At 42.1% G+C, this 72,089-nt stretch overlaps 2 protein-coding genes across 4 annotated transcripts; one reads left to right on the top strand and one right to left on the bottom strand.

The window, feature by feature from the left end:
* The first annotated feature begins 5,620 nt into the window (after window positions 1-5,620).
* Window positions 5,621-43,431, top strand: LOC130306681 (zinc finger protein 569-like). 3 transcript variants are annotated; one of them, XM_056552116.1, is made up of 6 exons: window positions 5,621-6,169; window positions 6,555-6,734; window positions 9,207-9,401; window positions 9,841-10,008; window positions 10,566-10,692; window positions 39,580-43,430. In XM_056552116.1, the coding sequence occupies exons 1-6, from the start codon at window positions 6,092-6,094 to the stop codon at window positions 41,742-41,744; spliced, it is 2,913 nt and encodes a 970-aa protein (XP_056408091.1). In that variant the 5' UTR covers window positions 5,621-6,091; the 3' UTR covers window positions 41,745-43,430. The 3 variants fall into 3 exon arrangements, with proteins under 3 accessions (XP_056408091.1, XP_056408092.1, XP_056408093.1); XM_056552117.1 differs by having other exon boundaries at window positions 5,621-6,174; window positions 39,580-43,429; XM_056552118.1 differs by lacking the exons at window positions 6,555-6,734; window positions 9,207-9,401 and having other exon boundaries at window positions 39,580-43,431.
* A 13,602-nt stretch (window positions 43,432-57,033) lies between these two features.
* Window positions 57,034-59,350, bottom strand: LOC130306683 (zinc finger protein 260-like). Its single transcript, XM_056552119.1, has one exon. It carries the CDS (start codon window positions 59,344-59,346, stop codon window positions 57,193-57,195), a length of 2,154 nt encoding a protein of 717 aa, XP_056408094.1. The 5' UTR covers window positions 59,347-59,350; the 3' UTR covers window positions 57,034-57,192.
* Window positions 59,351-72,089: the final 12,739 nt, after the last annotated feature.

Below are 72,089 nucleotides of genomic sequence, written 5' to 3' on the forward strand. Positions count from 1 at the left end.
TATATATAATAATTCTCTATAATAACTGAATGTATATAATGTATAGTGAGGACGGCTCGTACTTTAACACTGTACTATATATATATATATATTCTCTATAATAACTGATGTATATAATGTATAGTGAGGAGTTGTATACACTGTACTATATATATATATATATATTCTCTATAATAACTGATGTATATAATGTATAGTGAGGAGTGTATACACTGTACTATATATATATATAATATTCTCTATAATAACTGATGTATATAATGTATAGTGAGGAGTGTATACACTGTACTATATATATATAATATTCTCTATAATAACTGATGTATATAATGTATAGTGAGGAGTGAATACACTGTATATATATATTATATATATATATATAATATTCTCTATAATAACTGATGTATATAATGTATAGTGAGGAGTGTATACACTGTACTATATATATATATATTTCTCTATAATAACTGATGTATATAATGTATAGTGAGGAGTGTATACACTGTACTATATATATATATATATAGATATATATAATATTCTCTATAATAACTGATGTATATAATGTATAGTGAGGAGTGTATACACTGTACTATATATATATATATAATATTCTCTATAATAACTGATGTATATAATGTATAGTGAGGGAGTGTATACACTGTACTATATATATATATAATATTCTCTATAATAACTGATGTATATAATGTATAGTGAGGAGTGACCGTGTAATACACTGTACTATATATATATATATATATATATAATATTCTCTATAATAACTGATGTATATAATGTATAGTGAGGAGTGTATACACTGTACTATATATATACTATATATATATATAATATTCTCTATAATAACTGATGTATATAATGTATAGTGAGGAGTGTATACACTGTACTATATATATATATATATTCTCTATAATAACTGATGTATATAATGTATAGTGAGGAGTGTATACACTGTTATATATATATATATATAATATTCTCTATAATAACTGATGTATATAATGTATAGTGAGGAGTGTATACACTGTACTATATATATATAATATTCTCTATAATAACTGATGTATATAATGTATAGTGAGGAGTGTATACACTGTACTATATATATATAATATTCTCTATAATAACTGATGTATATAATGTATAGTGAGGAGTGTATACACTGTACAATATATATATATATAATATTCTCTATAATAACTGATGTATATAATGTATAGTGAGGAGTGTATACACTGTACTATATATATATAATATTCTCTATAATAACTGATGTATATAATGTATAGTGAGGAGTGTATACACTGTACTATATATATTATATATAATCTCTATAATAACTGATGTATATAATGTATAGTGAGGAGTGTATACACTGTACTATATATATATATATATTCTCTATAATAACTGATGTATATAATGTATAGTGAGGAGTGTATACACTGTACTATATATATATATATATTCTCTATAATATGATGTATATAATGTATAGTGAGGAGTGTATACACTGTACTATATATATAATATTCTCTATAATAACTGATGTATATAATGTATAGTGAGGAGTGTATACACTGTAATATATATATATATTCTCTATAATAACTGATGTATATAATGTATAGTGAGGAGTGTATACACTGTACTATATATATATATATATAATCTCTATAATAACTGATGTATATAATGTATAGTGAGGAGTGTATACACTGTAATATATATATATATTCTCTATAATAACTGATGTATATAATGTATAGTGAGGAGTGTATACACTGTACTATATATATATATATATATAATCTCTATAATAACTGATGTGATATAATGTATAGTGAGGAGTGTATACACTGTACTATATATATATATATATAATATTCTCTATAATAACTGATGTATATAATGTATAGTGAGGAGTGTATACACTGTACTATATATATATATAATATTCTCTATAATAACTGATGTATATAATGTATAGTGAGGAGTGTATACACTGTACTATATATATATATATAATATTCTCTATAATAACTGATGTATATAATGTATAGTGAGGAGTGTATACACTGTACTATATATATATATATATAATATTCTCTATAATAACTGATGTATATAATGTATAGTGAGGAGTGTATACACTGTACTATATATATATATATATAATTCTCTATAATAACTGATGTATATAATGTATAGTGAGGAGTGTATACACTGTACTATATATATATAATATTCTCTATAATAACTGATGTATATAATGTATAGTGAGGAGTGTATACACTGTACTATATATATATATAATATTCTCTATAATAACTGATGTATATAATGTATAGTGAGGAGTGTATACACTGTACTATATATATATATATATATAATCTCTATAATAACTGATGTATATAATGTATAGTGAGGAGTGTATACACTGTACTATATATATATATATATAATCTCTATAATAACTGATGTATATAATGTATAGTGAGGGGTGTATACACTGTACTTATATATATATATATATATATATATATAATATTCTCTATAATAACTGATGTATATAATGTATAGTGAGGAGTGTATACACTGTACTATATATATATATATATAATATTCTCTATAATAACTGATGTATATAATGTATAGTGAGGAGTGTATACACTGTACTATATATATATATATATAATATTCTCTATAATAACTGATGTATATAATGTATAGTGAGGAGTGTATACACTGTACTATATATATATATATATATATATATATATATATATATATATAATATTCTCTATAATAACTGATGTATTATAATGTATAGTGAGGAGTGTATACACTGTACTATATATATATATAATATTCTCTATAATAACTGATGTATATAATGTATAGTGAGGGAGTGTATACACTGTACTATATATATATATATAATATTCTCTATAATAACTGATGTATATAATGTATAGTGAGGAGTGTATACACTGTACTATATATATATATTCTCTATAATAACTGATGTATATAATGTATAGTGAGGAGTGTATACACTGTACTATATATATATATATATATATATATATATAATATTCTCTATAATAACTGTATATAATGTATAGTGAGGAGTGTATACACTGTACTATATATATACATATAATATTCTCTATAATAACTGTATATAATGTATAGTGAGGAGTGTATACACTGTACTATATATATATATATATAATATTCTCTATAATAACTGATGTATATAATGTATAGTGAGGAGTGTATACACTGTACTATATATATATATATATATATAATATTCTCTATAATAACTGATGTATATAATGTATAGTGAGGGAGTGTATACACTGTTACTATATATATATATAATATTCTCTATAATAACTGATGTATATAATGTATAGTGAGGAGTGTATACACTGTACTATATATATATAATATTCTCTATAATAACTGATGTATATAATGTATAGTGAGGAGTGTATACACTGTACTATATATATATAATATTCTCTATAATAACTGATGTATATAATGTATAGTGAGGAGTGTATACACTGTACTATATATATATAATATTCTCTATAATAACTGATGTATATAATGTATAGTGAGGAGTGTATACACTGTACTATATATATATATAATATTCTCTATAATAACTGATGTATATAATGTATAGTGAGGAGTGTATACACTGTACTATATATATATATAATATTCTCTATAATAACTGTATATAATGTATAGTGAGGAGTGTATACACTGTACTATATATATACATATAATATTCTCTATAATAACTGTATATAATGTATAGTGAGGAGAGTGTATACACTGTACTATATATATACATATAATATTCTCTATAATAACTGTATATAATGTTATAGTGAGGAGTGTATACACTGTACTATATATATTATATATAATATTCTCTATAATAACTGATGTATATAATGTATAGTGAGGAGTGTATACACTGGTACTATATATATATATATATATAATATTCTCTATAATAACTGATGTATATAATGTATAGTGAGGAGTGTATACACTGTACTATATATATATAATATTCTCTATAATAACTGATATATATAATGTATAGTGAGGAGTGTATACACTGTACTATATATATATATATATATATATATATATATATATATATATATATTCTCTATAATAACTGATGTATATAATGTATAGTGAGGAGTGTATACACTGTACTATATATATATAATATTCTCTATAATAACTGATGTATATACTGTATAGTGAGGAGTGTATACACTGTACTATATATATATATAATATTCTCTATAATAACTGATGTATATAATGTATAGTGAGGAGTGTATACACTGTACTATATATATATAATATTCTCTATAATAACTGATGTATATAATGTATAGTGAGGAGTGTATACACTGTACTATATATATATATATATATATATATATATATATATATATATATAATATTCTCTATAATAACTGATGTATATAATGTATAGTGAGGAGTGCATACACTGTACTATATATATATAATATTCTCTATAATAACTGATGTATATAATGTATAGTGAGGAGTGTATACACTGTACTATATATATATATATATATATATATATATATATAATATTCTCTATAATAAATGATGTATATAATGTATAGTGAGGAGTGTATACACTGTACTATATATATATATATAATATTCTCTATAATAACTGATGTATATAATGTATAGTGAGGAGTGTATACACTGTACTATATATATATATTCTCTATAATAACTGATGTATATAATGTATAGTGAGGAGTGTATACACTGTACTATATATATATATATATATATATATATATATATATATATATAATATTCTCTATAATAACTGTATATAATGTATAGTGAGGAGTGTATACACTGTACTATATATATACATATAATATTCTCTATAATAACTGTATATAATGTATAGTGAGGAGTGTATACACTGTACTATATATATATATATATATAATATTCTCTATAATAACTGATGTATATAATGTATAGTGAGGAGTGTATACACTGTACTATATATATATAATATTCTCTATAATAACTGATGTATATACTGTATAGTGAGGAGTGTATACACTGTACTATATATATATATATATAATATTCTCTATAATAACTGATGTATATAATGTATAGTGAGGAGTGTATACACTGTACTATATATATATAATATTCTCTATAATAACTGATGTATATAATGTATAGTGAGGAGTGTATACACTGTACTATATATATATATAATATTCTCTATAATAACTGATGTATATAATGTATAGTGAGGAGTGTATACACTGTACTATATATATATATATATATATATAATCTCTATAATAACTGATGTATATAATGTATAGTGAGGAGTGTATACACTGTACTATATATATATATATATATAATCTCTATAATAACTGATGTATATAATGTATAGTGAGGAGTGTATACACTGTACTTCGGGCTCCTCTTCCCCTCCAGCTGATCCAGTTGTCTTCTCTTCTCCTCCAGCTGATCCCGTTGTCTCCTCTTCTCCTCCAGCTGATCCAGTTGTCTCCTCTTCTCCTCCAGCTGATCCCGTTGTCTCCTCTTCTCCTCCAGCTGATCCAGTTGTCTCCTCTTCTCCTCCAGCTGATCCAGTTGTCTGCTCTTCCCCCCCCCAGCTGATCCAGTTGTCTCCTCTTCCCCCCCCCCCCCCCAGCTGATCCAGTTGTCTCCTCTTCCCCCCCCCCCAGCTGATCCAGTTGTCTCTTCTTCTCCTCCAGCTGATCCAGTTGTCTCTTCTTCTCCTCCAGCTGATCCAGTTGTCTCTTCTTCCCCTCCAGCTGATCCAGTTGTCTTATCTTCCCCTCCAGCTGATCCAGTTGTCTTCTCTTCCCCTCCGGCTGATCCACTTGTCTCCTCTTCCCTTCCGGCTGATCCAGTTGTCTTCTCTTCCCTTCCATCTGATCCAGTTGTCTCCTCTTCTCCTGAATGACCCCCAAGGATGGACAAGGACAGGAATGAGATGACTAAGAGAATATTACACTTCACCCTGGAGATCCTCCACCTGCTGACCGGAGAGGTGAGGTGACCCATCTACATTTCCACCATTGTTGTCCCCCCATCTACATTTCCACCATTGTTGTCCCCCATCTACTTTTCCACCATTGTTGTCCCCCATCTCCATTTCCACCATTGTTGTCCCCCCCATCTACATTTCCACCATTGTTGTCCCCCATCTACATTTCCACCATTGTTGTCCCCACATCTACATTTCCACCATTGTTGGCCCCCATCTTTGGCCCCCGCTCTATGTTCTGGATGTCTCTTTGTAGGTGAGGTCTCCAGAACTGACCCCAGTATTCCAGATGTGCTCACTAGAGCTCTATACAGGGGGCACAATCTCCTCTTTGTAGTGGGGGAGGAATACTGGGGTCAGTCCCCTCATTGTCTCTCTCCATACACAGGATTACACCATAGTGAAGAAAACATGGGGGGAGTGTGTGGCCCCCAGCAGCCATCTCCATGAGTCAAGAGGATGGAGCAGGGCCCGGGGCCCCATCACAGAGCCTCCACCTCACTCACTGATACATGAGGAGAAGATCCTAGAACTCATCCACAGGATCACTGAGCTCCTGACTGGAGAGGTGACCCTGCTGGGACATTATACAGTAATGGAGGGGTCTGGTGATGACTGGAGAGGTGACACTGCTGGGACATTATACAGTAATGGAGGGGTCTGGTGATGACTGGAGAGGCGACACTGCTGGGACATTATACAGTAATGGAGGGGTCTGGTGATGACTGGAGAGGTGACACTGCTGGGACATTATACAGTAATGGAGGGGTCTGGTGATGACTGGAGAGGAGACACTGCTGGGACATTATACAGTAATGGAGGAGTCTGGTGATGATTAGAGAGGTGACACTGCTGGGACATTATACAGTAATGTAGGGGGTCTGGTGATGACTGGAGAGGTGACACTGCTGGGACATTATACAGTAATGGAGGGGTCTGGTGATGATTAGAGAGGTGACACTGCTGGGACATTATATAGTAATGGAGGGGTCTGGTGATGACTGGAGAGGTGACACTGCTGGGACATTATACAGTAATGGAGGGGTCTGGTGATGACTGGAGAGGTGACACTGCTGGGACATTATACAGTAATGGAGGGGTCTGGGGATGACTGGAGAGGTGACACTGCTGGACATTATACAGTAATGGAGGGATCTGGTGATGACTGGAAAGGTGACACTGCTGGGACATTATACAGTAATGGAGGGGTCTGATGACTGGAGAGGTGACACTGCTGGGACATTATACAGTAATGGAGGGGTCTGATTACTTAAGAGGTGACACTGCTGGGACATTATACAGTAATGGAGGGGTCTGGTGATGACTGGAGAGGTGACACTGCTGGGACATTATATAGTAATGGAGGGGTCTGGTGATGACTGGAGAGATGACACTGCTGGGACATTATATAGTAATGGAGGGGTCTGGTAATGACTGGAGAGGTGACACTGCTGGAACATTATACAGTAATGGAGGGGTCTGGTGATGACTGGAGAGGTGACACTGCTGGTACATTATACAGTAATGGAGGGGTCTGGTGATGACTGGAGAGGTGACACTGCTGGTACATTATACAGTAATGGAGGGGTCTGATGACTGGAGAGGTGACACTGCTGGGACATTATACAGTAATGGAGGGGTCTGGTGATGATTAGAGAGGTGACCCTGCTGGGACATTATACAGTATTGGAGGGGTCTGGTGATGATTGGAGAGGTGACCCTGCTGGGACATTATACAGTAATGGAGGGGTCTGGTGATGACTGGAGAGGTGACACTGCTGGTACATTATACAGTAATGGAGGGGTCTGATGACTGGAGAGGTGACACTGCTGGGACATTATACAGTAATGGAGGGGTCTGGTGATGATTAGAGAGGTGACCCTGCTGGGACATTATACAGTATTGGAGGGGTCTGGTGATGATTGGAGAGGTGACCCTGCTGGACATTATACAGTAATGGAGGGGTCTGGTGATGATTAGAGAGGTGACACTGCTGGGACATTATACAGTAATGGAGGGGTCTGGTGATGATTGGAGAGGTGACACTACTGGCACATTATACAGTAATGGAGGGGTTTGGTGATGACTGGAGAGATTACACTGCTGGACATTATATAGTAATGGAGGGGTCTGGTGATGACTGGAGAGGTGACCCTGCAGGGACATTATACAGTAATGGAGGGGTCTAGTGATGACTGGAGAGGTGACACTGCTGGGACATTATACAGTAATGGAGGGGTCTGGTGATGATTAGAGAGGTGACACTGCTGGGACATTATACAGTAATGGAGGAGTCTGGTGATGACTGGAGAGGTGACACTGCTGGGACATTATACAGTAATGGAGGGGTCTGGTGATGATTAGAGAGGTGACACTGCTGGGACATTATACAGTAATGGAGGGGTCTGGTGATGATTAGAGAGGTGACCCTGCTGGGACATTATACAGTAATGGAGGGCTCTGGTGATGACTGGAGAGGTGACACTGCTGGGACATTATACAGTAATGGAGGGGTCTGGTGATGACTGGAGAGGTGACACTGCTGGGACATTATACAGTAATGGAGGGGTCTGGTGATGACTGGAGAGGTGACACTGCTGGGACATTATACAGTAATGGAGGGGTCTGGTGATGATTAGAGAAGTGACACTGCTGGGACATTATACAGTAATGGAGGGGTCTGGTGATGATTAGAGAGGTGACACTGCTGGAACATTATACAGTAATGGAGGGGTCTGGTGATGACTGGAGAGGTGACACTGCTGGGACATTATACAGTAATGGAGGGGTCTGGTGATGATTAGAGAGGTGACCCTGCTGGGACATTATATAGTAATGGAGGGGTCTGGTGATGATTAGAGAGGTGACACTGCTGGGACATTATACAGTAATGGAGGGGTCTGGTGATGATTAGAGAGGTGACACTGCTGGGACATTATACAGTAATGGAGGGGTCTGGTGATGATTAGAGAGGTGACACTGCTGGGACATTATACAGTAATGGAGGGGTCTGGTGATGACGGTATCATTGTGTGTCAGGTTCCTATAAGGTGTCAGGATGTGGCGGTCTATTTCTCCATGGAGGAGTGGGAGTATGTAGAAGGACACAAGGATCTGTACCAGGACATAGTCGTGATGAAGAATGACCCCCCAGGGGTAGATGAGGACATAATCCACATGACTAGGAGGACACTAGACGTGGCCCTAGAGATGATCCACGTGATATCTGGAGAGGTGAGTAGTTTCTGGTGACTTTTCTCTCTAGTAATAATCAGGTGATGACTGGAGAAGTGAAGTCTGGTGAATCCGTCCATACACAGGAGAGAACTGCTGGGGAACAGTCAGTGTCACCTATCTCCTTCAGTGTCGCCTATCTCCTTCATTCTTCCCTGTACACATGTGAGCTCGAAACGGTGGAGACTGAGTGTGTTCTGTATTGGGAAATGTAAGTAAGATGCTGCCAGACACCCCCAGAGGAAATTATCACCCCCGAGAACTAAACAATAGAGCGGTTAATATCCAGAATGTCCAATTCTTTAGAGCCGGGAGCCCTCCATACACATTAGACAGTAGTAGGGCCCACACATTACGGGTTAGTAACCTATACAAATATGTAACATATAGAGTCAGTGATTTACATTATATATAGTGATAATTTTCTCTCCATATACAGGATTACATCATAATAAAGAAGTTGTCTGAAGAGATTGTTACCCCCCACGTGACAGGAGGATGGAGCAGGGCCCGGGGCCCCATCACAGAACCTCCACCTCACTCACTGATACATGAGGAGAAGATCCTAGAACTCACCCACAGGATCACTAAGCTGCTGACTGGAGAGGTGACCCTGCTGGGACATTATACAGTAATGGAGGGGTCTGGTGATGATTAGAGAGGTGACACTGCTGGGACATTATACAGTAATGGAGGGGTCTGGTGATTAGAGAGGTGACACTGCTGGGACATTATACAGTAATGGAGGGTCTGGTGATGACTGGAGAGGTGACCCTGCAGGGACATTATACAGTAATGGTGGGGTCTGGTGATGATTAGAGAGGTGACAATGCTGGGACAATATACAGTAATGGAGGGGTCTGGTGATGACTGGAGAGTTGACACTGCTGGGACATTATACAGTATTGGAGGGGTCTGGTGATGACTGGAGAAGAGACACTGCTGGACATTATACAGTAATGGAGGGGTCTGGTGATGATTAGAGAGGTGACACTGCTGGGACATTATACAGTAATGGAGGGGTCTGGTGATGACTGGGAGAGGTGACACTGCTGGGACATTATACAGTAATGCAGGGGTCTGGTGATGATTAGAGAGGTGACACTGCTGGGACATTATACAGTAATGGAGGGGTCTGGTGATGATGGTATCATTGTGTGTCAGGTTCCTATAAGGTGTCAGGATGTGGCGGTCTATTTCTCCATGGAGGAGTGGGAGTATGTAGAAGGACACAAGGATCTGTACCAGGACATAGTCATGATGGAGGATCACCGGCCCCTCACATCACAAGGTAAGAGGAGACATATATTTATTTATAACATTTGCAATAAGAAATAGGAAATAAATCACAGCTCTGGGCTCATTACCAATCCGTGGAGGGAAATGGATGACAGAGACAGATAAGTGGAGCCGCCATCATCTCGTACCGTTAGATCTAATCTAAGAAAGATACAATCGTTATAGGGCGCAGTCTCTGAGGGCGCAGAAACAGTCAGATAATGAGCCACCCCAGAGAGTAACTCGCCCCAAAACAAAAAGACATACACAGACACACACGATTCACCACCCGGAGTCACCCCCCCCCCCCCCCCCCCAACATCAAGGGGGAAATCCAGGAGGCACAAGACATCTTTGGGCAATCTGCCAGGGATATCAGTCGGGGCCTCCAAAAGCAACAGGGCAGCCATATTTTATCAAACGTGGACACTTCCTACTCCGGTATAAGGGACATATTTATTTACCCTGCTGATCCACCTAGACAGGGGCAGGGGGTTGGGGTCTTTCCAGGCCATAATCACTATATAACGGCTCAGAAAACGAATTACAATATGTCTATAGGAACCCGATTCCACCTCATTAAGGAGACTTAACAGATGAATCTCTGGGGTGAAAAGGTAAGTGGTCAAAAAGTGCATCACTTCTCTCCAAAATGGCACCACACAGGGGCAAGTCCAGAAGGCATGAAGAAATGTCCCGACCTCCACCCCACAGCGAGAACAGACATGAGAAGAGGAGACACCAATCCGTTTCAATCCCCCAGAGGTAGAAAATAAACGTAAGATAAAATGGGATTAAATCAGCCTGTCCCTGGCACCAACCACGGTGGAATTATACGTCCACTCCACCTCCCCCCTATTCTAGGGATATCTTCCACCCACCTCAGCTAAAGCAAAAGGGCTAAGCCCAATAAATTGCAGCAAGGCATAAGCTTGAGTTAGGGGCTTGACAAGATCCGTGGTCCCCAAGACCATCTTCACCTCGGAAGAAGCTGGTGTTATATCCAGGGAGCCAAATTGTGTCTGCACCACATGTCACAACGGAGATACATAAAAATCGGCACTCCGAGGGACATGAAAACGGGACAGCCCTAAGGTGTCCCCCAGGCCAAGGTAAAGTCCCCAGAAACATCTAGGTGCGTGCGGGTTGGAGCTCTGGGACTATTATATAGCAGCCGGACTCAAGAACAGAACCAAGGCCCAAATCCCAACACTCGTAACGATCCATAAATACTGCCACTCAATCAAAGTCCTTTATATACATCTAGACTGACTACGAACCCCGGAGAGACCTCTTTCCCAGCAGCAGCAATAATCAGGTAGAGTCTACCGACATTAATGTCAATGGCTTTATTGGGCATAAACCCGGATTGGTCAGGATGAAGCTGAGGCTATGATCCCGTTCAGTCTATTCACCAAAATTTTAGCCACAAGTTTAATATCAACATTGAGCAACGAAATAGGACAATATGAATCTGGCAAAGTTGGATCCTTCCCTGGCTTGGGGAGAACCACAATCTAGGCTCCCGCATAGAATCAGGGAGGGCACAAGGTCACAAGCTGGCGTAAAGAGTTTCAAAAGGAATGGGACCAGCCTCTCTTCATTCAGCCAATACCAATGCCCCACAATACCATGTAAACCCGGTGTCTTCCCTGGGGGTAAATGGCGTATAGCCTGTGCCACATTCTCAGCCAAAAAGTGTTGAGCAGGAGTTAACAGGTGAGAGACAAACCTTCCAGAAAAGGCAGGAGCTCAGCTGGTACTGGGGACCCTAGAGGAGAGATTACTATAAAAGCTCTTGAACACTGCATTAATGGCCACCGGATCCGTCACCAGGGGACCACTCCCCTCTGCAGTACAAGGAATTGATGCCACCGGCCGGCTCGCCTTTACTAGGTAGGTGAGCAATTTACCATTTTTGTGTCCAAAGTTCAAAAAGGGCCGCCTCCCTATTCACCAGCTTCTTCTGTACCCTTTCTTTCTGTAAAACCAATAGGAGCGTTCCTTATCCAGATCTCGGACCACCTCAGCTTTTAGAGTGCTAATCCCTGACCGCAAGGCTCTCTCCCTATGTAAAAACCCCTTTGTCCCGTCACTCCTGCTATAAATGCCACCCCGGATGCATCTGCCAGATTTTGGAAGAGGAGCGAGGCCCTAAATTAAGGGTAAGTATAATGGCAGAATGGTCTGAGATCCCTCTACTAGGGTACATGATGTCTCTTACCCTCGGTAGAAGATCCGCTGAGGAAAAGGCAAGGTAAGTGCAGGAGAACGATTTATGCACCAAGAAGTAATAGGAGAAAAAAGACTCGGTTGAGAATTTCCATCTCCAAATGTCCGTGAGACCCAACCTGCACCAGGCATTAAGAGAGGAAGAACCTGGGTCCGCAGCATTGGTACGGTCCATCTGAGGGTCAGGGACAGCATTGAAGTCACCTATAAAAAGAACAGGGTCAGATAGGAACGACACCAACTTATTTGTGATCACGTCTAAAAAAGAAACCTGGAGAGGAGGAGGAGGAACATAGAGACCAATAAATAAAAGATATCAGGGAACAATCTTCTAAAGTAGTCACAGACCACCTGGGACACAACCAGAGGAAGTGATTTAGAAACAGCAAAGATACACCTCTAGAAAATGACGAGTAAGAGGCGTGATAGCCACTCGCCACCCACGCCCATCTAAGCACCAACACCTTCTGGACAGTAATATAAGTATCCTGCAAGCAAACAAATGGGAAGAGTGCCCCTTAACAAAGTCCGGACAAAGGACTTCTATTTAGGGTTCAGACCTCTGATATTCCAACTAACTATTTTCAATGTCCCCATTGTGGAAGAATACAGTGGGGGGGAGGTATTTATTCAGCCACCAACTGTGCAATTCTTCCACTTATAAAGATGAGAGGCTGTAATTTTCCTCATAGGTTATAACCTCAACTATGAGACAGAATGAGAAAAAAAATCCATAAAATCACATTGTCTGATTTTTAAAGAATTTATTTGCAAATTTACGGTGGAAAATAAGTATTTGGTCAATAACAAAAGTTCATCTCAATACTTTGTTATATCCCCTTTGTTGGCAATGACAGAGGTCACATGTTTCCTGTCTTCACAAGGTTTTCACACACTTGCTGGTTTTTTGGTCCATTCCTCCATACAGATCTCCTCTAGAGCAGTGATGTTTTGGGGCTGTTGCTGGGCAACACGAACGTTCAACTCCCTCCAAAGGTTTTCTGTGTGGTTGAGATCTGGAGACTGGCTAGGAGACTCCTTTGTTGCCCGGGCGATGTGTTTGGGATTGTTGTCATGCTGAAAGATCCAGACACGTTTCATCTTCCATGCCCTTGCTGATGGAAGGAGGTTTTCACTCAAAATCTCATGATACATGGCCCCATTCATTCGTCCTGGTCCCTTAGTAGAAAAACAGCCCCAAAGCATGATGTTTCCACCCCCCATGCTTCACAGTTGGTTTGGTGTTATTTGGATGCAACTCACCAAAAAGTTCACCTTTTTTGTTTTATCTGACCACATGACATTCTCCCAGTCCTCTTCTGGATAATCCAAATGCTCTCTAGCAAACTTCAGGCAGGCCCGGACATGTACTGGCTTAAGCAGGGGGACACGTCCAGCACTGCATGATTTGAGTCCCTGGCAGTGTAGTGTGTTACTGATGCTAGCCTTTGTTACTTTGGTCCCAGCTCTCTGCAGGTCATTCACTAGGTCCCCCCGTGTGGTTCTGGGATTTTTTTCTCACCGTTCTTGTGATCATTTTGACACCACAGGGTGAGATCTTGCGTGGAGCCCCAGATGAAGGGAGATTATCAGTGGTCTTGTATGTCTTCCATTTTCTAATAACTGATTTCTTCACACCAAGCTGCTTGCCTATTGCAGATTCAGTCTTCCCAGCCTGGTGCAGGTCTATAATTTTGTTTCTGGTGTCCTTCGCCAGCTCTTGGGTCTTGGCCATAGTGGAGTTTGGAGTGTGACTGTTTGAGGTTGTGAACAGGTATCTTTTATACTGATAACAAGTTCACATCAGGAGCCATTAATACAGGTAACAAGTGGAGGACAGAAGAGACTCTTATAGAAGAAGTTACAGGTCTGTGAGAGGCAGAAATCTTACTTGTTTGTATGTGACCAAATACTTATTTTCCACCATAATTTGCAAATAAATTATTTAAAAATCAGATAATGTGATTTAATGTATTAATTTTTCTCATTCTGTCTCTCATAGTTGAGGTTATAACCTATGATGCTAATTACAGCCTCATCTTTATAAGGGGGAGAACTTGTACAATTGGTGGCTGACTAAATACTTTTTCCCCCACAGTAACTCATAGCGAGCAGGGGTAAGTACAGCAAGTGCGCCATCTAGGGTAAGGGGGACCCCGGAGGAGAACCACCACATACACATAGACAAATAGGGCACAAACAACAGAGCAAAAATAGAACAAAACATTCCCCAATAACTCCCTGTCTAACACCAAGTGTAGATGTAGACCCTAAATACTAACCATAGCAGAGCGACTGAAAAACACTAAGTGAATAGCAGATCAGTCCGGCAGGGAAGCAGGAGGGGTTTTATCTGCCCACTACAAGGCCTCTACAGTGAGGTAAAGAATTTCGTGGATTCCCCATCCACCGCCCTCATGCCAGCAGGATACAATATCGATAGCCTTCTGCTCCAAGCCTAGAGCGAACCTCGGTAAACTGAGTTCTTTGCTTTAAGAGCTCCGCAGAAAAGTCAGGATAAAAGGACACCCTGCTGTCACTGTAGAGGACCTCTCCCGTTATCCGCACGGCTCTCAAGATAGCGTCTCTGGGTGCTGCGTACCACCTTGGGGGGGGGGGGGGGGTCTTTCCAGGACTCGATGCGCCTCTCAGTGGTAACGTAAGGAGAAAAGGTGTCAGCATGATCTCCTTCAGCCAAGACTCAAGAAACGCCTCAGGATCAGTCCCTTCTACCTTCTCAGAGATGCCCACCACACTGATATTATTTCTCCGGAGGCAATTCTCAAGGTCATCAATTCTCTCCATCACTCCTCTAACTTGTCACTGCAGGGTAACTACTTGCTGCAGCTCAGGGAGCAGGGTATCTACCACCACGGAAACCCTAGGTTCCACCTCGACCGTGTGCTCACTCAGCTTTTGCGTTTGACGACAAAGAATAACAAAGTCCTCTCTCAGCTCATCCACTTTGGACACCATCATGGACTGACAGATGGTGATAGCTGCCAAGACTTCAGAGAGGTCTATGGTAACGGCATTATACGGAGGACGCTTAGGAGGCTGCGCCAGACACAGGGAGCCCTCAAACAGTGACAAGGATGGATCAGGCAAGTCGTCCCCTGACCCCTCCTGGGAGCTAGAAAACTGTCTCAACACTTTTGCTGCATGCGGCGACATGTGGGGTCTGGGCACAGATGTTATGCTGAGAGGGGCCACAGGACCGGGACCGTTAATCATCAGAGGAATTATCTTCATCAGAAGTTTGCCAAGAGGCTTCAGCATGCAGTTTGGACTTCTTGTTTTTTCCCCGGGAGCCCCCCATAGCTCCACACAAGTGCAATGATATCACAGACAGGCAGTGGAAGAGACCAGGAACAGGGTCCAGCAGCAAGGGACACTGCAGAGCAAGTAGACTGCAGGCAGGTGATTAGAGTACTAGAAGTCCCAGCAACCCACAACCACCTCACAGGAAGATCAGCACCACAGTCATTATGAGTACTCACAGAGAGGCAGAGCAGAGGATCCTAGTTACAGCGGCAGTGAGGTCAGGACAGAGGGCCCCTTTTATAACACAGGAGGCTCAAACACTGCAGAGTAGGCAGGGACTGAGAGCGAACCCCCACGGACAAAACAAGGCCTTCTCCAGGAGAGCAGAGCCCCAAGGATCTCTCCTTTCAGTCCTCCACCATCCGCGGGAGTTATGGAGACCAGGGAGCAGTATATGCCACTTCCTACGAAGGCCGAAGATGGCGCGGGACCAAGAGGTAATTCAGGGGATTGCGACCCCCCCCAAGCAGCCAGGGAAAGGACTCGCAGTCCTCCAGCGGACCACAGAGAGGCTGCCGGGATCCACACCACTACTGGAGCAGCAGGCGTCCACCCCCACTCTCTGTGCCGAATAAGCGGAGCCGACCACCATGGCCACCAACGCGCACCACAGACTGCGCACCGGAGGACAGCAGGATACCTTAGGCATCGGGTAAGTTTGACTCAACAGGATACAAAAGGACAGGATGAATGACCAGGACAGTGGGAGCTCACACTAGGTGTGACCGCTCAGTCCGGCATTCAGGCCACGTCCCCAAGAAGAGACATATATAATATCACTCACTACATAGTAACATAGACATCTATCCAGCAGCACTGGGTCCCTCTTTGTAGTGATGGTGAACATTCGGGCAGCATTATCCTGTTCTGGGGTAAAGAACATAATGAATGGACCTGGAATCATTATAGACTGGGCCATACCAAGTATATGGGGGTCTTTTTCCCATCTATAATTTTTCTACTTTTTTGTTCAGTCGTCCTCCATGACAGCCCCTCAGGACAATGACTTCTGCGCCCTAATAGTCGCTCTGAGGCCTGGTCTCCATATAATGCTCTGGTCCAGGCTACGGAACCGTCTCAGCTATTACACTATATATACCATGGTGCCCATGACTAAGGTGTAATATACATAATGTGTCAGGATAGAGCAGACATTACAAGATTCTTCCTCCTGGATGTTCTCCTCTTTCCTGACCACATCTGGCACACAACACAGTCTAAATCCCTAAAAAGGTCTACAACATACAAGGGGCCAAGAGAACAACCTTTCCCTCTGAGGAAGCCTCAGGACTGAAATCCCACTATGGACCTCAAATCAGAACACTGAATAAATCCTGGGAAACATTTGCAGCCTTAATAGCAGAAATGACATCTACTTACGTGGTCAGATCCATGTTCCACTGACTTGAACATTTAGAGAATCATGTACATGAGGGTGTGTGTCACGTCAGGTAGGGGGCGGTGCAGGCTGCCAGGATCAAAATGGAGACTCATGTCTCTCCACTTTTCTAATCCAATCAGAATGCACAACATATTCAAAACACCCCCCCCCCCTTCATATCCATGAGTCAACAGCAAATTGACTCAACCGAAATGAAGAAAGGTAAAGTGCTCTCCATTATCATATACTGGAGAACATACCTTTTAATTTAAAATTATATGGTCCACAAATTGTGTGTACTTTTATTACACCTACCCAATGTGCAAATATAATTATGCAACTTCACTTTGTGTATTAATGTGGATATTAGTTATAGACCATTAGTGAATGTATAGTGTATAATGATAGCGACAATTATTTAGATGACCACGGTAGGAAAAACCTCTTGATTATTGATTTTTGAAAAACGTGTCTCCGTGAAGGCTCTCAGCTGCTAGTCCGACACTTGGCAACTTAGATTTACTAAGCTTCTACTTTTCAATCAGTTACAATTCTAATTATTATTATTATTATTATTATTATTATTAAGAAGTACATTTGACCTTGATTTGGTACATTCTGCTATATGCTGATAAGACGTTCACAGTGAGCTGAAAAAGAAAATGTTTACATGAAGCTGCATGTGTGTCATGATTCGGCTGGCTGGAGGTGGATCCTCTGTGCCAGAGAGGGATTGGCGTGGACCGTGTTGGTGGACCGGTTCTAAGTTGCTACTGGTATTCACCAGAGCCTGCCGCAAAGCGGGATGGTCTTGCAGCGGCGGTAGCAACCAGGTCGTATCCACCAACAGAAGAATTACCCTGGACCAGGTTCAGCAGGGCAGTCTCAGCAGAAGAGGCTCGGGCAGGTTCCTCAAAGACACTTCGAATCTCCGTGAAGAAGGAGTGTACAGAGGCAGTGACAGGGTCATTGCGGTCCCAGAGCGGTGTGGCCCATGACAGAGCTTTCCCAGACAGAAGGCTGACTACGAAAGCCACCTTAGACCTTTCAGTAGGAAACTGGTCCGACATCATCTCCAAGTGCAGGGAACATTGCGAAAGAAAGCCACGGCAAAACTTAGAGTCCCCATCAAATTTATCCGGCAAGGATAATCGAAGGCTGGAAGCGGCCACTCGCTGCGGAGGAGGTGCAGGAGCTGGCGGAGGAGAAGATTGCTGGAGCTGTGGTAATAGCTGCTGTAGCATCACGGTCAGTTGAGACAGCTGGTGGCCTTGTTGCGCTATCTGTTGCGACTGCTGGGCGACCACCGTGGTGAGGTCGGCGACAACTGGCAGCGGGACCTCAGCGGGATCCATGGCCGGATCTACTGTCACGATTCGGCTGGCTGGAGGTGGATCCTCTGTGCCAGAGAGGGATTGGCGTGGACCGTGTTGGTGGACCGGTTCTAAGTTGCTACTGGTATTCACCAGAGCCTGCCGCAAAGCGGGATGGTCTTGCAGCGGCGGTAGCAACCAGGTCGTATCCACCAGCAACGGCTCAACCTCTCTGACTGCTGAAGATAAGCGCGGTACAAGGGAGTAGACAAGAGAAAGGTCGGACGTAGCAGAAGGTCAGGGCAGGCAGCAAGGATCGTAGTCAGGGGCAACGGCAGGAGGTCAGGAACACAGGCTAGGAACACACAAGGGAACATTTCACTGGCACAATGGCAACAAGATCCGGCGAGGGAGTGCAGGGGAAGTGAGGTATAAGTAGGGAGTGCACAGGTGATAACACTGACTAGGCCTGCTGCGCCAATCAGTGGCGCAGTGGCCCTTTAAATTGCAGAGACCCGACGCGCGGGCGCCCTAAGGAGCGGGGCCGCGCGCACCGGGACAAGACAGACGGGGAACGGGTCAGGTACGGGAGCCGGGATGCGCATCGCGAGCGGGCGCCTCCTGCGTCGCGAATCGCATCCCGGCTGGGAGTGATATTGCAGCGCACCCGGTCAGCAGGTCTGACCGGGGCGCTGCGAATGAGAGAATGAGAGGCGTAACAATGTGACAGGCCAGTTCTCCCTTGCTATGTCTATGCCCCCCTTCCTTTGCTTCCTAGATTATAGAGGGTTCTTTAAGTGTTTAAAGTATACAGTTCTGCCGCTATTGGAGATTTTTTCCTTTATCAGGAATTATTTAGAAAGAGAATATATATTTTAAAATGTTCCTCTATAATCTTGCCTCACACGCTCATATTTATTGCATCCATGGTCATGGAATCAGTACAGTCAGACAAGGCTATACTTATATTGGTCCACCTTAGGCAGTTAGATGAAGTCTACTCATAGTCTCTGAAACAGGTAAGATGATTCTAGTGTGTTGGTCGGGTACCTTTATTGTTTTACCTAGGTCATAACAGATGCAGATAATGAAGTCTGCACAAACCCTCATTCTGCATTGTTGACTCCTGAGGCCACCCAATATATGGACATTACTACACAAATAGCTTCCTTCTGTTTAGCGTATGAGGCAATGTATGTTACCATAGGGTACAAGACTGCTGGCACACACAGTTTCTTGTCAACTCTTCAGATGCCGTCTTTGCCCTGTACCACCTCTTTCTTCTTCCATTGGTCTCTCTCAGCATGCATTGCCGGTTCCTGTAAGAGACTTAACCAGAAAAATCCTCACTCCCCATCCACCTGTACATGCTGTACCAGAACTGTGGGAGAACAGGAGCACTGCAGCATTAGCAGCCTCCTTCACCATTCAGTCCTCTTGGCTTCTGGGGCTGTTTCCTTCATGTATCTCTAATCATTATGATGGCCACCTTCTCTGGCAGCTCTAGGACTTTGAACACTTGAATTACAAACTACAGATTGGTTTGCACGAGGATTCAAGAAAACCTTTACTTCAATAGGCCCATACTCATTGTGTCATACCTTCAGATATCTTACATGTCACGATCACACCCTATCGGTCCAGCCAAGACATTAGAGTGTGATGGTGCGAGGGTTAAGGCCACCAGACCTCTGGGTATACACTACTAGTCCCAGCAAGTCACCAAATTAACCCTTAGATAAACGTGTTTTACCAGAGCCTCCTTCTGAAAGGTGAGCTCATATATTTAGAGATGAAAGACCAGAGCTGATTAATTAAACATTTAATCTGATAAAAGGTATCCCAGTGCTAAATATATAAAAATACAGGAACAAATGACATTCAGGTACAAAAATATATAAAAGAGTTTTGCAAGACAAGTTCAGAAAACAAAAGATGAAGTCCTTACAGCATGATGATATAGCCATCCTTTGTGAGTGAGAGTCCAGCTCTTGTCAGCCTTGGGCACAGCCTTGAACACCCTGAGTCTAGCATTGTTAAGTATTATATATCTGCCTTTTTGGAGGGACTCCATTCCCCCCTCCCCTCTGATCCCACCAGGGGGGGGGTATCTCTGTTCCTGGCCCTCTTATCTGGTTGATTATATGATGGGACCAGAGTGCCCTTACAACCTGCTGCTTCAAAAGGGCCTTTGACTTCAAAGGAGATACAAACAAACAGCCAGACCCCCAATAAAATGCAATACACAAAAATGATACACCGTCTGAATGACCTCTCACCCATGTCTTGGATAATACATCACACACAGTTATAATTATAATACACATATAGGATTTTAATAATCAGGCCTTGGGCCTGACATTACACATCTCAGTGAATACCTTCAACCCTACTTTCTGACCCACCAGCTCAGATCGAGTGGTTTATTGTAGTAGAACTTCATTCTGCATGTGGTCACCATATATCCTGTCTTATGTATTACATCTTTACATTACTTGGAACAAGCTTATATTTTTAACTCAGCATCAATTTTGGATTCTCTGATTTTTATTTTTTATTTATTTTATCTTTTATTTTATTTTTCTTGGCCAAACTTCTCTTGTTACACCCTGTAATATAATAAGACAATTAATCACATTTCCTGATACACATCATTTTTTGGCATCCATCTTGTGCAGCTGTAAAAACCAAAACTTATTAGGAAATTAATGAAATATCATCAAATAGGTTAAATTAATACCACATAGATTTTCTTTTGATCTACACCAATCTAAAAAAAAGAATCCATTACAACACAAACAGCTTCACAGGGAAAATATTCACTGGTTATATTCCTGATTCATTAATACAAATATACAACATACTTTATATCATAAGAACCATCCTATGAACGTCATCATATAACTACATACACACAGCTTTCCCAGAGATCTATCACACCCTCTGCATTCCATAGCACTAAACACTCCTCCTCATCATCTTCACTTTTACCCCTATCATTGGTAAAAAAACACTCCATTCATTCATCTCCATTCATTGATCCAGGGGACCCCTGTGGTCCACCCTGACACCTTCTGTACATTCCTGAACAAAGTATTAACACTTTTTTTACAGTTCCAACAAACTTTTGGACTCTTCTACAATCTTGTACCCTTCCTGATCTACATTCTTGTACCATAGTATCACTTACATAAACACACTCACCTTTTCTAATGCTACCTTCCTCTGCGCATTCTGCAACATAGTTTTCCCCTGCTCTTAAATATGCAGTCACCTTCGCATTTCCCTTTGCCTTTTAGCTTATAACTGTATATGATTACTGTATATAACACTGCTGTATATGAATACTGTATATAGCACTGCTGTATATGAATACATCTATCAACCATCAGTATATTACAAACTTTCAACTGCATTAATATCCACATGCTTTTCCATCAAAACTAGGGATGTCCCGATACCCGATATTTGCATGGTATCGGGGACTCGTCTAATCTCCCCGATACCAAAGCCGATACCTGGTGGAGTGCTCCGCTGCTCCGTTCTGCCATCTGCATCATGTGGTCTTATGGAGGAGCATGTGACACATACGTCACTCCACCTCCTCCCCTGCGCCCAGCGTAACGCTATAGAGGAAGCAGAGTGACGAGTCCTCCATAAGACCACATTATGCAGATGGAGCAGCAGCAGTACAGGAAACGGGACAGCGGAGCGGCGACAGGCAAGTAAGCAACTGCAAGTGGGTTCCTGCTGGCTAAAAGGGAGGTCCTGCTCACTAAAAGGGGGGGTCCTGCGGTCTAAAAGGGGGGTCCTGCTGTCTAAAAGGGGGATCCTGCTGACTACAGGAGGGCTGATACAAATGTCTGCAGAGGGGCTGTGGTCTACAGGGTGGGCTGCTGTCTAATGTCTGCAACTATCTATACTACTTACAAGGGGATACTACCTACTAACAGAGTCACCTGCACTAACTTAAATAGGTAGATAGTGCAGGTGACCTGGTTTCTACCGCTGCTCACCATGTGATCATCAGTCCGCCAATACAAATTCCCTGTTCTGTCCAATGGAGAAGAGAGAAATCTTGGCTCATATTACAGCAGCCACCTCCATTGTACACAAGGACCCACATATACGGTAAACAGTGCCAGAAACCGGGTCACCCTGGTGTAAGATTCCCTTTAAAATATAAGTACTCGTACTTGGTATCGGCGAGTACTAGAATTAATGTATCGGTACTCGTACCTGGTCTTAAAAAAAATGGTATCGGGTCATCCCTAATCAAAACGTTAAGTCTCTATTTTGTTTCTCTCTCTTCTTATCAAGCTACTTACAACAATCCGCTCCGACTTCACCTGCCTCACCACTTGCACACACCATCAACTCCCGGACCAAACCCGCCAACTTCCTCATCACAATGCACACAGCCATTTGTCCACTCAAACTACCATATCCAAAATCACCAAGGAACATTCTTTAGGAGATAATGAGACAATCAATCCTACTCAACAACTTAATTTACGACACAGACACAGTTTTGAAACTTCTATACACTTCCCATCTTGCACACTCATACATCCTTCCCTTTGCACAGCTCAGTCACCCATTTCTTCGGAGATAAAACATTAGGGCTCAATTAACTGACACATTTAAATCCAGTTCTACCTTTTCATCTAAGTCTGGCTTTTGAATAATGATTGCAAACTGTCCACATCTATCAAAGTTTAACAATTTCAAAGTTTAAACATTTTTGGGAATAGTGAGTAGTGTAATTACCCTATTAACAATATCTCCCAGAGGATCGGCAGTACAAAAATTGGTACTCAGCTGGGCAAAACTCCTCCTTTCTGTGCGCATTAAAAAGTTTCTTCCACATTTGATCGCACCAGATCAGTCCGGCTTTGTCCCAGGACGCGAGGGCAGGTCAAACACTTTCAAGCTTTTAGCCTCCATACAACATGCTCACAACAAATAACTGCCTCTGGTCCTTCTCGGCGTAGATGCCGAGAAGGCCTTTGACAGAGTAAGCTGGTCGTTCATGAGAGGTGTTCTTCAGAAGTTTGGCTTTCCGACATCCTTTATTGAGGCTATCTTCTCCTTGTACTCTAGCCCCTATGCCTCCCTACTGATCAATGACACGATATCCCCACCCTTTCACATCACCAACGGCACCAGGCAGGGATGCCCCCTGTCCCCCACCTTATTTATTTTAGTCATGGAATCCCTTCAAAAAATACGACAACACGAGACAGTGAAGGGAGTAATCACACCTTATGGTGAACTTAAAACCTTAAAATTCTTTCTCTTATCTAACCCCGATGAGGGTCTCCCTTGCCTGGTCTCGTTATTTACAGAATTTGGACGCCTATCCAACTACAAAATCAATATAACCAAATCGGAACTCTTAAACATTACCCTCTCAAAATCAAGGGTCAACAGTCTTAAATTGCTTTCCCCGTTCCCATGGGCGCCTTCCTCCCTGAAGTATTTGGGTGTTCATATAACTCCAACGCTAGCTAAATTGTATAATGCGAACTTTAAACAATTATTGGCGGACATACAAATCCTACTGAAGGAGTACGACTTCCCCCTGATATCCTGGATAGGGAGGAGGAATGTCCTTCAGACATATGTAGTTCCTAAAATAGCATATAAACTCCAAATGCTTCCGATTGCCCTTCCCCCAATGTACTTCTCTGCAGTCAGGAGGTTGCTTTCCTCATACTTGTGGAAACACAAAACACCAAAAATAGCACACACTCTTTTGTCAAAACCATCAGTTAGTGGAGGAATAGGGATCCCTGACATTTCGGCCATTTATAGGGCTATACAGCTTAGAAGATGGATACACTCTCTCAACCACACATTCGCGCTTCCCCTGACTCACACCTTACTTCTGAGTGGAAGTGGGCCCGCTGGGTGTGTGGGGGTGATTTCATCAAGTCATTATGGGTCACCATAGTCAACTGACTCTCTCCTCTTTCTCGACATTTTCTCTGTTTGGCACTCTCTAGCTCTCCTATTCTCCCAGCTGGTCTGATACCGTTGATTGGAGGTTGTGAGTACTCGACATACACCTCACTGTGGGAGAAATTAAATTCTTACACAGTCTGGCAGCTCTTTGTGGACGGGAGAGTTCCGACAGTGGATGAGTTTAGATCACTTCTACCCTCTTCTCATCTATCCTTCCTCCATTTAGAACACTTGAAGTATTGCTGCTTGCAATTTTTGCGAAAAGCGGGTAATCTCAGGGAACCCACTGAGTTTGAGAGCTCTCTTACTGCTCCCTCACCACGACTATCCAAATTGTCTCACATTAAGAAAATACTAGCTAATATGTCGGCAGCCTCTAAACAGACTTGCTTGATCTCGTGGGAGTTGAACATTTCTCTCTCTACTGTGGAGTCCGAATACATTCTCACTCACTCACAAGGCTTCTCCAGATGTATCAGGCTAAGGGAGATGCATTACAAGTTGCTGTCTCGTTGGCATAGGACCCCTGAATTCTTACACCTTCATGGCCTCTCCTCCTCCAGTCTCTGCTGGAGATGCGGGATGCATACGGTACCCACACTCACATATGGTGGACATGCGCAACCAAAAATAGGTTCTGGTTGGAGATTGAGCGAGAGGTCAATGCTATTTTGCGCATCTCGCTTAGACTGCAACCGATGATGGTCCTCCTAGGCAAACTATCCGATTCCTACCGCCCTCACAGAGACCACTTATTAACTCACCTTCTAGTGGCTGCTAAATCTTTGATACCTTTGAAGTGGCTCAGTCCCACCCCACCCTCCTTGGACTAGTGGAGGCCGAAGGTCCAACAGATCTGTCAATTTGAGTAGATGTCCCACAGAGTGAGTAGAACACATGAAAAGTTTCTTCAGATCTGGTCTCCGCGGATAGAGAACCAAGTCAGCCACTAGTGTCGCCCCCTCCCAACCCTTCCCTCCCCCTCCTAACCATTTTCCCCTCCCCTTTTCTTACTCCTCCCTACTCTCTTTTCTCTACTATCTCTTCCCCTAGCTTTCACTCATTAAGACTTTTTACAACACCTCCTGATGTTCGGTCATGAATCTCATATAACAGAGAATACTGCCTATTTGTCTGTAATATGATGTGTCATACCCTGTTCGAAAACTTGAACTTCTCTGTTTGTACGCATTTGAAAATTAATAAAAAGTTTATTGAAAAAAAAAATTGGTACTCAGCACAAACAAAAAGGGTGTGTATAGTTACATAGTTAGTATGGTTGAAAAAAGACATACGTCCATCAAGTTCAACCAGTGACAACCAAAACTTGTCTCCTGATACTAATCAAAGTTATCCTCTGATACAGATACTGGACTGGTACATCACCTCAGCAGTACAATTAACACAGATACTGGACTGGCATATCACCTCAGCAGTACAATTAACACAGATACTAGACTGGCATATCACCTCAGCAGTACAATCAACAAAATGTACTTGACGGATATAAAAAAAAAAAGATATCAGAGTTATCTTTAACTCTGAAATAGCACAAAAAGCTTATCAGAAGTACATATTTACACAAAAGTTATCAGGGACACAGATCACTAATTACCAGAGATTAAAAAAAAATTCAAAATCTATGGCACTTATAATTCCCTTGACCGTATCCACTGAGTAGATCTAAAAATGTAAAAAATGTAAAACTAAAATCTAAGCAAAACTTTTTCTGAATAGAAAATGTCTGTTAGATTTCATCTAAGGACTAATAAACGCAACACAAAGAGGGTACTAATAACCCACAAAAAAAAGGCAAACCGCTATACATAATATATAAACCTACAAAGTATTTGCCCTATAATGTTTATCAAATATAATACAAGGTATAATTATCAAAAAAGTACACTTTATTAGAGAAAAATATGTATAATGAACAACATGATTGACAATCCCTCCCTCCCCAGTAAAAAAACACAAAATGGCACACCAGACGATGTTAAAATAATTGATGGGTGGGACATCCTGAACAGCACTGAAAGATGAGGACTGCTCATACACTATCTTTATATGAATAAATCTATGAATGTGTTAAAGCATGACAACTGATATTTGGAAATCATTTCTACATATAGAGCACTATACATCTATATTGCACATAACTCCGTGGTACTATATTACCGTATTGCACATAATCCTATATTGCACGTGACTCTGTTACACTATATTGCAGTATTGCACCTCGCCCCATAGGAGGCGTGCCTATAATATTAATAGGAGACCCTAAATGGTCATATATGTGTGATAGGTATATACTAATCAGTATTGCACTTAGCCCTATAAAGCATATCTGTGTAATAAGTATATACTAATCAATATTGCACATGGTCCTATAAGAAAAACAATAAGTATATACTGAAAGTGCAATATATATATATATATAATAACTAGTGCTCAATTAAACATACATGAAAGATAGGAAAAACACATACAATTTGACTGATAACAACAATTCCAAACATAGGAGCTCATGATACAGTCCAATGCAAAGGATAGAGGTTCCTCCAGGATGTTCCCCCACGTAACACTCCGACGTGTTTCGCTCTGCTTCCTCTAGGAGTAATGAGGTGTGGGGCATACTGGGGTATATATACTACACTTAGGCCAATCACTAACCATATCGGGTGGCGCCAAAAATATGTGGCGCTTGCCATGTCACACTGCTCATGACCCTCCCATCGCCTTCTGCATTCGGCCGCCGAAACCGACGTCACGCGAGGGGTGAGGTCCCAGGAGCGCGAGCCAGGCGCATGCAAGCGCACAGCGTCCCTCGGCCATCTTGGTGACCGGTATAATTGCCAGTATCCTGCAATGAGCAAAAATCTATTAAAAAACATAATTAGAACCAAATATAAGTGTGTGTATGTGTAAAACGAATCCATATGTTACAAATATGTGTAAAGCTGATAAAATATGTGCGAAGTGAGGGAATAAGTGTGCAAAAATGGTGAATGTTGATAAGTGATAAAAAAGGGATTTATGTGTGAAACAAAATGTGTGATAACTAATATCTGCAACACATAATAAAAAACATATGTGCAATGTAAATAATACTGATAGTGACATGTGCAGTGCAAAGATCAAAAAAGAGAAAATATTTTGTGCAATTCAAACCAAAACAAAAGTGCGTCACGCCCAAATAGGGCCCCAATTCTATGATATATGTACACAAAATGTGTAATAATAATAATAAATCATAATTATATAATAATTGATATTTAATATACACACACAAGATAAAACTAAATATAATACACTACATGTGGACAATAAAAATTTAATAAATAAGGACATTTCATGCATAATGGATATAATCAAAACAAGAATAAGATATCATAGTAGAAATAAGAAAAAAAGCCACAAACTCCAGATGTTGATAGTTGATCCATCATGGTCCTGATCCAAATAATGGGACATTTAATAGATACAATGTACCTCCATAACTGAAAATAGACAAAAATAATTAGTAACAATATTCTAATCGCGATTGACCGTTCACCCCACAAGAAGTAGCCCCCCACATAAATACAATAAGAATAAAAATAAATAGAAACTGGAAGTGATGAATCTACAAGAAACATGAGAAACTAGTGTTCTCATTGAGTCCCGGAGGCGATGCAGTTTTTAATTTAACAATCCACTTACATTCTTTCTGTCCTAATGGACACATGATATCTCCTCCTCGAATTCCTAGGTATACACAGTCCATACCTCTAAACATCAGATTTTTCCATTGGCATCCATGTGAGACTCTAAAATGTCTATTCAAGAAAAACTTGGCACTCCAATTTATGATGCAATGAGTTTTATTTACACAGTCCCTAAATTAACGTTTCGGCCCTACCAGGACCTTCATCAGAATATTTCAGGACTGGTGCGGAGAGTAGAGGCAACACTACTATTAATCGCATTACACGGCTCTTGGACAACTTCTCTATTCTCCGCACCAGTCCTGTAATATTCTGATGAAGGTCCTGGTAGGGCCTAAACGTTAATTAATTTAAGGACTGTGGCTTGGCGCTTGCCGGAGATGGCTGCTTGATCAGAGAGCTCCGAGCACTGCCAGCAACTAAAGCGACTTACTGCCCGTTTTAAGAAAGATAATTGCGCCAAACCCACCTATTCCATCGCATGATGGCATCTAGAACTAGAAGGAGAGGAAAAGCGAACCCCAGACTCCGCAAACTCACAGACTTCTACCTCGCGGCTGACCCGGGGGATTTCCAAGATGGCGCGGCCCCGCGCTCTCCTGCTAGTGTGGACTCAACGGGCTCCCGGAGACATAAAGAAGCGCTACCCTCCTCCCAAGATGACAACCGGAGGAGTGCGTCTGCACCCCCGAGCCCATTACCTGATGTTCGGGAAGGTGGAAGCTCACCTCTCAGCTCCGGAGGACGCGGCCGTGGACTACACGGTACGGGGCTGCCGGCCTCTGCGCCTGCTTCACCACTCTCGGGCAGCCCTGCCAAGCAGAGACAGCGACTACATTCAGAGGACGAACAGCAAGGGGTGGAAGTGAGTGGAACTGATACTTTCATTGCTGACTGTCTGGCGAGTCATCCCTCCTCTAATGCCCCAGTTACTGAAGTGACTTTAAAGAACATGCTTATGGCTCTCCACCAGTCTATACATGTGGATGTTGCAACCATGCTGTCTCCAGTAAAAAGGGACCTAGTGGAGGTGCAATCCAGGGTTAATCATATCGAGAACAAAATGGGAGAGTTGGTGTCCTCGCATAATGAGCTGCTGGATGCACACTATGAGGTGGAAGACGAGATACAGCTAATGAGAGCAAAGATGGCGGACCTGGAAGACAGGTCCCGCCAGAACAATATTAAATTCCGGGGTGTACCTGAAAGTATACCACCTTCAGCATTGAAGAAGTTCTTGCAGGACTTCCACATAGCACTGAGATTGATATGGTGATTGACAGAGCTCATAGGGTCCCGAGACCCAAACACCTCGCGGAGGATGTACCAAGAGATGTATTGGCCCGGATTCACTACTTCCATATTAAGGAAGAGCTTATGGCGGCTACAAGGAAGCCTTTGGAGTTATCTGGAGACTTTAGCAAGATTTTATTGTTCACTGATTTGTCTGCAGCAACCCTTCAGCAACGGCGCACCTTAGCGCCCATTACTGCAGTGCTCCGGGATCATAAAATTTTGTATCGCTGGGGGTTCCCGGTTCGCCTCCTGATACAGAGAGATAACAGCATGCACGTGGTGCGCAACGTGGAGGAAGGTGCCAACCCTCTACAGCAGTGGAATTTACCGCAGCCGAGAGATCCTCTCACCACCAAGAAACCTCCTTCTAGAATTGCTGAGGAATGGAAAAGAGTTGGGGCTGCAACCTGAGGGCCTTTTGTTTAGTCGCAGTGCTGGCCTTTGGTCATAGGGCTGTTCTGGCTCAAGTGAACTATGCTCCCTGTCCAAGACGGTCTTATCTGTTTTTCTCAACAGGTGTTCCCGGTTTTTCCTTTTTTTTCTTTTGATGGCACATACTTGCCGTGGTTTTTTGTTATTTTTTGTTCTGTTCTAGGTGGACTGCTTCACTCCAGCATGGACCCTGAGATGTGTCTTTCTGTATGGTATTCCTTATGCTCTTCGTATCTAGCGTTAATGGGTATTTACTATGGTGATTTGTTTTTCATCCATTAATGTTAATGGGCTTAATAGCCCACAAAAGAGAAATTATTTGTGGAATGAAGCCAAGCAGTTAAAGAGTGATGTATTGTGTGCGCAGGAGACGCATTTAATTAAGAAAGATGCGCATAGACTGTGTAATAGGTTTTACCCTCACATATTTCAGGCACATGCTAACAGTAAAACTAGAGGGGTGATGATTGCTATTAAACATACTATTGCATTTCAGCTTAAAGAGGTAGTAACGGACTCGCAAGGTAGATATGTTATAGTAATAGGTTATTTCAATAATGTTCTCTACACATTGGCCTCAGTGTATGCCCCTAACAGGGGTCAGGAGAGGTTTCTACGCAAAGTACTATCTAGAATTGACAGACTTCGCCAAGGAAGAGTTATTCTCTGCGGAGACATTAATGCAGTGGTGGACAGGGAATGGGACTGCACTGGGGGGTCACATCTTAGGCCCTCTAATATAAAAGACGTATTATTGTCCTCAGACCTGCATGATGTGTGGAGGGCGCACCATTCCTCTGAAAAAGATTTTACTTTTCACTCAGCGGCCCATAATAGCTATGCTAGACTCGACATGTTTCTGGTGGACAGGAGTGTGTTGCTTGACGCTATGTCATCGTCCATAGACTTAATTAAGTGGTCTGATCATGCTGCTATTGCTCTGACCCTGAAAGAGAGTGATAGGCTCCCGCTAACATATTTGTGGAGGGCTAATCAATATATAATAAACCATCCGGCTTTCTCTAAAATAGTAGGCAGGGACCTGGAGGAGTACTTCCGGGTTCATGATAACTCGCAGACTAACATGTTCTCTGTGTGGAATGCCCACAAGGCATTTATACGAGGGACTTTCATCAAGCTAGGTGCCCAACTTAAGAAGACCCGAAGGGTAGAAATTAATAATTTGTTGGATGACATACATAGATGTGAGGTCCTTAATAAAACGTCCCCGTCTGAATTGCTGGCAAGTAGCCTTAAGGATCTGAGGCGCACTCTTAGAGAGCGATTATTTGTAGACTATGAAAGGAAAGCCAGGAAAATGAAAGTGACCTTTTATGCTTGCTCTGACAGGGCTGGGAAACTATTAGCGTCACGCATTAAAGCTAAACAGCTTAAATCCACTATTCCATTTCTATGGGATAGGGATAAAAAAGGGAAATTGGTAGACCCTAAAGCAATAGCAAATAGGTTTCAAAAATTCTATGCGTCTTTGTACAACTTGGCCTCGGATGGATCCACACCTCAGCCTTCTGACGATACTATTAATGCGTTTTTAACATCTGTTAACTTGCCAAAGCTTACGTCCACCCAAATTAATAGTCTAAATGAGCCCATCAGGTTGATGGAACTTGATAATGTGATACGTTCCCTCCCATCTGGTAAATCACCTGGACCAGATGGGCTTACCAACGAATACTTTAAGAAATTTGCCCCTATTCTGCGTGCTCCTATGTTATCTTTTTTTAGATTAGCGATAATGTCCGGGTCCTTTCCAGAAGAAAACCAGAGGGCTCTTATTGTGACTCTTCCCAAAGCTGGGAAGGAGCCGGACATCCCCCAAAACTTTAGGCCCATATCTTTGCTAAACTCTGATGCCAAGATATATGCCAAATTAATAGCAAAACATTTGGCTGTTATATTGCCTAGTCTAATCAACAAAGACCAAACAGGGTTTGTTGTAGGACGCCAGTCGTCTGATAACTCCCGGAGGGTACTTAATCTAATACAATATGCTAATCACTATAACTTGCCGGCTGTCATGGTAGCATTAGACGCCGAAAAGGCGTTCGATCGCCTTCACTGGGAATATGCGTTCGCAGTCCTGGGTAAACTAGGGTTTCAGGGCGATATAGTTAAGGCCATTAGAGCACTTTATTCACACCCTTCTGCCCAAGTCTTCACTAATGGGACCCTGTCTGACCCTTTTCGCCTGTCCAACGGGACCCGACAGGGGTGCCCTTTGTCCCCCTTACTTTTTATAATCTCTTTAGAACCGTTGGCACAGGCGATGAGGGAGGCAGATACCATAACTGGCATCAAGGTGGGACATGTAGACCATATAGTCTCATTATATGCGGACGATATCATCTTGTCCCTGTCCAATCCTGCGGTGTCCCTTCCGGCGCGCTGTCACTATTACATAAATTTGGTCTTACCTCTTATTATAAGCTGAATGAACTAAAATCCCAAGTCCTCCCTCTAAATTTACCCCCTCAGTTATTAAATGATTTAAAGCTCCATTATCCTCTGGACTGGCAACAACATCATATCAAATATTTAGGAATCTCCCTAACCTCCCATCCACGCTCCCTATACTTAACTAACTATGTCCCGTATTTCAAAGTCCTGGAGAGTGACTTACAATCCATTGGCAAAGCAGAAATCTCATGGCTAGGTAGAATAGCTGCATTTAAAATGTCGGTTCTCCCTAAGTTGCTATATCTATTCCGCACTCTACCCATCAAGCCTCCTCTATCCTTTTTCACCACGTTGCGCACTCTAATATCGTCTTTCATATGGGCCAATAAGAAGCCACGAACTCCGTATTGCGTGGCGACTAAACACAGGAAGATGGGAGGTTTAGGGATCCCTGACATACGCAGATACCATACAGCTACGATAATCTCCCTATTGAGACCAAGTTGGGAAAGGAGAACTGATGTTCACTGGGTACAAATTGAGTGCTTCTTGGCGTCTATACATGACCCCCGATGTATAATATTTTTACACGCCTGGCGAGTTCCCACCTCGCCCAGGACATCTTTGTTTACATCTGCAGCTCAACAATGTTACGCCTACGCACAACAGAATAGGACCGACACGTCATTTACTAGGAATAAAATGGCCCCATTCTCTATACTTTCCTTGGTGGTGGAAGATCTTGATGTGAGGAAATGGGTGGACAGGGGTATTCTTCGAGTGTCAGACCTATATGAGAATGACCAGTTGTTGCAATATTCAGATCTACAAGCTAAATTTGGCCTCCCTACTCAACTAATATTCCCATATCTACGTATTAAAAGCTTTTTAGTTGAAGCATGCCGCATTGTTCCGCCAATGAGCCTTAGTTTGGTGGAATATTTCTCTAAACAACTTAAAGGGCTCAAACCCTTGTATGAGGACTTGTCCTCTAATGGCCCACTGGAGAAGACACCGTATATGAGGGCGTGGGATTTGGAGTTGAACCTGGAACTGCCTGTTGAGAAGTGGAATGGGGCATTTAAACTGGTCCAAAAGTCCTTAAAAGCTGTCTCCCATCTAGAAGCAGTAGTCAAAACGCACCTTAGGTGGTACTACACCCCTGCTAGACTCCATGTTATGTACCCCTTGAGCTCAGATAGGTGTTGGAGAGATTGTTCTCAGAGAGGCACTCTATTGCATGTGTTATGGGCGTGCCCGAAACTTGCCCAATACTGGAAAGAGGTAGGGAGTTTGTTGAGTGATGTACTAGGGGAACCTGTCCAACTTACCCCTCAGACAGTTTTATTACTAATTGACATGCACGACTTCCCTCCCTTTGTGAGAGTCCTTTTCTGTAAAATTCTGGTTTTGGCAAAGATCTTAATTACTCGTAACTGGAGAAACACAGCCCCCCCCAGGGTGGAAGATCTTGTGACTATGATTAAGCATGTCTGCACATTGGAGGAGGTCTGGGCGACAGGACAGGATAATTTTCCTGTTCATAGGGTGACATGGGAAGCGTGGACTGTCTTTACATCTAGGGGTGGGCCAGCGTAAACCATCACGGCTCTACCAGTAGGATTGTTGGTCTCTTCATCTCTGCCCCCCCTCCCTCCTCCCCTTATCGGGGTAGGGGAAGATACTGACTGGCAGATAGAGGGGTGTTGACTGTCCGGGGGATTTCAACAGAGGGAGTAGGGGATTAAATGGGGACACTCAATGCTTCACTGCTATATAGTGCTTAGAGTTTGGGAAGACCAGAATGGTATTCGACTGTAGCCACAGAATCAAGCCACATCTATAATGTAACGGGTTTACAGACAAGCTTTTCCACTACTTGTCTGATATATTTGAACACCACCTTTATTGTTACTAGTTCTGTTGTGTTTCTTTTATTGGCTTACTTGATCAGGTGTTTCGAGGAGCAGCCACTCCCTCCGTGGTTGGGCAGACGTGTCAAACCGAGTGTCTGCTGACATCGAAGCGGGAGGTAGTGGTGGAATGCAGCCTTCCTGACTTTTTGGTCACTGGCTTTTCTTTAATCTGTATTAAGCTGTGTATTTTATATTTAATGTATTGCATTATGTCATACAATGCTCCTTATTGTTATGTACAAAATCCAATAAAAACCTTTGAAACGTAATTTAAGGACTGTGTAAATAAAACTCATTGCATCATAAATTGGAGTGCCAAGTTTTTCTTAAGTATAAATGGATTGGGATTCCTACTTGAGCACCAGTCGTGAGGGAGTGACATATTTACTTCGCACTCTACAATGTCTAGGCATGGGTTTCAATTTCGATATTCCTTCTGTATCAGTAAGTTGAACTCTTTGTGCTGCTTTGATGTCCCGAATATGTTCCTGGGCTCGAACTCTCAATTCTCTCGAGGTCATCCCGATGTAAATTAGCCCACATAAGCAAGTGGCATAGTACACAATTCCCGTAGTTTTGCAATTAATGTGATGAACAGTTTTATATTCATTTTTGCCGGTGGAGTCAGTGAAGACATCTGTCTGAAGCATTTGGGGACACATTGAGCAGTTACCACAAGGTGCAGAGCCCCATTTGGGGCCTTTTGAGGAGAAGATAACATTTTAGCGAGGTGAAAGGTAATGGCTTTAGACAAATATGTCTCTGAGGGATTTGTTAGGCCTTGCTGTAACTAAAGGCTGAATTGGCAAAAATCTCCTTAATTCATGATCTTGTTTCAAAATGGGCCAACATTTTTTCATAGAGTCCATCATATCATACCAGCCCGTGTGATAGTCCGTGATCATTCTGACCTTTGATGTTTCTTTCTTGTATTTCTTTTTCGGTATTAACAACTGTGACCGTTGTTGTTGTCTTGCTCTCACATATCCTGTGGGCACCACTTTTGTAGTATATCCTTGTTGTAATAATCTCTTCTTGCCTCTCAAATTCTTCCTCCTCATTACATATCCTTTGAGCTCTGAGAAACTGTCCATATGGGATGGCTCTGATAGTATGGGGTGGATGACATGATTTCGCATGTAGGACCGAATTCACACCTAGTATCTTTTCTATGTATTGTAGTATGCAAACTCCCATCTTGATTAGAGGTACAAAGGAAAGAAAAAGATAGGAGGACAGTGCCTCGTGTAATTCCGACTGGTTTCTTAGTCCTTAGGTGGACAAGTAGTCTGCTCACCTGGGGTGAACCTTGGGTTCATGCACGTAACCCCTCCATGTTGGGATACTAAAATGGACTGTCCGGAGCTGCAGCTTGCAGGTTGTGGCCGATGTCCTCTCTGGGGTCGGCAGGAATCTGGAACAGGATACGTGAAGAAAAAAGGAACCCTTTTTCGCCAGCGCTGCTCGGACTGATGATTGAAGAGTAGGACCAAATGTATGCTATAACAATCTTTTATTGAAACACATACATCTGGGGGTTTCTAGGACAAGACTCGTTTCGGGAGCGAGCCCTCACTTTCTCAATTGTGGACGTATGCAGTCCCTAAGATCAAGAAAATCAATATGATCCCACTGATAATGTGTGTTAATTTTATATTTAGTTTATTGGAATTTAATTTTTGCAAGAAGGTAAGTAAAGATTGGTCTGTACCTTGCCATATAAACAGGATATCGTCGATGAAACGCATCCAAGTGATCAGTTGTCCATCTTCGGAGGTGTCATAGGGGAGTATGTTTTCTTGTTCCCAATGACCAAGGAAAAGATTTGCATAAGAAGGAGCGCATTTCGCACCCATTGCCACACCTCTTTTTTGAAGAAAGAACCGGTCCTTGAAAGTAAAAGTTTTTTTTAGAATGTACAAACTCCAGTAAGTCCAGCAACAGCTCCAAGAGCTGGGGGTCCAAACCCCTCATCTGCACAAAATAACGGCTAGAAATCAAACCATGTGTGTGATCTATACATGTATAAAGAGACTCCACATCACACGTCTCTAAATACATATTATTTTCCAACACAATACCTTCCAATCTCTGCAATATCTCAGTGGAGTCCCTAATGTAAGACGGCAAATCACAAACACATTGTAATCCAAGAATTGACACACTGGTTCACACAGGCCACCCTTTCCCGAGACTATGGGTCTCCCTGGGGGGTCTCGAAGATTTTTATTAACCTTTTGGTAAAAGGTATAATGTGGGAACTACCGGGAACTGGGCCTTCAGACCATCCCAAATTTTTTTGTTTTATAATATTTTTTTCAAAAGCCTGATCAAGAATATCAAACAATTGTGCGTGAAATGATGGGAGGGGGTTGCCACTCAGATAACAATTAGAATCATTTGGTTGACGAAAAGCTTCAGCTTCATACTTTTCTATTGGCCATAATACGAAATTCCCCCCTTTGTCTGCAGGTTTGAAGACTATCCCCTTCATCTTTTCTTCATCTATCCCCTAATGCTTTTCTTTGACCTTTAGTCAAGTTGTCATGTCGTTTTTGTTGAGATATTAGCTCAAATTCTTTGATGTTAGTAGGAAACTTACCCTCACTAGGTTCTTCCTGTTCCAAGAGCAAGGCTTCTAACGTACGGAGTGCTTCCAATTCCTCTTCGGCTGTGAATATTTGGGAGAAAGGAGTTTTAGAAAAATGTTTTTTAAGCAGAATTATTCTTCAAATAGAATTAAGTCTTTAACCATCGTTAAATAGTCTGGCCCCATAGCTGGGCAAAATGTAAAGCCCATTGAGAGGACTTTTTCTTGATCAGGTGTTAATACCTGTATAGATAAATGAATTACCTTTGTCTTGCGTCTGGTGCATTTCCAAATTCTGCTTCCTCTTAGTGGCGCCTCTCATCTCACATCTATTCCAATAACCACTGATGTTGCTAGTTGATTGATGTGAGTTTCGTGATGTTTCACTACTTATGGGAGATATTGAAGATATAGGTGGAATATATATATAGATATAGATGTATAGTGCTCTATATGTAGAAATGATTTCCAATTATCAGTTGTCATGCTTTAACACATACATAGATTTATTCATATAAGGATAGTGTATGAGCAGTCCTCATCTTTCAGTGCTGCTCAGGATGTTCCCCCGTCTATTATTTTAACATTGTCTGGTGTGCCATTTTGTGTTTTTTTTTTTACTGGGGAGGGAGGGATTGCCAATCATGTTATTCATTATGCATATTCTTCTCTAATAAAGTGTAATTTTTTGATAATTATACCTTGTATTGTATTATATTTATTTGATACAGGTTATAGGGCAAATACTTTGTAGGTTTATATAGAAATCTTAGTAAGAAGTGCATTTTCAATGTTAAGGTTGGAAAAAAGAACATTTTGCTGGTTCTCTCATAACTTCTCCCGATTTGTTAAACTGTGGACTTAGGTTTAAGCAGCAGCAGTCAGTCACCTGCGACTAAAACTCCTCTGTGAAATTGAGACCACACAGGGGGGAGATTCCCTGTCGCTAAGGGCTAGTCCTACAGCGTCGACAGAAACCATATCCCAGGCTCCCACAAAACTGCCCAAAGGACACAGATTAGCTACAGTTTCATAAAGAAATCAGCAGAGTTACCATGTTCTTGTGGAGATTAAGCTCCTAATTTGGACAGTTCTGGGTTGCCCTGGACAGCCGGGTGTCGGTCCATCAGACTTGGCTCTTCCCTCGAGTGTGGTCCAGGGATCAGATTCCACTTATGACACCAAATGTCAAGGATGGCTGCTGGTTTAGGCCTTAAAATGTGAGTGACTGCCGCTGTATACTGCTGAGTGTCGACACAAGAAATAAACACCAGACAAAATGTTGGTATATATCGCCGCAGCATACTGGCTAGGGAGCTGTCCCAAGGAGTTCTGTTTATTACACAGAAGTACATTGGTTTTTACATTTGACAAAAAGGGGAGGTTAATTATCACGTCAAAATCATCATGTTATATTTTGATTGGTTATTTGAATATTGCATCTGCATATATTAGCATATTAAGCATTGGTTTCTTTCTTGGCCGTAGTTCACTGATGTTGCCATCCCCCTATTAAACCAGAAAATTCCGGATATATATCTGTCCTCCTGCACAGTCTATATCTCTTAAATTATTTTGTCTTCCAATTGCCATCCTCTTCTTATCTCACTTCTTCTGGCCTCATCCCAAGGTCTTCATCTTAGTTACAACCAAATATCAAGCTGATATATAGGTTAAGGGTAGGTAACAAATATCTTTTTCCAGCATTAGCAATGACATATAGGTATTAATATATTGATCAGTCAGAATCATTATAATCAATTTCAGCAGAAGATGGGGTGTGTGGGGCCCCCATAGTTATATAGAGAGAAGCTGCAGGAAGCAGAAGATGGGGTGTGCGGGGCCCCCATAGTTATATATAGAGGAGCTGCAGGAAGCAGAAGATGGTGTGTGCGGGGCCCCCATAGTTATATATAGAGGAGCTGCAGGAAGCAGAAGATGGTGTGTGCGGGGCCCCCATAGTTATATATAGAGGAGCTGCAGGAAGCAGAAGATGGGGTGTGCGGGGCCCCCATAGTTATATATAGAGGAGCTGCAGGAAGCAGAAGAGGGTGTGTGCGGGGCCCCCATAGTTATATATAGAGAAGCTGCAGGAAGCAGAAGATGGGGTGTGCGGGGCCCCTATTCACTACACATGCTGCGGAGGGCCACAGTTACATATATATATATTGATAATTGCTCTGTATATGTGAACGCCAATTATGAAAACATTAGACGACTCTTTTCTATATAATTTATTGTCCATTAGATGTTTTAGCCGATTACTTTACATTAATGTCTATGTGTAATTGTATCTTCTATAAATCTCCATGATTATCCTACAGGAAATCCCAGTAATGAGGGAAACGTCATGTTATCTGTGAGTGATAAAGAAGATGATGGAGAGATCATGGAGCGCTCCTCAGGAGAAGATGGAGAGATCATGAAGCGCTCCTCAGGAGAAGATGGAGAGATCATGGAGCGCTCCTCAGGAGAAGATGGAGAGATCATGGAGCGCTCCCCAGGAGAAGATGGAGAGATCATGGAGCGCTTCTCAGGAGAAGATGGAGCGATCATGGAGCGCTCCTCTGGACAAGATGGAGAGATCATGGAGCGCTCCTCAGGAGAAGATGGAGAGATCCTGGAGCGCTCCTCAGCAGAAGATGGAGAGATCATGGAGCGCTTCTCAGGAGAAGATGGAGAGATCATGGAGCGCTCCTCAGGAGAAGATGGAGGGATCATGGAGCGTTCCTCAGGAGAAGATGGAGAGATCATGGAGCGCTCCTCAGGAGAAAACCTCCTTACCCCTAATGTCCATCCAGATCTATCTTATAATAATCCCCCTGATCATGGGGAACCTTCTCCTGACCGACCACACATTGTCACCACAAGGACAGAGAAGAGAGGGAGGAAAAGGAAGCCGTGTGTTTGTTCAGAATGTGGGCAATTCTGTTTCTCGCAATCACAGCTTGTTATACATGAGAGAATTCACACAGGAGAGAAGCCATATTCATGTTCAGAATGTGGAAAATGTTTTAAAAGTAAACCAGAGCTTCTTAAACATGAGAGAATTCACACAGAAGAGAAGCCATATTCATGTTCAGAATGTGGCAAATGTTCCACAAGTAAAGCAGATCTTGTTAAACATATGAGAACTCACACAGGAGAGAAGCCGTACCCATGTTTAGAATGTGGGAAATGCTTTATAGGTAAATCAGAGCTTGCCAAACATAAGAGAGTTCACACAGGTGAAAAGCCATATTCATGTTCAGAATGTGGGAAATGTTTTTCTCAAAAATCACGTGTTGCTGTACATGAGAGAATTCACACAGGAGAGAGGCCGTATCCATGCGCAGAATGTGGGAAATGTTTTCCAGCCAAATCATACCTTGTTATACATCAGAAAATTCACACAGGAGAGAATGCATATCCATGTTCAGAATGTGGGAAATGTTTTTCACAAAAATCATATCTTGTTATACATAAGAGAATTCACACAGGAGAGAAGTTATATTCATGTTCAGATTGTGGGAAACGTTTTACAAATAAATCAGATCTTGTTATACATGAGAGAATTCACACAGGACAGAAGCCATATCCATGTTCAGAATGTGAGAAATGCTTTAGAAGTAAATTCCAGCTTGTTACACATCAGAGAATTCACACAGGAGAAAAGCCATATTCATGTTCAGAATGTGGGAAATGTTTTACGCTCAAACAACAGCTTATTACACATCAGAGAATTCACACAGGACATAAGCCATATTCATGTTCAGAATGTGGAAAATGTTTTACATGTAAATCAGCTCTTGTAAGACATGAGAGAGTTCACACAGGAGAGAAGCCATATTCATGTTCAGAATGTGGGAAATGCTTTGCACAAAAAGCACTGCTTGTTACACATGTGAGAAGTCACACAGGTGAGAAGTCATATGCATGCTCAGAATGTGGGAAATGTTTTAGATATAAATCAGGACTTGTTACACATGTGAGAAATCATACAGGAGAGAAGCCATTTTCATGTTCAGAATGTGGGAAATGCTTTACACAAAAAGCACTGCTTGTTAAACATTTAAGAAATCACACAGGAGAGAAACCATATTCATGTTTAGAATGTGGGAAATGCTTTACACAAAAAGCACAGCTTGTGTCACATGTGAGAAGTCACACAGGAGAGATGCCATATTCATGCTCAGAATGTAGGAAATCATTTACATATAAATCAGCTCTTGTTACACATGAGAAAAGTCACACAGGAGTGAAGCCACATTCATGTTCAGAATGTGGGAAATGTTTTATAACTAACTCAGATCTTGCTCGACACAAGAGAATTCACACAGGAGAGAAGTCATATGCATGCTCAGAATGTGGGAAATGTTTTACAAATAAATCAGATCTTATTAGACACCAGAGAATTCACACACGAGAGAAGTCATATTCATGTTCAGAATGTGGGAAATGTTTTATAAATAAATCACATCTCGTTAAACATGGGAGAAGTCACACATGAGAGAAGTGATATTCATGTTCAGAGTGTGATAAATGTTTTATATATCAATCAGCTCTTTCTAGACATAAGAGAATTCACACAAGGGAGAAGTCTCATCAGTCAAACCTCCCAGTGAGTTGTTGAAGGTGAAAGGATTTATAGGGAGATGGTCCTTAATAGAAATGACATGTGACCTAAGTCCTGTAGAACAGTATCCATGGCTTTGTTACTGGATATCTATACACACACCTTTTATTGGTGAATGTAGGAAATCTCTCAGAGCTCACACACATTATTAAAAAGGGAATCTTGTATTAACCCTTCTGACCCCTCCTTATCTTCTCACGTCAGATCATTGGATACACCCAGACTTTTATTTCCTCCTTCAAAAGTTATTGGAGTAAAATCAGGTCAGATTCGCCACTTCTTAAAGATAAAAACATTCAGTTTTTCTTTTAATTTCTTTTAATTTTCCAGATATACATACAAACATCATTATTAACATGTACATATGTAATTACACTAATCCTTATACATATCTATACCCTCACCTCACTGAGAGAGAACACCCAGCAGAACCTTTATACCCATTTCTCCTATAATACCTCCGCTTTTTTCCCCCATCATGGACAGTCCGGACATCAATGAAGAAGATTAAACCCCTCTCATTCCCCATTCTTCCCTTTGTTGGTCTTAGTCTTGCAATAAAGCTTTGGGCCTGTGAGTTCCCCTCCCCATCCCCTGTTTTCCCAACCCCCTTCCCCTATCACAATCCACTATGCCTTGTTGTTTGACATTGTTATTTTTTTTATAACATTTTTATACTGTATACAGGAATGTTAGTGTAGCATGTGGTATGATGTATAATGTAGAGAACCTGTGCTGTATATTGTACTATCATGTATATAATGTGTGCAGGAATGTTAGTGTAGCATGTGGTATGATGTATAATGTAGAGAACATGTGCTTTATATTGTGCTGTCATGTATATAATGTGTGCAGGAATGTTAGTGTAGCATGTGGTATGATGTATAGTGTAGGGAACCTGTGCTGTATATTGTACTATCATGTATATAATGTATGCAGGAATGTTAGTGTAGCATGTGGTATGATGTATAGTGTAGGGAACCTGTGCTGTATAATGTACTGTCATGTATATAATGTATGCAGGAATGTTAGTGTAGCATGTGGTATGATGTATAGTGTAGGGAACCTGTGCTGTATAATGTACTGTCATGTATATAATGTATGCAGGAATGTTAGTGTAGTATGTGGTATGATGTATAGTGTAGGGAACCTGTGCTGTATAATGTACTGTCATGTATATAATGTATGCAGGAATGTTAGTGTAGCATGTGGTATGATGTATAGTGTAGGGAACCTGTGCTGTATATTGTATTGTCATGTATATGATTTATGCAGGAATGTTAGTGTAGTATGTGGTATGATGTATAGTGTAGAGAACCTGTGCTGTTTATTATACTGTCATGTATATAATGTATACAGGAATGTTAGTGTAGCATGTGGTATGATATATAGTGTAGAGAACCTGTGCTGTTTATTATACTGTTATGTATATAATGTATGCTGGAGTGTTAGTGTAGAATGTGGTATGATATATAGTGTAGAGAACCTGTGCTGTTTATTATACTGTTATGTATATAATGTATGCAGGAATGTTAGTGTAGCATGTGGTATGGTGTATAATATAGAAAACCTGTGCTGTATATTGCTAATAAAGTTATTTTTAATAAAAAATACCTCAGCTTTTATTTCGCGTTCATATTAATTTTCTCACAAAGTATTCGTACTGTGTTATCTTACCCACTAAACACTAAATCCATTCATCTATCCTGGGTACAGACCCTCCCCCAGCCATGAGCAGTCTCCCAAAAAATATGAATTTTATTACAAGATTGAGGCTCATATTATGCAATAGTTTTCTTTTACTTAACTCCCAGCAGCTAAATAGTTAATATAATAGTAATAAAAAAAACTTTGCTGATTGGTTATCCAGTTTATGTATAAGCATGCTAGGTTTCATCTCGTAAAGAGTCCGTAAGATATAATATGCTGTCTCTTGAGACTCCACCTCCTGCTCCTGGATCATTCATTACTGATCATTCATTGGTTCTTCTTAATTTTTATTTATTATTTGCTATTTATTTCTTTAATATTTATTCTTAATATTTACTATTAATCTCTTTAATATTTATTGTCATTGTTTTTTGTCTATTTTTTGTTTTTTCCATTTTCCTCTGTGTATATATATATATATTCCTATTTCTTCTTTTCTCTGCAGATACAAATCATAAAATGTTGCAGAATCTTGTAATAACCTTTATTATTGGACTAACAGCATTTTGTAGAGAAGTTTCAGGATTCCTCCCTTTATCAAGTCCAAAGCAAATCTAATCTCACAAGGAGAAGATACAGGTTACATCTCACAGATATTCAGGGGTTAAGACAACAAATCTGCACCAAGATGGAAGCCGCCACAACAACAAGACATATAACATTAGGGGACTATAGTCCTGCACATCCCCCAATGTGGTCACATGATACAATGCACCAAGATGGAAGCCGCCACAACAACAAGACATATAACATTAGCGGACTATAGTCCTGCACATCCCCCAATGTGGTCACATGATACAATGCACCAAGATGGAAGCCGCCACAACAACAAGACATATAACATTAGCGGACTATAGTCCTGCACATCCCCCAATGTGGTCACATGATACAATGCACCAAGATGGAAGCCGCCACAACAACAAGACATATAACATTAGGAGACTATAGTCCTGCACATCCCCCAATGTGGTCACATGATACAATGCACCAAGATGGAAGCCGCCCACAACAACAAGACATATAACATTAGGAGACTATAGTCCTGCACATCCCCAAATATGGTCACATGATACAATGCACCAAGATGGAAGCCGCCACAACAAGACATATAACATTAGGAGACTATAGTCCTGCACATCCCCAAATATGGTCACATGATACAATGCACCAAGATGGAAGCCTCCACAACAACAAGACATATAACATTAGGGGACTATAGTCCTGCACATCCCCAAATGTGGTCACATGATACAATGCACCAAGATGGAAGCCGCCCACAACAACAAGACATGTAACATTAGGGGACTATAGTCCTGCACATCCCCCAATGTGGTCACATGATACAATGCACCAAGATGGAAGCCGCCCACAACAACAAGACATATAACATTAGGAGACTATAGTCCTGCACATCCCCCACTGTGGTCACATGATACAATGCACCAAGATGGAAGCCGCCACAACTACAAGACATATAACATTAGGAGACTATAGTCCTGCACATCCCCCAATGTGGTCACATGATACGATGCACCAAGATGGAAGCCACCACAACAACAAGACATATAACATTAGGAGACTATAGTCCTGCACATCCCCAAATGTGGTCACATGATACAATGCACCAAGATGGAAGCCGCCACAACAACAAGACATATAACATTAGGGGACTATACTCCTGCACATCCCCAAATGTGGTCACATGATACAATGCGCCAAGTGTGACATGGGAGGCTACATTGGGGAAACCGGCCGGAAACTCAACGAAAAGATAAACCTCCACAGACATTCCATCACCCACCATAAAGAAAAGGACTACTGCACCCAAGGGGACACCATTTTACCCAAACAGGCCCCTCCATACAGAACCTTACAATCAGGATACTGAGAGGGAACTTCAAAAACACTCGAGGGGGGGGGGGGGGGCGTGGCCGGACACTGATCTCTTCTACTGATCATTATTATCCTATAGGAGACTATAACACTGCACACACTGATCTCTTATACTGATCATTATTATCCCATAGGGACCTATAACACTGATCTCTTATACTGATCATTATTATACCATAGGAGACTATAACACTGCACACACTGATCTCTTCTACTGATCATTATTATCCCATAGGAGACTATAACACTGCACACACTGATCTCTTATACTGATCATTATTATCCCATAGGAGACTATAACACTGCACACACTGATCTCTTATACTGATCATTATTATCCCATAGGAGACTATAATACTGATCACACTGATCTCTTATACTGATCATTATTATCCCATAGGAGACTATAACACTGCACACACTGATCTCTTATACTGATCATTATTATCCCATAGGAGACCATAACACTGCACACACTGATCTCTTATACTGATCATTCTTATCCCATAGGAGACTATAACACTGCACACACTGATCTCTTATACTGATCATTATTATCCCATAGGAGACCATAACACTGCACACACTGATCTCTTATACTGATCATTATTATCCCATAGGAGACTATAACACTGCACACACTGATCTCTTATACTGATCATTCTTATCCCATAGGAGACTATAACACTGCACACACTGATCTCTTATACTGATCATTATTATCCCATAGGAGACCATAACACTGCACACACTGATCTCTTATACTGATCATTATTATCCCATAGGAGACCATAACACTGCACACACTGATCTCTTATACTGATCATTATTATTCCATAGGAGACTATAACACTGCACACACTGATCTCTTATACTGATCATTATTATCCCATAGGAGACTATAACACTGCACACACTGATCTCTTATACTGATCATTATTATCCCATAGGAGACCAAATTTAATCTGGATTTTATAGGGATTTCCTCTCCAGTGGACGCACTTTTTATTTTCTGTTTACCGTTTTCAGAAGATCACATGGTCGTTCCCCCTTCCCATAGACTTTCGTTGAGGGGGTGGGCGTGACATCACGAGGGGCCGGCCGCGAACACGGAAGCCCTCACACAGCGTTCGGAGTAATGAACTTCCGGACGCTGCGAGCGGAGCTCCGAAAGGCAGGGCAGCGCACAACCCCTTTTTAATAAAAGGGAATGAACCCCTTCCCTATTAAAAGTTTAAATCACCCCTCTGTTCCCATTTTTTAAATAAGGTAATGTAATAAAAAAAATGTTAATGATTATATGTGGTACCGCCGCGTGCGTAAATGTCCAAACTATTAAAATATAAGGTTGGCTAAACCGCACAGTCGATGGCGTACACGTAAAAAAATACCAAAGTCCAAAATTGTGTATTTTTGGTCTCTTCATATACCATAAAGAACTAATAAAAAGCGATCATAAAGTCCAATAAAAACACAAATGGTGCCGATAAAAACTACAGATCACAAAAAACGAGCCCTCATACCGCCCCGTATGTTTAAAAATAAAAAAGTTTATGGTATATGAAGAGACCAAAAATGCACAATTTTGGACTTTGGTATTTTTTTACGTGTACGCCATTGACCATGCGGGGGTGGGCGTGACGTCACGAGGGGCCGGGCGCGAACACGAAAGCCCGCACAGTGTTCGGAGTAATGAACTTCCGGAAACTGCGAGCGGAGCTCCGAAAGGCAGGGCAGCGCACAACCCCTTTAACTTTTTTTTTGCCCCACAGACCATGTGATCTTCTGATGGCATACACTGTTCTGTGCCATAGCATAGATCAGTGTTATCGGCCCTCTGCTGCTCCAGCCTTTTGATCGGGCTTGGAGCAGCAGATCACCGATCGGACGACCAGGGGGCAGGTGAGGACCCTCCTGTTGTCTCGTAAGCTGAATCAGATATTGCGATTTTGTCGTGATAGTCCCGATCAGCTCCACTGGACTGCCAGGACAGTTTCACTTTTATTTTAGACGCCGCGATCAACTTTGATTGCGGTGTCTAAAGGGTTAATGCCGGGCATCGACCCGATCGGCGGTGCCTGGCATTAACTCTGGGTCCCAGCTGCTGATAGCAGTCGGGACCCACGGAATTTGAAGCTCAGCTTGTGATAACACTTTAAACCCTATTAATGGGACCAGGACGTACATGTACATCCTGAGTCCTCAAGGATTGGGAACGGGGGCGTACCTGTACGCCCTGCGTCCTGAACTGGTTAATAAAACTGTATGTTTGGTTTGGGAATAGAGGTGGGATACCGGGTACCCCTCAGTGTAAATCTCATACTGATAAAACAGAGAGCCAAAGAGTAGTTAAAAGCCAAAAAAGTCAAAGAACCAGATCAGACAATAATAATACTAGTCACAGTTACAAGAACTTTCACAGTCGAAGCATGAATGGGAAAGGCTTCCTTATATATCCCTGTGCTGCTAGCAGGAAGATTCTAATTGGCTCAGCAAGCTGAACCACACCCAGAAGCACAGAGGCATAGTCCCACCAAGATAAATAAGACTCTCAGGGAAGATTAACCCTACGGTTTCTGACCCTTCCAGGTTCTGTCAGGAAGTATTCCGAGAGCTGCTCTCTCATCCGCGTGACCCCTGCTGTAGTTCCTCTTGGATCTGACGAGTGAAGACCCGCCATCTGTTTGTCAAAATGCCAAAAGCGCACTCCACATAACGTCTGGCACATGACAGTCCGTAATTGTAGATTCTTTGGCACACATCTGGAAGTCGTGATGTCACAACACGCCCCCCTTGTGACGTCACACCACACCCCCTCAATGCAAGTCTATGGGAGGGGGTGTGATGACTTTCAGTGAGGGAGCATGGCCTGGCGTTACAACCACCGCCACCATAAGCATACAGTGGTCAGATGTCAGGGCCACGCCCCCTCGTGCCATCACAGCCACACCCCCTCCATTCATGTCTATGGGCATTACCATTGTTTATTATGTGTAATCTTTGTTTCCATATAACATTCTTTTACCCCTTACTCATTTATCTATAATACTCTCCTCTGATATTCTGTATTTAATTATAAATATTGTTTAACCTTAGGGACCAGGCCCATTTTATTTTTGTTTTTTTTTACCTCCTCATTTTCCAAAATCCCAAAAGAGTATTATTTATGTGAGGAAATTTAAACGTAAACCGCAATTTTGCTAATTTTGGAAGGTTTTGTTTTCAAGTTGTACACTTTATGGTAAAAATTCAGTTTTCTTTATTCTGTGGGTCAATACGATTATAATGGTCTCCATGACTACATACTTTTCTATTATTGTACCGCTAAAAAATAATGTCAAACCTTATAACAAAATTAGTAAATCGCATTATTTTGACCACCTATAACTTTTCCATTTTCCTGTATACGGTATGAGGGTTATTCATTTGCGCCATGACCTGTATTTTTTTTAGTACCACTTTTTAAAATCGCTCTTTATAAGAAAAAATGTGAGAATGTGATGTGACCAAAAAGCAGTAATTTTGGACTTTTTTTAAAAATGTTTACGCCGTTGTTACTCCGTCCTCCCCGGAGCGCTCGCGGCGTTTCTCTCTCTGCAGCGGGAGTGCTGCACTGACATTGCCGGCGGGGATGCGATTCGCATAGCGGGACGCGCCCGCTCGCGAATCGCATCCCAAGTCACTCACCTGTCCCGGTCCCCGGCTGTCACGTCCTGGCGCGCGCGGCTCCACTTCTTAGGGCGAGCGCGCGCTAGCTCTCTAAGATTTAAAGGGCCAGTGCACCAATGATTGGTGCCTGGCCCAATCAGTCTAATTAGCCTCCACCTGCTCCCTGTCCATATAACCTCACTTCCCCTTCCCTTCCTTGACGGATCTTGTTGCCTTTGTGCCAGAGAAAGCGTTACAGTGTTTGCCTTACCAGTGTACCTGACCTATTGCTCTTGCTATTGACTACGAACCTTGCCGCCTGCCCCGACCTTCTGCTACGTCTGACCTTGCCTCTGCCTAGTCCTTCTGTCCCACGCCTTCTCAGCAGTCAGCGAGGCAGAGCCGTTGCCGGTGGATACGACCTGGTTGCTACCGCCGCAGCAAGACCATCCTGCTTTGCGGCGGGCTCTGGTGAATACCAGTAGCATCTTAGAACCAGTCCACCGTCACGGTCCACGCCAATCCCTCGCTGACACAGAGGATCCACATCCAGCTAGCCGAATCATAACAGTAGATCCGGCCATGGATCCTGCTGAGGTGCCGCTGCCAGTTGTCGCTGACCTTACCACGGTGGTCGCCCAGCAGTCGCAACAGATTGAGCAACTTGGACAACAGTTCGCCCAACAAGGACAGCAGCTGTCGCAGTTGACCGCCATGCTACAGCAACTTCTGCCACAGCTACAGCAGCAACCATCTCCTCCGCCAGCTCCTGCACCTCCTCCGCAGCGAGTGCCCGCTCCTAAACTCCATTTGTCCCTGCCGGACAAATTTGATGGGGACTCTAGACTTTGCCGTGGTTTCCTGTCACAATGTTCCCTACATTTGGAGATGTTGTCGGACCATTTTCCTACAGAACGGTCTATGGTGGCTTTCGTGGTCAGTCTCCTGTCTGGGAAGGCCTTGTCATGGGCCACACCGCTCTGGGACCGCAATGATCCTGTCACTGCCTCCGTACAGTCCTTTTCCGCTGAGATTCGAAGTGTCTTCGAGGAACCAGCCCGACCTTCCTCTGCCGAGACTGCCCTGCTGAAACTGGTCCAGGGTAATTCTTCAGTAGGCGAGTACGCCATCCAATTTCGTACTCTCGCCTCCGAATTATCTTGGAATAACGAGGCTCTCTGCGCGACCTTTAAAAAAGGCCTATCCAGTAACATCAAAGATGTGCTGGCCGCACGAGAGATTCCTGCCAACCTGCATGAACTTATCCATTTGGCCACCCGCATTGACATGCGTTTTTCTGAGAGACACCAGGAGCTCCGCCAGGAAAAAGACCTTGATCTCTGGGCACCTCTCCCACAGTATCCTATGCAATCTACCCCTGTGCCGCCCGCCTAGGAGGCTATGCAAGTGGATCGGTCTCGCCTGACCCATGAAGAGAGGACTCGCCGCAGAGATAAAAATTTATGTCTGTACTGCGCTAGTACCGAACATTTCTTGGTGGATTGCCCTATTCGTCCTCCACGTCTGGGAAACGCACGCACGCACCCAGCTCACGTGGGTGTGGCGTCTCTTGGTCTGAAGTCTTCTTCTCCATGTCTCACTGTGCCCGTACGGATTTCTCCTTCTGACAACTCTTCCTTCTCAGCTGTGGCCTTCTTGGACTGTGGTTCTGCGGGAAATTTCATTTTGGCATCTTTTGTTAATAAGTTCAACATCCCTGTGACCCGTCTCGCCAAGCCGCTCTACATTTCCTCGTTCAACGGAGTGAAATAATATATAAACTATAATAATAAACTATAATATTATACTTTTCTTAATAGATTAATCTCCAAAATATTACATCTATACCCGCTTTTTTCGTTGTTCCTTCTGTGCTGTTCATCCTGGAGCATCCTATCCGGGATATTGTTTTCTTCCCTTCTACTTGTTTATTGAAATTGGTTTATAGGTACGTCCTTTGTTATACTTTATTATTATTTTTATTTTTATTTTTATGATTTTTATTTTTATCATTTTCATTATCTGGTCGTTTATCTATCATTATTCATGCTTTATTATCCAGGTTCTTTTTTCTTCTTTCTATACAGAAACTTCTGTATATTTATTATTCATTTATTTATGATTTTTTGTTGTTTGTAAATTTCGATTTTACAAATATGTTGTTATACTTCTATGGGTATTCAGACCTTGCGTCTTGGCCGGGTGCTGTATTCAATACCGCACTAGTTATTCTAGTCCATTTCCCTCACTTCACTTTTAAGTAGTGTTCACATGTCACCCTCGGGTCAGTTGCGATTTATAATACCGCACTGTTCATTTTACCTTATTTGTACTGTCATTACCCATTTAGATAGTACAGTGATATATAATTCAATTTTTTGCTCTCTGAACTAATACATATAGTATCCTATAGGTCCATATTTTTCTATACTATATATTTTGAAATAATATTCAACTTGCGTTGTTGAATGCCGCACCGGTGACTAAGCGGTGTGATTACCTAAGTCGCTTGTGGGGTATATTCACACCACATGCGATAATTATATTATATGTTTATGTGATTTCATTGTGCTTCTAGATTACTGTTTTATTTTTGTGATTATCGTCTGTCTATTTATATTCATTTATATTTTTCTATATTTTTTTTATATAATGTCACATTCATATGTGGATATGTAATTTTATGCAACAACTCTTTCAAAAAGTACTCTAATGGTTAATCCCTGGAGGTATATATATCTGTTACCAGCCTTCTCTTGTTATGCCTGATGAAGCTGCGCATGCGCAGCGAAACGTGTTGCATTTAATAAATCCATTGATTTTACTTGGCTTCCTGATGGTTCCTCTCTGCGCCAGACAAACTCCTGAATCCATGGTCATTCGGTTTTGATTTTACTCCGAATTATCTTGGAATAACGAGGCCCTCTGCGCGACCTTTAAAAAAGGCCTATCCAGTAACATCAAAGATGTGCTGGCCGCACGAGAGATTCCTGCCAACCTGCATGAACTTATCCATTTGGTCACCCGCATTGACATGCGTTTTTCTGAAAGACACCAGGAGCTCCGCCAGGAAAAAGACCTTGATCTCTGGGCACCTCTCTCCCAGTATCCTATGCAATCTACCCCTGTGCCTCCCGCCGAGGAGGCCATGCAAGTGGATCGGTCTCGCCTGACCCATGAAGAGAGGGCTCGCCGCCGAGATAAAAATCTATGTTTGTACTGCGCTAGTACCGAACACTTCTTGGTGGATTGCCCTATTCGTCCTCCACGTCTGGGAAACGCACGCACGCACCCAGCTCACGTGGGAGTGGCGTCTCTTGGTGTGAAGTCTGCTTCTCCACGTCTCACTGTGCCCGTACGGATTTCTCCTTCTGCCAACTCCTCCTTCTCAGCTGTGGCCTTCTTGGACTCTGGTTCTGCGGGAAATTTCATTTTGGCCTCTTTTGTTAATAAGTTCAACATCCCTGTGACCCGTCTCGCCAAGCCGCTCTACATTTCCTCGTTCAACGGAGTGAAATTGGACTGCACTGTGCGTCATTGCACAGAACCCCTGCTCATGAGCATTGGACTGCATCACGAAAAAATGTATCTTTTTGTTTTGCCCATCTGCACCTCTGAAGTCCTCCTCGGTCTGCCATGGCTCCAACGCCACTCTCCTACCCTTAATTGGACCACCGGGGAGATCAAGAGCTGGGGGGCTTCTTGCCACAAAAAATGCCTCACGTCTGCTCCCAGTTCCATCTGTCAAACCTCAGTGTCTCCTCCTATACCTGATCTCCCCAAGGCCTATCAGGACTATGCCGTGCCTCCTCATAGCCCCCATCCTGGTAACACTCTGCCCCGTGCCAAGCTTCACCCTCTGCCCCCCCCTCCCCATTCCCACTCCTTCTGAACTGTCTGCCGTTCATGAGCATACCCAGGACTTCACTGTCCCCCAGAAGGAGACTCTACAATCGCTCCCAATGTCCTCGTCCCATGTGGAGCGACATCCCGACAAAAAGAGGGGGAGACCTAAGGGGGGGGGTACTGTTACGCTGAGCGCTCCGGGTCCCTGCTCCTCCCCGGATCGCTCGCGGCGTTCCTCTCTCTGCAGTGCCCCGGTCAGACCCGCTGACCGGGAGCGCTGCACTGACATTGCCGGCGGGGATGCGATTCGCATAGCGGGACGCGCCCGCTCGCGAATCGCATCCCAAGTCACTCACCTGTCCCGGTCCCCGGCTGTCACGTCCTGGCGCGCGCGTGCCAGCTCTCTAAGATTTAAAGGGCCAGTGCACCAATGATTGGTGCCTGGCCCAATCAGTCTAATTAGCCTCCACCTGCTCCCTGTCTATATAACCTCACTTCCCCTTTCCTTCCTTGCCGGATCTTGTTGCCTTTGTGCCAGAGAAAGCGTTACAGTGTTTGCCTTACCAGTGTACCTGACCTATTGCTATTGACTACGAACCTTGCCGCCTGCCCCGACCTTCTGCTACGTCTGACCTTGCCTCTGCCTAGTCCTTCTGTCCCACGCCTTCTCAGCAGTCAGCGAGGTTGAGCCGTTGCCGGTGGATACGACCTGGTTGCTACCGCCGCAGCAAGACCATCCCGCTTTGCGGCGGGCTCTGGTGAAAACCAGTAGCAACTTAGAACCGGTCCACCGACACGGTCCAATCCCTCTCTGACAAAGAGGATCCACATCCAGCTAGCCAAATCATAACAGCCGTTACCATACGGGCTAATTAACATAATATTTTGATAGTTGAGACATTTACACGTGGTGATACCAAATATGTTCATTATTTTTTTTTTTTTTATATACATGCTTTTTGGGGGTAAAATGGGAAAAGGGGGTGATTTACATTTTTATTGGGGGAGGGGATTTCTCCAATAATTTTACTTGAATTTTTTTTTTTTTTTACACTTTTTATGTCCCCATAGGGGACTATCTATAGCAATAGTTAGATTGCTTATACTGATCAGTGCTATAGGTATACACTACATAGGCATAGCACTGATGAGTACGATTGGCGATCTTCTGCTCTGGTCTGCTCCATGTAAGACCAGAGAAGACCCCAGGATGATGGCCGCCATTTTCGATGATCGGATCCCTGCGGCAGTGCTGTGGGCGATCCGATCAAAGCGCCACATTGCCCCAGATGCAGTGATCTGTATTGATCACGGCATCTACCGGGTTAATGGTGGACATCAGGTTAGAGTAATAGACGCTTGGGAGATAAAGGAACTTTCATAGTTAAATTCCTATTTTTTGGAAGACTGATGATCACTGGGGGGGGGGGGGGGGGGGGGGGAGGGGTCTGTACCCAGGATAGATGAACAGATTTAATGTTTAGTGTGTAGGATAAGACCGTATGAATACTTATGAGAATATGAATATGAGCGGGTAAAAAAAAAAAAAGCAAAAAGGTATTTCTGATGAAAATAACTTTATTAGCAATAAAACGTCAATAACGTATACAACAAATAATACATTCACAACATAGTACAACAGTATAATATACAGCACAGGTTCCCTACACTATACATCATACCACATGCTACACTAACATTCCTGCATACATTATATACATGACAGTACAATATACAGCACAGGTTCCCTACACTATACATCATACCACATTCTACACTAACACTCCAGCATACATTATATACATGATAGTACAATATACAGCACAGGTGTCCTTACACTATACATCATACCACATACTACACTAACATTCCTGCATACATTATATACATGACAGTACAATATACAGCACAGGTTCTCTACACTATACATCATACCACATTCTACACTAACATTCCAGCATACATTATATACATGATAGTACAATATACAGCACAGGTTCCCTACACTATACATCATACCACATGCTACACTAACATTCCTGCATACATTATATACATGACAGTACAATATATAGTACAGGTTCCCTACACTATACATCATACCACATACTACACTAACATTCCAGCATACATTATATACATGATAGTACAATATACAGCACAGGTGTCCTTACACTATACATCATACCACATACTACACTAACATTCCTGCATACATTATATACATGACAGTACAATATACAGCACAGGTTCCCTACACTATACATCATACCATATGCTACACTAACATTCCAGCATACATTATATACATGACAGTACAATATACAGCACAGGTTCCCTACACTATACATCATACCACATGCTACACTAACATTCCTGCATACATTATATACATGATAGTACAATATACAGCACAGGTTCTCTACACTATACATCATACCACATACTACACTAACATTCCTGCATACATTATATACATGACAGTACAATATACAGCACAGGTGTCCATACACTATACATCATACCACATACTACACTAACATTCCTGCATACATTTATATACATGACAGTACAATATACAGCACAGGTGTCCATACACTATACATCATACCACATACTACACTAACATTCCTGCATACATTATATACATGATAGTACAATATACAGCACAGGTTCCCTACACTATACATCATACCACATGCTACACTAACATTCCTGCATACATTATATACATGATAGTACAATATACAGCACAGGTTCCCTACACTATACATCATACCACATGCTATACTAACATTCCTGCATACATTATATACATGATAGTACACTATACAGCACAGGTGTCCTTACACTATACATCATACCACATACTACACTAACATTCCTGCATACATTATATACATGACAGTACAATATAGAGCACAGGTTCTCTACACTATACATCATACCACATACTACACTAACATTCCAGCATACATTTATATAAATGACAGTACAATATACAGCACAGGTTCCCTACACTATACATCATACCACATTCTACACTAACATTCCAGCATACATTATATACATGATAGTACAATATACAGCACAGGTGTCCTTACACTATACATCATACCACATACTACACTAACATTCCTGCATACATTATATACATGACAGTACAATATACAGCACAGGTGTCCTTACACTATACATCATACCACATGCTACACTAACATTCCTGCATACATTATATACATGATAGTACAATATACAGCACAGGTTCTCTACACTATACTTTATATACATGACAGTACAATATACAGCACAGGTGTCCATACACTATACATCATACTACACTAACATTCCTGCATACATTATATGCATGACACTATAGTATACAGCACAGATGTCCATACACTATACATCATACCACATGCTACACTAACTTTCCTGCATACACTATAAAAATTTAAAAAAAGATGTATATAAAAGGTTCTGTTGGTTGTTTTTCTCTCAGTGGGGTAGGGGGTATAGATACGTTTACGGATTAGTGTAATTACATATGTACATGATAATAATATCTATGTAATGATATTTGTATGTATATCTGGAAAATAAAAGAAATATATAATTCAGTTTATTTTTAATGTTTTTAGCTATAAGAAATGGCGCATCTGACCTGGTTTTACTCCAATAACTTCTGAAGGAGGAAATAAAAGTCTGGGTGTATCCAATGATCTGACGTGAGAAGACAAGGAGGGGTCAGAAGGGTTAATACCAGAAGATTCCTCTATTAATATTAATAATGAGTGTGAGCTCTGAGAGATTTCCCACATTCAGCCATTAAGAGGCATGTAGAGATGAGAAAACTTACAGTAAGTTCGATTCGTCATGAACTTCTCAGCTCGGCAGTTGATTACTTTTCCTGCATAAATTAGTTCAGCTTTCCGGTGCTCCGGTGGGCTGGAAAAGGTGGATACAGTCCTAGGAGACTCTTTCCTAGGAATGTATCCACCTTTTCCAGCCCACCGGAGCACCTGAAGGCTGAACTAATTTACGCAGGAAAAGTCATCAACTGCTGAGCCGAGAAGTTCGTGACGAATCAAATTTACTGTAAGTTCGCTCATCTCTAGAGGCATGTATATAGATATCCAGCAACGAAGCCACGGATACTGTTGTATAGGACTTAGGCCACATGTCATTTCTATCAAGGACCATCTCCCTTAGAATCCTTTCACTTTCAACAACTCACTGGGAGGTTTGACTGATGAGACTTCTCTCTTGTGTGAATTCTCTTATGTCTAGAAAGAGCTGATTGATATATAAAGCATTTCCCACATTCTAAACATGAATTTGACTTATCTCCTTTGTGACTTCTCTCATGTTTAACCAGATCGGATTTATTTATAAAACATTTCCCACATTCTGAACATGAATACGACTTCTCTCGTGTGTGAATTCTCTGGTGTCTAACAAGATCTGATTTATTTCTAAAACATTTCGCACATTCTGAACATGAATAAGACTTCTCTCCTGTGTGAATTCTCTCATGCCGAGCAAGATCTGATTTATTTATAAAACATTTCCCACATTCTGAACATGTATGTGGCTTCACTCCTGTGTGACTTTTCTCATGCGTAACAAGAGCTGATTTACATGTAAACAATTTCCCACATTCTGAGCATGAATATGGCCTCACTCCTGTGTGAATTCTCTCATGCGTAACAAGAGCTGATTTATAAGTAAACGATTTTCCACATTCTGAGCATGAATACGGCTCCACTCCTGTGTGACTTCTCACATGTTTAACAAGCACTGTTTTTTGTGTAAAGCATTTTCCACATTCTGAACATGAATATGGCTTCTCTCCTGTATGAATTCTCACATGTGTAACAAGCGGTGCTTTTTGTGTAAAGCATTTCCCACATTCTGAACATGAATATGGTTTCTCACCTGTGTGACTTCTCACATGTGCAATAAGATTTGATTTAAATGTAAAACATTTCCCACATTCTGAGCATACATATGACTTCTCTCCTGTGTGCCTTCTCACATGCGTAACAAGCAGTGCTTTTTGTGTAAAGCATTTCCCACATTCTGAACATGAATATGGCTTCTCTCCTGTGTGAACTCTCTCATGCCTAACAAGACCTGATTTAGATGTAAAACATTTCCCACACTCTGAGCATACATATGACGTCTCTCCTGTGTGAATTCTCTCATGTACAGAGAGATGTGATTTACATGGAAAACATATTGCACATTCGGAACATGAATGTAGTTTTTCTCCTGTGTGAATTCTTTGATGTGTAATAAGCTGGATTTTACTTCTAAAGCATTTTTCACATTCTGAACAAGAAAATGGCTTCTCTCCTGTGTGAATTCTCTTATGTGTAACAAGCTGGAATTTACTTATAAAGCATTTCTCACATTCTGAACATGAAAATGGCTTCTCTCCTGTGTGAACTCTCTCATGTTTAACAAGATCTGATTTAGCTTTAAAGCATTTCCCACATTCTAAACATGAATAAGGCTTCTCTCCTGTGTGAATTCTCACATGTGTAACAAGATAGGATTTTTGTGTAAAACGTTTTCCACATTCTGAACATGGATATGCCTTCTCTACTGCGTGAATTCTCTCATGTATAACAAGATATGATTTGGCTGGAAAACATTTCCCACATTCTAAACATGAATACGGCTTCTCTCCTGTGTGAATTCTCTCATGTGTAACCAGACGTGGTTTTTGTGCAAAACATTTCCCACATTCTGAACATGAATATGGCTTTTCTCCAGTGTGAGTTCTCTTATGTTTAGCCAGATCTGATTTACTTTTAAAGCATTTCCCACATTCTAAACATGAATACGGCTTCTCTCCTGTGTGAGTTCTCTTATGTTTAGCAAGATCTGATGAACTTGTAAAACATTTCCCACATTCTGAACATGAATATGGCTTTTCTCCTGTGTGAATTCTCTCATGTATAACAAGATGCGATTGCTTTTTACAGCATTTCCCACATTCTGTGCACACATACAGCTTCTCTCCTGTGTGACATTTTCTGTGTGTAATAAGAGATGATCTTTTTGTAAACTCTTTCCCACATTCATCACATTGATTCTTTTTCCCCCCTTCCTGACCTGTCCTTGTGGTGACAATGTGTGGTTGGTGAGGAAAAGGTTCCTGATGATCAGGGGGATTATTATATGATAGATCTGGATGGACATTAGGGATAAGGAGGTCTTCTCCTGAGGAGCGCTCCATGATCTCTCCATATTCTCCTGAGGAGCGCTCCATGATCTCTCCATATTCTCCTGAGGAGCGCTCCATGATCTCTCCATCTTGTCCTGAGGAGCGCTCCATGATCTCTCCATGTTCTCCTGAGGAGCGCTCCATGATCTCTCCATCTTCTCCTGAGGAGCGCTCCATGATCTCTCCATCTTCTCCTGAGGAGCGCTCCATGATCTCTCCATCTTCTCCTGAGGGGCGCTCCATGATCTCTCCATCTTCTGCTGAGAAGCGCTCCATGATCTCTCCATCTTCTGCTGAGGAGCGCTCCATGATCTCTCCATCTTCTCCTGAGGAGCGCTCCATGATCTCTCCATCTTCAGCTGAGGAGCGCTCCCTGATCTGCCCATCTTGTCCTGAGGAGCGCTCCATGATCGCTCCATCTTCTCCTGAGGGGCGCTCCATGATCTCTCCATCTTCTGCTGAGGAGCGCTCCATGATCTCTCCATCTTTATCACTCACAGATAACATGACGTTTCCCTCATTACTGGGATTTCCTGTAGGATAATCATGGAGATTTATAGAAGATACAATTACACATAGACATTAATGTAAAGTAATCGGCTAAAACATCTAATGGACAATAAATTATATAGAAAAGAGTCGTCTAATGTTTTCATAATTGCCGTTCACATATACAGAGCAATTATCAATATATATATGTAACTGGGGCCCTCCGCAGCATGTGTAGTGAATAGGGGCCCCGCACACCCCATCTTCTGCTTCCTGCAGCTTCTCTCTATATAACTATGGGGGCCCCGCACACACCCTCTTCTGCTTCCTGCAGCTCCTCTATATATAACTATGGGGGCCCCGCACACACCATCTTCTGCTTCCTGCAGCTTCTCTCTATATATAACTATGGGGGCCCCGCACACACCCTCTTCTGCTTCCTGCAGCTCCTCTATATATAACTATGGGGGCCCCGCACACACCATCTTCTGCTTCCTGCAGCTTCTCTCTATATAACTATGGGGGCCCCGCACACACCCTCTTCTGCTTCCTGCAGCTCCTCTCTATATATAACTATGGGGGCCCCACACACACCCTCTTCTGCTTCCTGCAGCTTCTCTCTATATATAACTATGGGGGCCCCACACACACCCTCTTCTGCTTCCTGCAGCTCCTCTATATATAACTATGGGGGCCCCGCACACACCATCTTCTGCTTCCTGCAGCTTCTCTCTATATATAACTATGGGGGCCCCGCACACACCATCTTCTGCTTCCTGCAGCTCCTCTATATATAACTATGGGGGCCCCGCACACACCATCTTCTGCTTCCTGCAGCTCCTCTATATATAACTATGGGGGCCCCGCACACACCATCTTCTGCAGCTCCTCTCTATATATAACTATGGGGGCCCCACACACACCATCTTCTGCTTCCTGCAGCTCCTCTATATATAACTATGGGGGCCCCGCACACACCATCTTCTGCTGGCTCCTGCAGCTCCTCTCTATATATAACTATGGGGGCCCCGCACACACCATCTTCTGCTTCCTGCAGCTCCTCTCTATATATAACTATGGGGGCCCCGCACACACCATCTTCTGCTTCCTGCAGCTCCTCTCTATATATAACTATGGGGGCCCCGCACACACCATCTTCTGCTTCCTGCAGCTTCTCTCTATATATAACTATGGGGGCCCCGCACACACCATCTTCTGCTTCCTGCAGCTCCTCTCTATATATAACTATGGGGGCCCCGCACACACCATCTTCTGCTTCCTGCAGCTCCTCTATATATAACTATGGGGGCCCCACACACACCATCTTCTGCTTCCTGCAGCTCCTCTATATATAACTATGGGGGCCCCGCACACACCATCTTCTGCTGGCTCCTGCAGCTCCTCTCTATATATAACTATGGGGGCCCCGCACACACCATCTTCTGCTTCCTGCAGCTCCTCTCTATATATAACTATGGGGGCCCCGCACACACCATCTTCTGCTTCCTGCAGCTTCTCTCTATATATAACTATGGGGGCCCCGCACACACCATCTTCTGCTTCCTGCAGCTCCTCTCTATATATAACTATGGGGGCCCCGCACACACCATCTTCTGCTTCCTGCAGCTTTTCTCTATATTTAACTATGGGGGCCCCGCACACACCATCTTCTGCTTCCTGCAGCTCCTCTATATAACTATGGGGGCCCCGCACACACCATCTTCTGCTTCCTGCAGCTTTTCTCTATATATAACTATGGGGGCCCCGCACACACCATCTTCTGCTGGCTCCTGCAGCTCCTCTCTATATAATATGGGGGCCCCGCACACACACCATTCCTAATACCTGGCGGAAAGGTCTCAAGTATAGACTTTGTGTATGTTATTGTAACTAACAATCAATTACCAAGACTAGACAGAGAGATCCTCACGTCTGTGTGAAATAGACCTCCGTGGTGCTCTTATCTCTCCAATAAATTTGGATGTCTTGGTAGGCTCCAAGATGTCTATGGGAATCCAGATTTTAATTACTTATGTCAAAAATAATTCCTGAATTGTTAATTATGGCTCCATATTTCAAGTGTGGAAAGTGGGTTTAAGACCAGTTATTGACAGTTAACCCTTAATGGTAATGATGCTAATTGCTTATGCAATAGTACCCCCTAGCGGATAGGTAATTGACATTACACCAACAGGAAAGGCATTATGGGTGATCTGCTCAATGCACTCTGGGTATTACAGTGATGTCATAGTCCTTACCATATGTACATGCCCAACCTACATTCATTGGGGAATTCCAATATAGGAGGGTGTGTCTAACTAATTAAAAAGTCTGGTAAACCAGATCTTAGGGACTGTGGAACTGGAAAGACTTAGACAGACAAAGAGGTCTTCCACTGAAAGAGGTCCACAAGATGGAAGCCATGTGAGTTTCCAGCAAGCAGGACTGATCACATGGTACCAGACTAATGGCTATCCATGAGGATGAGATGGACTGTTCAGCGTTCCTAGGACCAGAAGAGAGGTTCTTACATAGACTTGGTAAGAGATACAAAAATGGTATTCCATTTAATTAAGACTAATTGGGATAATGTGGATGGAATTATACCATTTAGATTGGTGAATAAATAAATTAAAATAATTAATTATTGCCATATTGAGATTATAGTTTTAGGATATTGTGAGACTTCATTCTACCTGCAGAAGAATCAAGACTCATAATCCATCAAACTAGGTGAGTGGGGGGAGGAAGAAAGCAGACAGTGGGATGGATAGGTTAGAGAGGGGTCAGGACATAATGGTGGGTGGAGAGGAGTCCTGTGGGGGGAGGTTAAGAGCAGTGGAGATTCATGCGTTACAAACCAGCTGTAAAAATAAATGTAGCCCGAAAAATTGTAATCCCAATAATTCAAAAAATTCCATTAGCCCCAATAACTACAATAAGCCCCATTAACTCAAAAAATACTGTTAGCCCCAATAACTTAAATAACAACGTTAGACGCAATAACGCAAAAAATCCCATTAGCCCCAATAACTTAAATAGTACAATTAGCCCTTATAACTCAAATAATAACATTAACCCCAATAACGCTGAAAATCCCATTAGTGAGACTATATGTGTAAAACTTAATGGAAATGTAAAGTGTATGTTCACAAATGCCAGAAGCCGAGCAAATAAAATGGGGGAGCTTGAGGCCTTGATACTGGAGTAACATATTGATATAGTTGGGGTCACTGAGACATGGCTGGTGATATAGTTGGGGTCACTGAGACATGGCTGGTGATATAGTTGGGGTCACTGAGACATGGCTGGTGATATAGTTGGGGTCACTGAGACATGGCTGGTGATATAGTTGGGGTCACTGAGACATGGCTGGTGATATAGTTGGGGTCACTGAGACATGGCTGGTGATATAGTTGGGGTCACTGAGACATGGCTGGTGATATAGTTGGGGTCACTGAGACATGGCTGGTGATATAGTTGGGGTCACTGAGACATGGCTGGTGATATAGTTGGGGTCACTGAGACATGGCTGGTGATATAGTTGGGGTCACTGAGACATGGCTGGACTCCTCACATGACTGGGCCGTTAATCTGCAGGGGTTTACATTGTTTCGCAAGGATAGAATGAACAGAAAAGGTGGTGGAGTCTGTCTGTATGTAAGAAGTGGTATGAAAGTCAGTGTGAACGATGCCATAGTGTGTGATGATTCTGAGGAGGTGGAATCACTGTGGGTAGAATTACAAAAGGAGGGAAATACTGAAAAAATAATATCTGGTGTAATCTACAGACCCCCTAATATCACTGAAGAGATAGAAGGTCGGCTGTATAAACAAATAGAGAGGCCGCCCGGGCAGGTACAGTGGTAATAATGGGAGATTATAACTATCCAGATATAGATTGGGGTCCGGGGTTGGCTAAAACTACAAAGGGGCGACAATTCCTAAATTTATTGCAGGATAATTTTATGGGCCAGTTTGTGGAGGACCCAACAAGAAGTGATGCCTTGTGGGATCTGATCATTTCCAACAACGCAGAGCTGGTTGGTAATGTAACTGTGCGGGAAAACCTTGGGAATAGCGACCACAATATAGTTACTTTTCACTTAAAATGTAGAAAACAAAGACAGGCGGGGAAGGCAAAAACATATAACTTTAAAAAGGCAAATTTCCCTGGGCTGAGGGCTGCACTACAGGACATAGACTGGGGGGAGGGGTTCTCAAATACTGATACAGAAGGGAAATGGGACATCTTTATATCAACTCTAAATAACTATACAGCTAAATATATACCAAAGGGGAACAAATATAAACCATTAAAACTAAATCCTACATGGTTGACAAATGATGTTAAAAGAGCAATAAACAACAAAAAAATAGCCTTCAAAAAATACAAATCTGATGGGTCAGCTATAACATTTATACAGTACAAAGAGCTTAATAAAATCTGTAAAAATGTAATAAAAACAGCAAAAATTCAAAATGAGAGACAGGTGGCCAAAGAAAGCAAAACTAATCCTAAATATTTTTTTTGATATATAAATACAAAAAAATCAAGGACAGAGCATGTAGGACCCCTTAATAATGATAATGGGGAGGTTGTCACAGGCGATCAAGAGAAGGCGGAGCTACTGAATGGGTTCTTTAGTTCTGTATACACCATGGAAAAAGGAGCCGACATTGGCCAGGTCAGTGCTGGTAACACATCATGTACAGGTCAGTGCTGGTAACACATCATGTACAGGTCAGTGCTGGTAACACATCATGTACAGGTCAGTGCTGGTAACACATCATGTACAGGTCAGTGCTGGTAACACATCATGTACAGGTCAGTGCTGGTAACACATCATGTACAGGTCAGTGCTGGTAACACATCATGTACAGGTCAGTGCTGGTAACACATCATGTACAGGTCAGTGCTGGTGTCACGATGCCGGCTGGCAGGAGGTGGATCCTCTGTGCCAGAGAGGGATTGGCGTGGACCGTGCTAGTGGACCGGTTCTAAGTCACTACTGGTTTTCACCAGAGCCCGCCGCAAAGCGGGATGGTCTTGCTGCGGCGGTAGTGACCAGGTCGTATCCACTAGCAACGGCTCAACCTCTCTGACTGCTGAAGATAGGCGCGGTACAAGGGAGTAGACAGAAGCAAGGTCGGACGTAGCAGAAGGTCGGGGCAGGCAGCAAGGATCGTAGTCAGGGGCAACGGCAGGAGGTCTGGAACACAGGCTAGGAACACACAAGGAAACGCTTTCACTGGCACAATGGCAACAAGATCCGGCGAGGGAGTGCAGGGGAAGTGAGGTATACATAGGGAGTGCACAGGTGAACACACTAATTAGAACCACTTGCGCCAATCAGCGGCGCAGTGGCCCTTTAAATCGCAGAGACCCGGCGCGCGCGCGCCCTAGGGAGCGGGGCCGCGCGCGCCGGGACAGGACCGACGGAGAGCGAGTCAGGTACGGGAGCCGGGGTGCGCATCGCGAGCGGGCGCCACCCGCATCGCGAATCGCATCCCGGCTGGAGGCGGTATCGCAGCGCACCGGGTCAGTGGATCTGACCGGAGCGCTGCAGTAGCGAGAGTGTAGCGAGCGCTCCGGGGAGGAGCGGGGACCCGGAGCGCTCGGCGTAACAGCTGGTAACACATCATGTACAGGTCAGTGCTGGTAACATATCATGTACAGGTCAGTGCTGGTAACATATCATGTACAGGTCAGTGCTGGTAACACATCATGTACAGGTCAGTGCTGGTAACACATCACAGGGGTGTGGAAATTTTATAAAAAACTACTTGTCCACGGGACTAAAATGGAGCAAAATCTACTTGTCCCTCATGACGATCCACTTGTCCCGGCCAATTTTCGCTTTTACGCTCTCATTTTTTCCTCCTCGCCCTATAATAGCCATAACTACCTACTTTAATGATAACTACCTACTATAATGATACCTTTTAATTTTTCAATAACATATTCTCTGAACCAAAAAAATATATAAATATATATTAAGGGAAGTGAAATTGAAATAGTAAAAGATAATTTTGCAGATTTGGTGTTTTTCTTTTCTGCGCCATTTACCTTGTGGTTGAGATAACATGTTAGTTTTATACTTTAGGCGCCTGATTACAGAGATACCAGATTTGTATCGTTTACGTCATGTTTTACTAATTCTGGACTTTTTCTAATTTTTTTTAATTGCCATTTTTTAACCCCTGCAGCTTAATTTTTTTCCGCATACCAGGCTGTATGAGGGCTCATTTTTTGCGCCATAATCTGTTTTTTGTATCGGTACCATTTTGGTGTTAATCTGACTTTTTAATCGCTTTTTAACTTTTTTTTCTGGGATATTATAAAATTTCAAATCTGTGGTTTGGTATTTTTTTTACATTTACCGTACGGGATACATAATGTTATATTTTAATAGGTCGTACAATTACGCACGAAGCGATAACGAATAGGTTTATTTTTATTATGTTTGCATGTTTTTATATAGGAAAAGGGGGTGATTTGAACTTTTAACATGGAAGGGGTTAATGCAGCGGTCTTCAAACTTTGGCCCTCCAGATGTTGCAAAACTACAACTTCCAGCATGCCCGGACAGCCAACGGCTGTCCAGGCATGCTGGGAATTGTAGTTTTGTAACATCTGGAGGGGCACAGTTTGAAGACCACTGGGTTAATGTGTGTCTTTCAAACTTTTATTAAAACTTTTATTTATTATTATTTTTTTTTTTTTACACTTTATTAGACTTATAGGAGGAATCATTAGATTCCTCAGACAGATGAATAGAGTTCTATTGAACTCCATTGATCTGTGCGCTCTGTGATCCATTGATAGAGCCTGGTCCAGCCAGGATCTATCAATGACAGAGCTGGGACTGGAGGAAGCAGAGGTAAGTCCTCCGGCTACCTCCATAGTGGATCGCCCCCCTGTGATCGCGCTGCGGGGGGGGGCGATCCACCCCACTAGCCCACCAGGGAGCGTTCACATCTCCCTTTAGACGCCGCTGTCAGCTTTGACAGCGGCGATCTAAAGGGTTAATAGCCAGCCGCGGCGATCGCCGCATGCTGGCTATTAGCGGCGGCCCCCTTGCTACAGAGAACAGCCGGGGGCTGCAGAGTATGGAGCGGGCAGGAATCCCGAGCCCGCTCCATACTCCCCTGTGAGCGCCGCATACAGTCTCCCCGTGCAGACGTGCGGGGAGCGAAGGCAAAGGACGCAGATCTGCACGGGGAGAAATAAGCCACGCCCCCTCATCCCCCCCCCCCCCCCCCCCCCCCCGCACGTCTGCAGAGCAGGGGAGAGAAGACAAATACTGTACACAGCTTCTCATCTCCCCTGCTCTGCTTCCGAGGACACAGGCTGCAGCGTATGGAGCGGGCAGGAGTCGGCAGCCCGCTCCATACAGACTGCAGATACGCCGCACTTGTCAGGTCCGTTCCTGCTTGCCCGAAGCCGGGCTAAGGGCCGGACAAATTCACCTGCCTGGCGCCCAAAACTGCTAGTCCGAGGCGTCGGGCGATAGAAATTCCACATCCCTGCATCATGTACAGATCAGTGCTGGTAACACATCATGTACAGGTCAGTGCTGGTAACACATCATGTACAGGTCAGTGCTGGTAACACATCATGTACAGGTCAGTGCTGGTAACACATCATGTACAGGTCAGTGCTGGTAACACATCATGTACAGGTCAGTGCTGGTAACACATCATGTAATGTACTGAACTGGCTTAATGTAGAGATGGTACAAGGTAAGTTAAGTGATATAAATGTAAGCAAATCCCCAGGACCGGATGGACTACACCCAAGAGTTCTTAGAGAGGTAAGTTCAGTAATATCTGTACCCTTGTTCATGATATTTAGAGATTCTCTGGTGTCTGGTATTGTGCCAAGGGACTGGCGCAAGGCGAATGTGGTACCAATCTTCAAGAAGGGCTCTAGGTCTTCCCCAGGAAACTATAGACCGGTAAGTCTAACGTGCATTGTGGGTAAATTGTTTGAAGGACTTATAAGGGATTACATACAGGAATACATAGGGGATAATTGTATTATAAGTGATAGCCAGCATGGGTTTACTAAGGAGAGAAGGTGTCACCAATCTAATCTGCTTTTATGAAGAGGTGAGTAGAAGCCTTGACAGAGGAATGGCTGTGTATATAGAGGGGGGCTGTGTATATAGAGGGGGGCTGTGTATATAGAGGGGGGGCTGTGTATATAGAGGGGGGGCTGTGTATATAGAGGAAGGGCTGTGTATATAGAGGAATGGCTGTGTATATAGAGGGGGCTGTGTATATAGAGGGGGGGCTCTGTATATAGAGGGGGGGCTCTGTATATAGAGGGGGGGCTGTGTATATAGAGGGGGGGCTGTGTATACAGAGGAATGGCTGTGTATATAGAGGGGGGCTGTGTATATAGAGGGGGGCTCTGTATATAGAGGGGGGCTCTGTATATATAGAGGGGGGGCTGTGTATATAGAGGGGGGGCTGTGTATATAGAGGGGGGCTCTGTATATAGAGGGGGGCTCTGTATATAGAGGGGGGGCTGTGTATATAGAGGATGTGTATATAGAGGGGGGGCTCTGTATATAGAGGAATGGCTGTGGATATAGTGTTTCTGGATTTCCCTAAAGCATTTGATACTGTCCCTCATAGACGTCTGACAGGTAAGTTAAGGTCTTTGGGTTTGGAATCTTTAGTTGTAACTGGATTGAACACTGATCATGGATCGTACCCAGAGAGTGGGGGTCAATGATTCGTACTCTGATTGGTCCCCGGTTATTAGTGGTGACCCCAAGGTTCAGTACTGGGCCCGCTGTTGTATAATTTATTTATCAATGATATAGAGGATGGTAATAACAGCTCTGTATATAGAGGGGGGCTGTGTATATAGAGGGGGGGGCTGTGTATATAGAGGGGGGCTGTGTATATAGAGGGGGGCTGTGTATATAGAGGGGGCTGTGTATATATAGAGGGGGGCTGTGTATATAGAGGGGGGCTGTGTATATAGAGGGGGGGCTGTGTATATAGAGGGGGGGCTGTGTATATAGAGGGGGGGCTGTGTATATAGAGGGGGGCTGTGTATATATAGAGGGGGGCTGTGTATATATAGAGGGGGGCTGTGTATATATAGAGGGGGGCTGTGTATACTAATAACCTGCAGCGTCGTATGTCTTAGGGGGGATTAAACTGGCAGAGTCACTGGTAGAGAAGGATCTGGGGGACTTGTAGATCACAGACTACAGAATAGCACAATGTCAGGCTGCTGCTTCCAAGGCCGGCAGGATATTGTCATGTATAAAAAGAGGCCTGGACTCCAGGGACAGAGACAGAATACTCCCCCTTTATAAAGCATTGGTACAGTCTATAGTGTATAATACTCCCCCTTTATAAAGCATTGGTACAGTCTATAGTATATAATACTCCCCCTTTATAAAGCATTGGTACAGTCTATAGTGTATAATACTCCCCCTTTATAAAGCATTGGTACAGTCTATAGTGTATAATACTCCCCCTTTATAAAGCATTGGTACAGTCTATAGTGTATAATACTACCCCTTTATAAAGCATTGGTACAGTCTATAGTGTATAATACTCCCCCTTTATAAAGCATTGGTACAGTCTATAGTGTATAATACTACCCCTTTATAAAGCATTGGTACAGTCTATAGTGTATAATACTCCCCCTTTATAAAGCATTGGTACAGTCTATAGTGTATAATACTCCCCCTTTATAAAGCATTGGTACAGTCTATAGTGTATAATACTCCCCCTTTATAAAGCATTGGTACAGTCTATAGTGTATAATACTCCCCCTTTATAAAGCATTGGTACGGCCTCACCTGGAATATGCTGTTCAGTTTTGGGCACCTGTCCATAAAAGGGACACTGCGGAGTTGGAAAGGGTGCAGAGACGCGTGACTAAACTAATATGGGGCCTGGAACATCTTAGCTATGAGGAGCGATTAAAGGAGTTACAATTGTTTAGTCTTGAGAAGAGACGTATAAGGGGGGATATGATAAACGTATATAAGTATATAAATGGCCCGTACAAAAAATATGGAGAAAAACTGTTCCAGGTTAAACCCCCCCAAAGGACGAGGGGGCACTCCCTCCATCTGGAGAAGAAAAGGTTTAGTCTAAAGGGGCGACACGCCTTCTTTACCGTGAGGACTGTGAATTTATGGAACGGTCTACCTCAGGAACTGGTCACAGCAGGAACAATTAACAGCTTTAAAACAGGATTAGATACATTCCTGGAACAAAATAACATTAATGCTTATGAAGAAATATAAAACTACATCCCTTTCCCTTATCCCCTTACACCCTGCACTTCATTCCCTGGTTGGACTTGATGGACGTCTGTCTTTTTTCAACCGTACTAACTATGTAACTATATGTAACTATGTAACTATATGTAACTATGTGTAACTATGTGTAACTATGTAACTATGTAACTATATGTAACTATGTAACTATATGTAATTATGTAACTATATGTAACTATGTAACTATATGTAACTATGTAACTATATGTAACTATGTAACTATATGTAACTATGTAACTATATGTAACTATATGTAACTATGTAACTATATGTAACTATGTAACTATATGTAACTATGTAACTATATGTAACTATATGTAACTATGTAACTATCTGTAACTATCTGTAACTATATGTAACTATATAAAGCATTAAATCATTGCTTAGATATATTGATAGAATTCCTACTCGCCAATCTAAGTGTTATAAGTAAATTTCCCACACAGGAAACTTGCTTCAAGTTCTTCCTCCTAAAATATAGAGCAAGATCATAAAACTCTGCTATTTGTCCTAATATCTTACCAAGATCATGTATAGAAAAATAGTCCAGAATGGGGCGGAAATAGATCATAGTTCTTCCATGTTTATATCCTTAGATGGATTTCCTCATTCTTGGAATCCTGTGATTTGTAGTTCGATAGAAGGGGGCGGAGTATATTTAGCATTCCATATTGATGTCTATGATTAGAAGGGGGCGGAGTGTATTTAGGATTCCATATTGATGTCTATGATTAGAAGGGGGCGGAGTGTATTTAGGATTCCATATTGATGTCTATGATTAGAAGGGGGTGGAGTGTATTTAGCATTCCATATTGATGTCTATGCTTAGAAGGGGGCGGAGTGTATTTAGCATTCCATATTGATGTCTATGATTAGAAGGGGCGGAGTGTATTTAGCATTCCATATTGATAGGTCTATGATTAGAAGGGGCGGAGTGTATTTAGGATTCCATATTGATGTCTATGCTTAGAAGGGGGTGGAGTGTATTTAGGATTCCATATTGATGTCTATGATTAGAAGGGGCGGAGTGTATTTAGTATTCCATATTGATGTCTATGATTAGAAGGGGGCGGAGTGTATTTAGTATTCCATATTGATGTCTATGATTATAAGGGGCGGAGTGTATTTAGTATTCCATATTGATGTCTATGAATAGAAGGGGGCGGAGTGTATTTAGGATTCCATATTGATGTCTATGATTAGAAGGGGGCGGAGTGTATTTAGGATTCCATATTGATGTCTATGATTAGAAGGGGGTGGAGTGTATTTAGCATTCCATATTGATGTCTATGATTAGAAGGGGGCGGAGTGTATTTAGCATTCCATATTGATGTCTATGCTTAGAAGGGGGTGGAGTGTATTTAGGATTCCATATTGATGTCTATGATTAGAAGGGGGCGGAGTGTATTTAGTATTCCATATTGATGTGTATGATTAGAAGGGGGCGGAGTGTATTTAGCATTCCATATTGATGTCTATGATTAGAAGGGGGCGGAGTGTATTTAGCATTCCATATTGATGTCTATGATTAGAAGGGGGCGGAGTGTATTTAGGATTCCATATTGATGTCTATAATTAGAAGGGGGAGGAGTGTATTTAGCATTCCATATTGATGTCTATGATTAGAAGGGGGCGGAGTGTATTAAGCATTCCATATTGATGTGTATGATTAGAAGGGGGCGGAGTGTATTTAGGATTCCATATTGAAGTCTATGATTAGAAGGGGGCGGAGTGTATTTAGGATTCCATATTGATGTCTATAATTAGATATTGCCCATCTTAATATCATGAGGTTCCTCTGGACACAGTGATATGTAACCATTTTCTTATTCCTGACCTAGTAGCTTTTGTTTATTGTAACAAGTTACTTACTACTCACATGTATTGTTCTACTATATGTAGTCAATTAAACTTAATGTTTACTAAAATATCTAATTGATATTCATTTGCATATATCATTGTGTTTACTCATTTATGTTTATAACCTTATAACCAATAAATCTGCATACTTTATAATACCTGTGTATTATTGTATATTGCAAAACTACATCCTTAAGCGTTAATGTCATAAAAAGAACT

Source organism: Hyla sarda, unplaced genomic scaffold (assembly GCF_029499605.1).
Source record: "Hyla sarda isolate aHylSar1 unplaced genomic scaffold, aHylSar1.hap1 scaffold_1387, whole genome shotgun sequence".
In the NCBI taxonomy this organism is placed as follows: domain Eukaryota; kingdom Metazoa; phylum Chordata; class Amphibia; order Anura; family Hylidae; genus Hyla; species Hyla sarda.

Excerpts from the sequence above, each read along its gene's own strand:
- LOC130306681 (XM_056552116.1), top strand. The coding sequence starts at position 6,092 with ATGGACAAGGACAGGAATGAGATGACTAAGAGAATATTACACTTCACC. Across the intron at positions 6,170-6,554 it reads TCCACCTGCTGACCGGAGAG|GATTACACCATAGTGAAGAA; the intron begins GTGAGGTGACCC and ends CTCCATACACAG. Across the intron at positions 6,735-9,206 it reads CTGAGCTCCTGACTGGAGAG|GTTCCTATAAGGTGTCAGGA; the intron begins GTGACCCTGCTG and ends ATTGTGTGTCAG.
- LOC130306683 (XM_056552119.1), bottom strand. The coding sequence starts at position 59,346 with ATGGAGCGCTCCTCAGGAGAACATGGAGAGATCATGGAGCGCTCCTCA.